Here is a 72,089-nt window from a genome sequence, read left to right on the forward strand (position 1 = left end):
TGCATGAAAAATAGGTCACCCGCATATACCTAGTCCAGGATGCTTGGAAGGTTTGATTGAGTCCAAGTTGGCGTAGTGAGTTTCTCGTAAGGCTGTAGAATGCACAGGGCAGCTAACTACTTTGATGATCAAATGGAACAAGTACTCCTAGGGTGATCATATAGCAATAGAAATCACACATCCAAACGGTATGAGAATCCCCTTAAAGCTGCAAAGCGCTGGGGCCCTACTTTTCAGATTTATCCTTTGATGCTATTACTGATCCTATGTGAAAGGGTTGTGATTTGTGGTTCGTAATGTCGCAGAAAGCACAAGAACAATCACAACATTTTCCTCAAACCCTTATGATATGTGCAAGTTATCTCTTTTCTAGACAGTAAATTGACAACGATACTTTGACAAGTAATAAATCTAGACCATAATCTTTTTTGACCAGAGGGGTGGGGTGTGCACTTGCTTTGGCATTCGTTTGCTCGCAACCTCTGCTAAAGAGGGGCATCTGTAGATACCTCACCCAAGCTAACAACTCGATAAGGAATGGATGATCCTTAAGAATTGAACCTGAACCCTATACCCTACTTAAAACCATAACTATTCCCCAAACCTGGTCCAAATCTTAGCTGAACCCAAGCCCTTTCGTTACCATAAACCCTAACTTAACTCGAGCCATCATCCAAGCCAGAGCATGCCCAAAATTGATTCATTTCTCAGGCCATTTTCGGATCATAGTCAAGCCAATTTCGAACCATTTTGAGCCAAATATCTAAAAACGGGCTTTGGGCTACTCTCCGAGCCAAAAATAGGCCCACCGGTTAAACTACGGGAGCAACCGTACCTGGACGGTAGTCTGACTACCACGGACTATAATCAGATTACTGCCTGCTCTCAAAAAATGTGTGGGGCCAGCTGACTAAGTTTCAGACCAAAACAGTCACGGGCAGTAGTGGAACTACCACAGGCGGTAATCCAATTACCACCCTTTCTCGACAGGTGCCTCTTCCGAGTACACAGTTGTCTCCCCTCCAAAAGTTAACTCTCTTACAGAATTATTCCCAAGTTTTCACCCTATTACTATCCTACCAAAGCCCAAGAGTCTATGAAAGTATGTCATGTGGCATTACCCTTCCCTCAACCAATCACAAGCTGCCACATTAGCATTTACCCTCCAAAAATCCTGGAATTACCAAAATGTCATCCCAAAAGGTTTTAAATAGCCTTCCTCTCTCTTCATTTCAGACAACAACAACACAACACACCAACACTAAGAGAGAGAAAGTGAGTGAGAGTAAGAGGGAGTGCTTGAATTCTCAAGCTCCCAACTTTTTAGCCTCCCTTTAGCCTCCTCCAACCATTTCTTAGCCTCTCAATTCTACTTAGGTCAATCTTTCCAACCATGATGCACCTAAACATCCAAGCCATGTCAAGTGTAAACCAAAGATCATGCAATCATCACTAGCATTTGTATTTTATCACATCGCATCGTTACTTCCCTTCTCAACCCCCCTATTTCTCTAGATTGCCATCAAACATATGCTCTGTGACTTGCCGGAACTCCGGATCCCGTCACATCAGAAATTCGTAGTAGCCTAGTCCTCTCACATAACATTCTAGCATCATCTCATTCATTCTCAACCTCCTTGCTCATTTAGACATTCTTCGGACGTATGCTCTGTGTCTTGCCAGAATTCTGGATCCTGTCATATCAGAAATTCGAGTTTGCCTAGTCCTACTTCATTATTATCATCATATCCCTTAAGACCATTCTACCACATGAAGTAGAAACCATACATCTGTACGGGCAGAGAGGGTGCCTAACACCTTCCCTCTCTGTAACTGAGGTTCCTTACTCAGAATCTCAAACCGCAGATTAGGAGTCAACTTAAAGCAAGAAAGTCTTCGGATTCTCTAGCTTTACATATTCTGCAGGTTCTAGCCAACTGCGTGATTTTGAGTTAAGTGGCTAGTGACGACTCCAAGTCTACTTCATCATCAATCCAAATCAGCCCGCTCACCCACCATAAAACATAAATCAGTGTAGGCGCCAATTTTCTAGCGTTCACACTTATCAAGTAGATAATGGTGAGTGACCATCATGGACATGATGGGCTGAGCGGTCTAGATCTTGTTCATGCATGCCTCGTATACAGTTAAGAACGTGGAAGCATGATCGATGGATGTACATGTATCTATTCCGTCCAACAGGGGAGAAACCCTTTTTTAACCGTACATACAGGATATCAGCTTGATAGAGAGCTCTGATGGACCACACCAACGGGAACAATGCAAAATTGATGCAAACCTCTATGTTCATGCGGTGTGGCCCGCCTGAATGGTGAGTTACACCTGTTTAAGGGATTTGATGAAGATACATGCCATGATGGCCCCACACGCAAACTTATGATTTTCATCCCATCCACGATGTTTTATGTGGTCCATTGACTCGTGGATCTGATATTTTGCCCCATGGCCTTAAAATAGAGAACAAAATTGTAACGGATGTCACACATACAACACGATGGTGTAGTCCACTTGAGCTTTGATCGGGCTCAAGCCCACCTGTCTTTTTTCTTCTTTTTTCTTTTTTCACTAGTCACGCATATCCAGGGTTGGGTGTGGATTGGGTTGAGCTTAGACCTGTCTGAATTCTTGAGACTGACCTTGAAACTAACATTTTTAGTTCATTTATGGCTTGCAATTGTTCTTACATTAATGCATTCAATGTATCATCAAGGGTTCTCATTGATTGAGGTTCAGAAGAGGACCTCGGGGATTATTGGGTGCATTTGGAGTCGGTCATTCTTCCAACTGAAATTTGAATGATTTTTTCAATCGAAAGTGTACGTATTGAAATTTGGTACACCGAAAGGGTATTGATATTCATTTGTAGCATTCAATTGAGCATGCAACACCTCCTGAAATGCGGGGATTGTAGGACAATCATGGTTAGGTGAACATCACTATCACAAATACCACATGTAGTTTCAGTGGCCATAATGGGCTAGATCACTTCATTAGTTCCATGGCCTCAATCTTCCTTGCGAGATCCGTCAACCTTACACTAACATCGTCCTCCTCTTTGAGCACATGTACCCTTTCTCTTTTAACACTACTTTGGAATTATTAGCTTGGTTGGATGTCTTATGATTGAGTGTTTTTAGCTAGCATGTCAAGGTAACTTCAGGCATCTTCCGGATCCTTATTCATAAATTCACCATTATTCATCATCTCTACGAATTGGTGCATGTTTGAACTTAATCCCTTGTAGAAAAAGATAATTATCTACCAAATCTTGTAGCCATGCAGTGAGCAAGCGAGAAGTTAATCCTTAAATTATTTTCAAAAAAGTTCAATCTCCTTTTTTAGAGAAGTTCATTATGTGATACTTGAGAGTGTTGGTTTTATGAGTTGAGATTAACTTTTTAAGGAACTCCTGAGTCATCGTGGTCCATGTGCCAATGGATCTTGGCCTCAAGGAGTGAAGCCATGCTTTAGCCATCTCCTTGAGAGAAAATGGAAATAACTTCAATTTAACTACAATAAAAGGAACATTGTTGAAGTGTATGGTTGCGACAATCTCTTCAAAAACATTGGTTAGGAAAATCATTTAGGAAGGTGTACTTGTTCTCACTGGTTGTACATGATCACGTAAAGTCGAGACATGTGGAACTTGGTGTACCTCATTCTCATCATGTACTGTCCTAATAGGTGGTGTGTTCCGTACATTATTATCATCAAAGTATTGTTCAGTTTCGACCATATTTTCATATGATGTTTTAAGAATATTTAGGTATCTTTTAACTCATCGATGGATTGAGAGCCCATCGACTAAACCTCATTCACTCAGAAGTCTTAATGTATGGTCCCTTACCCACTTGGGCATGAACCACATAAAACCCTGATTCTAGCCCTAACTTATAAGTCCTACAACAATTAAGAAAGCAACGAGAGGGATTAAGGAATGATGATACCCATAGGGAAAAATTAGAATTGAAGATCCTACAAATAAAACAAGCAAACGATGTTAGAATGTTAGAAGATTTAAAATAATAGACCCTAAAATTTTGAAAATTTTAGAAAAATGAAAACCCATATTAGAAAAAAGAAAAAAAGAAAATATAAAAACCTAACCTAAAATAGAAATTAAATCTAAAAAACCTAAACCTAATTGTGTTCGTGCCACTCCCCAACAGCGACACAAAAACTTGATCGAACTCACGGGTTGACAACCCCAAGTGTTGGGTTGTGATGTAGTAATAACTCGGTGAGACCGAGGTCAAATTCACAGGAAATGGAGAACATGGTTTAAAACTAATCTAAGTTTAATGGTTTGTCTGGGTTTTTAATCCATCGATTGAGGAAATTATTTTACAATAATGAAAATAAAGGACTAAGGATCCAGAAATCCACTCATATCAATTATAATATTCAATTTATTGATTCAAGATATAACTCAATTGGAATCGAAATCCTATCATATCCAATTGAAAGATAATTCTGTTAAACCAATCTTTAACACCAATAAAAATATGATTTCAATTGGACGATTCTCTCATGAAGCACCCGGTCATCAATCGCATGAAATCAAAAGCGTTTAAAGCACCCTTATGTGACAATAAATCAATCAATTATACATATTAAATCATTATCTAATTCAGGTTAAACTATTGTTGAATTAAAGTATTCATTGTACTTAGAGTGCATAAGAAATTCAGAAATAAACGACTCAAATACTTTAAAGTAAATTCAAATTAAATCAATCTACTATCATCATTCAAACCAATATTATTGAATAAAATAAAATAAATATTATAATTGAACAACAAACTTCATCTCGTAGCCTTAGATATGACATTAGCCTAACATGGCTAACATCCTAGAAGAAAAACTAAAAAGACAAACTAGATTTAAGGAGGGGAAGAAGAAGAACGGCTTCGTGGAAGCTCTACCACCCATAGGTCTTTCTCTCAAGTCCTAATTTGTGCTTTAGAAAGCTTAAAGCACCCATTTAAATAGAAAAAAATCACACTAACTTGAAATTAATTTCAAATTTATGCACTTTTGTTATGCTTCGGTCGCACTAAACATCACTTCGGTCGCATCGAATAGGTCTCTCGGTTACAACCAAATTTTCTCAATATTTATCTGAAGTCTCTATCGCTCTTAGGTTGCATTGAACTCTTATTTGGTGGCACCGAATATGGCTTTGGTCGCACCTAAGTGTTGAGTCGAATTATCTCTGAAAATCATAGTTTCTTGCCGGACTGTTCTATGCACATTCGGTCGAATTGAACCAACCACAGGTGGGAGCGAACAGTCTGTTATTTTTGTTAATGTATTGCGTGATTTTTTCAACATTTTCTTCATCCTTTATACTTAATTTTCTTGGATCTTTGACATGTGAAATCTTCATTAATGTCTTCCAAATCTCCAATTCTTCAGTGTCTTCAATTTTATCTCTTTTTGAAATTTAAATCTATCCTTTTAAGCACATATTCATTTTAGGCTTCTGAATCACCTCGCATGTAGAAAACATATATAATTTTATCAAATTAACACTTAAATGTTAGGAAAGCTAATGCAATTAAGAGGATAAATATACAATATCTAGATGTCATCATCCAGGAGGTCTGCTCCCACCAGCACCATATTCACGACTATGCCACATGTTGAAACTTCACGGGGCCACCACAATGTATGTATTTTATTCATGCAAACTATCCATTTTGTCGGCTCATTTTAAGGCATGAACCAAAAAAATGAGCATATCTAAAGCTTTGATAGACCACATCATGGGAAATGGTAGGGATTGAATGCCCACCATAAAAAACTTGTTGGAGCCACAAAAGTTTTGGATCATGCTAATATTTGTGTGTTCCTTCATTAAGGTGTATGTGTGACTTTATAAACACCTGCTATGAAGGTTTCACCAATTGAGTTCATTATCTTTACTATTTCATGTGATATGGTCAACTTAAGCTGTAGATGTTTAGATGAACAATGTGGATAAAACACATATACCATGGTGGGCTGTATAGAGCTTGAGCCATATCCTACTCCAAGGGATACTCTTGGAGCCAGCCGTTGTGGCAATCCACATCTTTTTAGGCACTTTCTCAATGGATACGGTTTCCCCATAGTGCCCTGCTTGAGGGCATTCTTGTTGTACTGAACCTTGTGGAGCCATTGTGATGGATGTGTTATATTATGATGTCCATCTGTTTTTCCAGATGAGGTAGATAAGCTCAAGTGGACCACACCACAAAAACAGTGGGGATAATTATTACACCCAACCTTAAAACCTCCACTAAGATCTTTATTTGCCATCCAACATGTTCATGAGGTCATTTTGAACAAATGTTAGCTTGATCCCAAACTTTTGTGGCTCCTTGAGAAGATTTGAATGGTGGGCATTAAGTCCCCATTAATTTTTGTGTTGTGGTCCACTTGATCTAATGGATCTACCTAATTAGTGCTCATATTCTAAAATGAGCTAAAAAGGTTTATCTATTTTGCCATATCATTTTAGAATATAATATACACATCACAGTGGGCCCCATAGAGCTCACTGCATTAGGAATTCCAATGGACCCGATAGGTATTACCTCGCCTGTCCTGAGCTCCGTATAGCAAAGGCTCTGAAGAGCCACCTTGATGTATGGGATTTATCCACACGATTCATCTATTTTTCCATATCATTTTAGGGTATAAGTCCAAAAACAAGTAAGATTTAGGGCTCAAGTGGACCATACAATGGGGATTGAATGCTCACCATTAAAAACTTCTTGGGAGCCGTGGAGGTTTTGATGAAGCTAATATTTATGTTTTACCATTATCAGGTCTATGTGATCTTATGAATAGATTGGATGGCAAATAAATATCATGATGGGCCCTAAGAAGGTTTTAACAATGGGTACTGTGTGGAATATTTGGGCATTGGATCTGCCTCATTTTTGGGCTTATATGGCAAAATGGATAGACGGAATAGATAAAGCCCATCCATCATGTAGGCTCCTCAGAGGCCTTGCTTGTGTCATCTTAGGATTGGCAGGTAATACCAATCCCTGACAAAGGCTCTGAGGGTCACGTGGATCTTGATGAAGGTAAAACACAAATATCAACTTGATCTAAAGCTTCTGTGGCCTCCACTGTGATATTTATTTGCTATCCAACTTGTCATAAGGTCATGTAGATCTTGATGAAGATAAAACACAAATATCAGCTTGATCTAAAACTTTTGTGGCCCCCATTGTGATGTTTATTTGCTATGTAAACCTAGATGCAAGGAAAACACAAATATCACACAAATATCAGCTTGATCTAAGACTTATGTGGCCTCCACCATGATGTTTATTTTCTATTCAGCTTATCATAAGGTCATGTAAACCTGGATGAAAGGAAAACACAATTCTCAGCTTGATCTAAAACTTCTGTGGCCCCCTTGAAGTTTTCATGGTTACGCATTTAATTGCCACTGTGTGGTCCACTTGAGCCTTGGACTTGACTTATTTTTGGGCTCATAGCCTAAAATGATATGGAAAAATAGATGAACAGTGTAGATAAAACGCAAGCCTAATGGTAGGCCCTTAGAGCTCCAACTTTGTGCCAAGCTCGGAACAAGCAGGGGCAGTACCTAGTACATCATAAAGGCAATGACATCAGCACACGAAGCTATTATTATTTTAGTCCCATGGGTACTATTTGACTTTTTTAGGATGAAAATGCCCCTTTGCCAATTGTCCGCTCGTACGTAGGTAGCTTTTTGTGAAAGTCGAGAAACCCTTTTGAGAATGGGGTGTGGGCCCCACTAAATCAATGATTGAGGCCAGCCCTCAACCGATATGATCTATTCAATTTAATCAGACAGTTGTGAACTAACAATATGGTCATTTAAAAAAAAATCTAGAACCGTCTTTGGCACATAGACTGCATGAGCGTTGTGCGCCAATTCTGAACTATTTTCACTGGAGTGGTCCACCTGTGATGAGTTTTTCCTTCAAACTTTGGTAGATGGCATGAAATAAAAATTCATTTCATGTGGATGACTTGAATTTGCTCCAAGACGATCCAATGGGTCTCACATAAGACGTAGGATAGGTTCAATAGGTGGGTCCCTTGCACGGGAAATGACATTTCACATTTTCCTTCTTTTCTTCTCTTTTTTCATGGGAGGGGACCATTTGGCTGTTAGGACCATTGCCATCTTCGGGGGACCCCCTCCGGCGAGCTTCTGACATACATCTGGCCTCATTCCCTGTATTCTAATGAACTTCTAAGTGTTTTTAAAGATTCCCAATCATACTTTACAACATAGAAGCTATGACAGCGAAATGTAGGTTTAGGTTAGGTAGTGACTTTTGTGTATTATTTTTGTTTTTGCTGGTGGGTATCAAATATGGTGGGAGTTTTTGAAAAGGAGGAAAGTGTGTTGGTTCCCTTTATAATAATTTTTTATGGGTATAAATGATAGGAGTTTGTGAAAGAGATTAATTTAGTAATGGAAGAATGTTGTAATAGATAAATTTTGAAATAGGATAATGTTGGAATAGATAAATGTGATGAATGTTGAAATGGATGAATATTATAGTGGAAGAATGTTGAAGTTGATGAACGGTCATAACTGTCATAACTCCCCACGGGTCAGAAATCACACGAAAACGGTCATATAACTCCCTCGTTACATGAGTGATTTGGGTGATCTTGTACTCATTAAAAATGTAATTTGATGAACTTTAAAATGGATTTGAAATCACCTCATTTGGAAATCATTTGATTATCCAAAATTGGGCCCAAAATTAATGTAGGTTGCCGATAATCATTGTGGATAGTTGGTACTCATTATGGATTGCTAGTCCCACGAAAATGTTCATCACTCCCTCGTTACATGTTCGATTTGGGTGATCTTATACTTATTGGAAAGGTAATTTGATGGAATTTTAAATAGTTTTAGAACCACCTCATTTTCAAACCATTTAGTTGTCCAAATGTGGGCCTAAAGTTCATCATGGCATTTATCACCAAATGAGATATTCAAATAGCTGAACTTTGGGGCTACTTTTGGGTAACCAAATAGTGTGCAAAATGAGATGATTCTAAAATCATTTGAAATTTCATCAAATTACATTTTCAATAAGTACATGATCACTCAAATAGGACATGTAACGAGTGTTATGACCATTTTTGTGGGACCAATGATCAAGAATAACTTTGAGACTACTTTTAGGCAATCAATTGGTGTCCAAATGAAGTAATTCCAAAGTCATTTAAAATCTGATCAAATTATCTTTCCAATGAGTACAAGATCACCAAAATTGGACATGTAACGAGGGAATTGTGATCATTTTTATGGGATTGATGCAGTGCATACCCACGATCCACAACCCTTGATGAACTTTGGGCCCACTTTTGGGTAATCAAATGGTGTCCAAGTAATCAAATGGTGTCCAAATAAAGTGATTCTCCATTCATTTGAAAGTTCATCAAATAACCTTTTTAACGAGTATAAGATTACCAAAATCGAATATATAATGAGAAAATTATGATTGTTTTTGTAGGATCGGCAATCCACAATACGTATCGGTGATCCATAGTAAGGATAACTAATATTAATTGTGGATCGCCGACATTTACCATGGATCGCTGATATGCATCGTGGATCGATGATACAATGGAAATGATCATAACTCCCTCATTACATATTCGATTTGGGTGATCTTTTACTCATTTGAAAAACTTTTAAATGGCTTTAGAATCACCTTATTTGGACATAATTTGATTGCCCAAAAAGTAAAAGCCCAAATTTCAAAAACTATGGGAACGTTCAATTTTATAGATGGTGGAAAACAAAGAAATAAAAAAAATGGAGAATTGGGACGGGCAAAAATTAAATTGTACTAATAACCTAGGCAAATCCCTTCATATTCCCTTTTTTTTAACCCTTTGAATCTTATTTTTTTCATATTTAGAAAAATTGGCCCCTTTTTTTTTGGAAACCCTTTCCAATCCCTTTTGGAAAACTCATTTTCCAAATCCCAAAATAATAAATCTCTAACCCCCAAACCAGCTTCGATGCAAAACCTCACACCACCCTTATCTCACCATCAAAAAAAAAAAAGGAGAGGACCCACTCCAGATTACACCACCCTCCCTCTGTAACCACCCACCAAAAAACCCTACAAACCCCACCCAAATTTACTTCTTAGTGCATTTTTCAAACCTCAATTGCCCAGCAAACCTTTCTTGTGACCCAATTTTCATGTCCTTCCAAGGTAAACCCTTTCTCCCAAATACCATGAAAGTGTCTTTGTGTTTCTTAATATTAATTTTTAAGGAAACAGCTTCCATAAGCCCCCCTTGCGGGCTAAGCTTTAAGAACCTCTTCATAAAAATTTTTTAATCCCTTCGTGATCCAATTCTGCTTTGGGATAACTAAATTTTGTAGCCCTTTCCCTAAGGGAAAACCCCCGAAATAACAAAACCCCTTAAACTTCCTGAGCAAAAACCCCCCATTTGTGTCCTCAACCTTTATTCCAAAATGGTCAATTTGGGGCCCCTTCCCGAACCGGAAATTTGAACCGTAATTTTTTCCGTTGCAAGATAGTTCACTATATCCATTTTAAGAATGGCAAAATAAATTACTAAATTTTAAATGAGGTATCCCTTTTCCCCTTTACCTTCGTTTGGGAAGTCCTTTTGAAGTACCACCGGGAAACGAAAATTTCGCATTTAATTAATCCAGGCCCAATTGCCACCTTTGTGAAGCCAAACTTCCTAGCCTATACGGGTTAATTCTAGGAGTTTAGACCCAAGTCTTTCTCCAAATAGAACCGTTTGCTTACATTTTTATTTTTTCCATGATGACAGTTTAAACAAAAACAGAGAGAAAATCATATTAATAATTCCAAAACATACATGATACCCTAATCATATGGAGAAGCAGAGTTTTTATTAAATTTTCCTTATCAATAATTTTGTTGCTTTACCCCTCGGTTTGGGATTAATTCTTTTCCAATACATGGAGGAACGGTTTTAAATCAACCCATTGGTCCTGCACTAACCCAAGAAACCCTATGGATGCTTTAAATGGTTACTCTTTCTTTACATTTCCCTTAACCGAACCCTTTTCCACAATCCCCTTGAACCCTTGAACTTTAACCTTTTTTTCCCCCCATTTGTTGCTAAAGTTTCGTTATTTCCCCGGGGTTTCATTAAGGACCATTTCCCGATAGTTTTAATCCCTCCTTAACCTCCTAAGGCCCAAAATTTGCCTCCCCGTGTCAAAATAATGATCATGGGCTACCTCGGGGTTCATTTAGTGTCCTCCCTGGCCAACAGGGGTAATTTGGCCTCGAAGGAATTCCGTTTGTCCTTTTATCTCCCCCAGGCACCACAAATAATGGCCATTTTGGTAGAACAAGTGGTTTTAGGAAAGTTTTAAATGATTTTAAAGAAAAACATTTTCACGGCCGTCGATATCAAGTTGAGGCGAAGGTCTGGGATATGCCTCACATTCATGAGAATCAATGTGCAACCTACATCGATCTTCACACAAATATCACCGACCCCTACGATCTTCGATACACCAAAATTTTCCATCTTCATGGTCCTATAGTCACCAGCTTGTAGCTTGTGAAGAAGTCCCTACGTGGAGTCGCATGAAAAGAAGCTCCTGAGTCAATCACCCAGTCGGTGTCTTGACTCGTAACTGTGAGACAAACATTATGATTTGCTGAAAGAATAACTACGACGTCACCATCTGAAGCGACCGCAGTGGAATCTGATTCATCTTCCTTCTCCTTTCCTTTTCCTTTCTTATCGTTCTTCTTACCACGACATTCATTCTTGTAGTGGCCTTTCTCGCCACAATTTCAGCAATCAACATCTTTTCTGTTACTCAACTTGCCTCTTGATTTATCTCGGGCCTTCCCGTCCTTCCTGTACTTTTCTCTCCCCCGTTCCTGTGTCAGAAGGGGCTCTTACTGAGTAGACCCATGAGATTTCCTCCTTGTCTCCTCATTGAAGAGACAACTGGTCACCTGTTCCATGGATATCTTTCCATCTGGCGCAGAGTTACTTAGAGGCACCACCAATGTCTCCCAACTGTTAGGCAATGAACTAAGTAATAGTAAAGCCTGCAATTCTTCATCCATGACCATCTTCATAGCAGAGAGCTGGTTCTCTATATTACTGACCTCATTCATGTGCTCGGCTACAGAACCACCATCCTTGAACTTGAGATTCACAAGTACCCTTATCAAAATTTTTTTATTACCGGCTGTCTTCCTCTTATACAACCCTTCTAATTTCAGCCATAGGCTAGCGGCTGAGGTCTCCGTAGACACATGGTGGAACACAGAATCATCCAACTATTGTCCCATCTTCTTCCAATCATCATCAGACATATCCTTGGATTTTGCTGATATGCTTAAAATTGGAGAATATAGGTCCTTTCAATAAAGCAAGTCCTCCATCTTAGCCTTCCATATGGTCCAGTTAGAACCATTGAGGCTGATCATCCTTGATGACCCACCTTCCATAATTCAAAAAATTGATCCTACTCGTTCAATGAACTTGGCTCTGATACCACTTTGTTGGGGGCCTTGCATAAAACGTTAGGATCTAGCCTCCCGAAACAAACCAGAATTATGGAATAATAAAGTAATGAAATAAATCAAAGCATAAACCATACCACACAAGAGATTTTTTACGTGGAAAACCCTCAAAGAGGTAAAAACGACGGGACCTCGTCCAGATCAACAATCCACTATAAAGTAGAACATTACAACCTTCTTCACTCACGTAGGAGTGGATAAACAATGAGGGAATAAAAGAAAAACGGAGAGATCTCATCGATTACGAGGACGTAGAAGCGCTGAGTTATAAATTGTACAGTAGATAACCTTCACGAGCATAATCTCCCTTCTACTAGCTTCCTCTCTCTCTCTTTCTCTCTTTCTCTCACACCTTTGATAGCCCTTTTGTGTTTTTCATATCTATAGAAAAACCCTAGGAACCCCTATTTAGAGTTTTAGGAAACTCCTTTCCCCATCTCAGTTGTAAAAGGACTCAGATTTTTGCAATCCGCAAAATCGCGGAACGAATCTGCATAACCACGATCAGTCGAGACGAGGCCACGGCCGGTCGAGCGCCACCCACGACCGGTTGAGCACCACCCTCAACCGGTCGAGTACCCGAGTCAGGGCTCGACTCCACGACTGGTCGTGCACCAGCCCTCGACCAGTCGTGTAAGGCTCACGATCGGTCGAGCACGGGGAAAAAACCTATCAGATCGATGATATAATGGAAATGATCATAACTCCCTCATTACATATTCGATTTGGGTGATCTTTTACTCATTTGAAAAACTTTTAAATGGCTTTAGAATCACCTTATTTGGACATAATTTGATTGCCCAAAAGTGAGCCCAAATTTCATTAAGGACTATGGATCGTTCGTATTAATTATGGATTGTCGGTCCCACAAAAATGATCATAACTCCCTCATTGTATGTCCAATTTGGGCGATCTTGTGCTCATTAAAAATATAATTTGATTAACTTTCAAATAGCCATTTGATTGCCCAAAAGTGAGCCCGAAGTTCATTAATGACTATGAATTAGTGATCCGATGAAAATGGTCATAATTTCCTCTTTACATGTCCAATTTAGATTATATTGTGGTCGTTGTAAAAATAACTTGGTGAACTTTCTAATAACTTTTGAATCATCTCATTTGAACAACATTTCCACTATAATATTAATCCATTACAATACTATTCTATTACAAACTTTATCCATTACGACATTCTGCAATTGCAAAAATTCATCTATTACAACATTCTTCCAAACCTTCATCCATTTCACAACTCTCATCATTCACAAAAAAAAAAAAAAAAAAGAAAAAAAGAAAAGAAAAAAACCAACAACTACAAAGATAACCACCACACTCTCTTTCTTGTCACAAACTCCTACCATTAATACCCACCAACAAAAACAAACACAACACAAATTAAATAACCTACATTTAGCTGGCATAAATCCTACGTCGAAGATTGTGGCCAAAGAACTAAAAAAAACTTTCTTTTTTTAGCCCAGAGCTTCGCCGAAGTTTTTCATCGTCGTCGAGGAGTGTAGTGTCCATCCATGCAACTATTACCCATCGAAAAAGGCTCCGGGTCTTTGATATATATAAAATAAAGAAAGAGGAAAAAGGCCAAAAGGCCTTCCTATGCAACGGCCCCCACCTTTTGAACCTGCTAATGGACATTTTTATGTAGGCTACGTCAAGATGTATGCATTTTATTCATGCTGTCCATCCATTTTCCATGTCATTTCAGGGCATGAACTCAAAATCTAAGGTGGACCACAGGAAATCACCCGAAAGCCCACCATTACAAGCTTATCTGGCTGATAAAAGTTTTGAATCAAGCTGATATTTGGGTTTTCCCTTCATTCAGGTCTTCCCGTGATCTTATAGATGGGTTAGATAACAAATAAACATTACACTAAGCCCCGTTAAGTTTTTAACGGTGAGCGTTAAATTTTTAATGGTGAGCGTTCAATCACCCCTGTTTTCCTGTGGTGTGGTTTACCTCAGATTTGGATATGCCTCATTTTCGAGCTCACGAATAGAATGAGCCGAAAAAATTGATGGACGGCGTAGATAAAATACATACAACATGGGGCGGCCCACTTAGCACCGTTGTGCAGCGACTTCGCTACTGGCCCTATACGGCTGAAGAAGTCTAGGAAGAGGGTTAGATTCCAATGTCAGTTCTCTACCATTTAAAAGAAAGCAGTGCCTCAACATTATCAAATTTGGCACTGATTTACATTTATCCAGTCCATCCAGATTGTGGGTACCACTGTAGATGGAGTATATGTTCAAATTTTCGCTGATAAAGCAATAGTAACCATCAAGTTGATGGCTATGAAATGGATGGTTAAAAATGAAACAATGAGCGATCCAAATTTGAAGGCAGTAATCAAAGTTTAAAATAATCTTATCAGTGAAATTTTGTGTAGTGCTTCATACATAACTGTTTCGGAGATTTGGACGGTCTTGATTGCATTAAAACTATGTACTGTGTACGGATGAAGAGTCACCACCATTTTTAGTTAGTGCAGAACTAACAAACAAGCCTTGATAGATGACGGTTTGAAAATGCCGTTCTCTCCCTCCGTCTCTCTCTTATCCATTATCCAGTACGAGTCATCACTACCTTATTCCCGTACGAATTTCAATGTGGGACCCACATGGGCCCACCAATGACCATTAAAAACCATTGGATAGACTGGGTCCATTACGGATTGCTAATGGTCCGAAAATCACAATAATCAAATGTCAGATATATCAAATCAATGGCACGAAAATGGACAGTATGAGTAAAAGAGATTTCCACCGTCCATTCAGCACGCCCTTAACTAGCTGGCTCTGGCCATGCTACGGGGTGATGTCAGGTTCACATGCAATCCATGGTGGACCCCTCACATCCAACGGTCTACAATGATCAACGGTGGTCCTGCCCTGGCCCACAGAGTAACTTTTTATTATTATTAAATGGAACGTGCCAGAAAGGAATCAGGAATGTGATTCCATGAATCTCTGCAACTAAAAAGTCACAATCCAAACTTCACTATATATAAGCATTTGAAAGGTAAAGGAATCGAAGCTGAAGAAAAAATAGGAAAGGAAATGAGAACTGATATTTCAGGGTCAGGGACAGAAAAATCAACGGCTGAAAACATAGATGAATCTTCATGGGCCACCGGAGAAGAAGAAGCTGTCAGTTCTCTCCGTCATGGAGGGAAAGGAACGTGGAAGCACGCCGCATTCCACGTGGCGACTACAATCGCGACGCCAGCCGCTTACGCGCCCCTGCCCTTCGCCCTCGCCTCCCTCGGCTGGCCAATAGGTAATTTCTCTACACTCCCTCAACAGATGTGTAGTTGCTGATTTCAGAGGATCATGTACATGTGGGGCCCATGGTTTGGTGATCCAAGATCCTAACCCTTCCATCTTCGAATAACACAAATGGTTTTCTAATTCTGATGAGTGGGACCTATGTTTTGCTATCAAGACCATTGATCTGTTGTGAATTTCCCCCGAAATCTACTTGATAGGACAATCCTAACCTTTCAAATTGCAGCCTACAGATAGATGGTTAAGAAGAGATGCAACGATGGTCGACATTCAACTGAATAAAGTCTCAAAGATTGGTCACTTGGATCTTCCAATTTGGGAAAATTTTGGGCAATTCTGTCAATGATGGGATGAGATAGACCAATGGTCTAGATGTCCTATTTGTTCATGTTGTGTGCCTTGCAAAGCTAATTAGTTAATCTTAACCGTTGAATTGATGATTTTGACTATAGATCATGATGACAATTGGTCACGTGTGGACATGTCGTTAATGCCATAACTAGTATGTTGGTATATCTTAAATTGTGTATATATACAAGTTAAAGGAGAGGGATTCCTTTGGTTGGCCTTGGGAACTTGAGATTGGGTACAATGGACACTAGTCGAGAGAGAGTTGTGTCCCATGGATCTCAATTCTCTGTTGTTCCATAATCACTCGTAGGTTGTAGGACAAACCTGTGGTTGTGTATTGTTTTTGTGGTCATCCTTTGTGAGGGAACTGATGATGAATCAGGATGGAAGATCTCCACCATTGAGTTTGATGAAGAGCCTATGTGCCTCTTCCCTACGCTACAAAGGAGTGTTAACTTTACCATGGAAATTGGTTCCTGGTATTGGACCTGTTGGACACTTGCATTGGAGGATCAATTTGATCGTCTCTAGTGGGAGACTCATCTTGCTTGGACTATGTTCGATTTGTGTATGTATTGGCTTTTAGTAATCCTTAGACCTAACGATTATGGGGAGTTCAAGTTCCTGATCTAATGTGTTTTGGCCCGCCTCCCGAAGTTAATTTGCACTAGCTCATATACAAGTGTTGTTGGGTTCATGCATTGAGATACAGTTTAGGTCCATATGATCCAACAAGGGATTCACTATTTTCTTAAGGACACTCTTAGGTTTGAGATCTAGTAGATTGGACCATCGATCAAGTTGTTTATCCCTAGTACTGATACCCCAAAGGTTTCAAATAATTTTACAAGTATTTTCAACTATTGATCTTTTGTTTTAATTGTTAACATGCTTTCATCGCACTTGATGGTAATTTTGACGGTTTTGATCTTGTAATTCATCACTTGATCGGTATGGAAATTAGACTAAGGATGAATGACTATTTTAGTGGAGGGATGGAGTCAATTTGGATACATGATTAAGCAAGATCATAGACTATAGATACAGTAGGCATTTGAAGGTCTGTAGGGTAACGTAGCGCCACATTGGTCTCTCCCTAATTCCTAACTCCTTGTAAATAGATCTTATCCTAGATGGAGAGGACATAAAAAAGAAAGAGTTTCGGATGCCCAAGCCCCCTAGAGCGTCACCTTATAAAGAGATAGAAAGGTGAGAAGAGGAGAAGAGAGAATCCTCTCTCATCCATACCTTGCATTCACACATCCACATGTGTGGCCAACTGTGTGCACGTCTCTCTATGCACGGCCCATCCCCACTCTAGGGATTATATGTGGGCTTTCCCCCTCTCTTCATTTGGGATAGATCCAGGAGAGAACCGTCTACCTTGAAGGTACGACATCGACAATCGAACGGGTATTCAACATTGGCAATAAAATGGTAAATCTAGATATGAAATCTCTAATTTTAGTTTCATGTGGAAACTTGATAACATATAAACAGTGATCTATAGGACCTAATCAATTAATCTGGACCTTTTGAAAAAAATTATTTGCTGCTACATTTCAAAACTCTAACACTATTGAACTGAATTGTGAATTTTCATGACAAAATGAATGTTTCCATGTGTTCCTCAAAATGCAATCTTGTTCTTTTGAGTCCAAGTTGAGAGTAACCAAATGCACCCTAGATCAACACATCAGAATTGAAATCAATAGTGTTAAATAAGTCGATGTAGGTTGGACCCACACCAGCCTGGCCCACTTTCACACCTATTCTCAACTTTGGACAGAATTTGAACATTCCCCCGTCTTGATAATTTCGGGTCTCACATCCAAATTCGAATTTGATGCCGAAGGGGTCATGTTTCATTGTCGATTTTCACATTCTCTCTTTACCCGGTCTTCCACAGCTTGTTTCATTGTTGATTTTCATATTCTCTATTTAGCAGGTCTTCCACAGGTTCAATCCTGTACTTGTTAGCTACCATCACTTCTGTTCTGCTACACATGACAATGCTGCCAGTCCTCTACTGTAAACATAACTAGAAGCAGACTGCCAAACTATTAGGCCTCTTACCTGAATTGCATCCATGAAATCGTCAGGCAGCACATCTATCTCATATCCAGTGTATTATTATACTAATGAAACTCATTTGAATATAGTCACAAATTCTTCAAACAAGATAGAGATAGGACTTTCATGGACATTGTATACATTCATTAACCAGCTTAAGAAGCTGGCTCTATCTGCTCTAATATAAACTGGATAAACAACGGTTCATGCTCTTGCATTTCACACCTTCATTCACCTCAATTTGTTTGTTCATTCATTTGGGCCCATTGCCGGCTTTTAATCATCCACCCCAAACTTCTTCAGCATGTTATGCATATTACTTTTGGGTCACAAAGAAAGCTTGCTAGTGCAACTTTGTTTTCTTGACTGAACTTATAAATAAGGACATGTTGTGAGTTCATACATTGCTCCAGCTGAGATATTGTACAGTACACCCAAAGGGATCCTTGGTTCGATGATCCAAATCATGGATAGGATGGGCCTTGCTGTCGATGGCCTATGCACCAAAGTTCCAGATTGAAAGTCCTAGCCATTGAATATCAGGCCTTTGTTTGGCTGAATTTGGATTAGGGACCTTCAAATTTCTAGCCACTGATTGGAGGGTCAGAAAGTGTATGGGCTACTGTCCCGCAACATCAGCGGTGTGGATCACTGAACCAAGGGCTGTCATCTGTCGACTTGTACAAACTGAAAACCCAAGTGCATTGCAGAAACTCTCAGCCTGAGCATTATTCACTGCCTCTGTAAATTAATGGAGAATGATACGCCAAGTTTTTTTTTCAAACTTGAAAGATTTCTTTTTGACAATTAATTTTTTGAAAATCTACCATCATAGTTCAGTAGAGCTATAAGTTACTAATATTTTCCATTACGATGGCAGGGATAAAAACTGCTTCGTGGGTCCCACTATTTAAATCCACCCTTTGTAGATGCATCCATTTTTCGTAATTTGGTAATATAATAGTACAGATTGGTAGAAAGGGAGAATCTATCAAAAAGGGGAGGTCAGAGGGGTAAATAGCAATACCCCTGTTTGGGATTGGATGAGAGGGGGAAGACTGTATTGAGTAACTCAAAACTTACAATAGGAAAAATAAAAGAAGTGAAGAGATGTTATTGCAGGATATGTTATGGAAAAGTAGCAGAAATTTTTAGCCAGCAATTGTAAATTGCAATATCCCTCTTAATTCTTTTTGGAGTTTAATTTTGCATACTTCATTTTTGTTATCCTTTTGTTTCCAAATTTTTAGAAGTTTCGCTTAAACTCACCCGATATTTCTAATTTGAATTCAGGTGTTTGCAGTTTGGTGAGCGGAACATTTGTTACTTGGTATTCTAGTCTTCTAATAGCATCTTTGTGGGGGTGGAATGGGGAGAAGCAAACTACTTATCGGGAGCTTGGAAGAAGTATCTTTGGTTGGTAATCCATCCTCCCCATCTTTTTTTTTCCCCTTCTAAATTCTGTAATTTCCATTTTGTTCATCGCTGTTGTTTAGCTTTGTTGGGTATTTTATAAAGTAGTCCTCTATATTTCGAATCTCTTAGATTTATTTAGTGCCCAAAATTCAGTTTTTGCATTTGGTGTTTGTACAATTTCTACCTATTTCTATTTCTCCCTTGACTATTGTCTGTTTGAATCTTTGAAGGATCCTTGGGTTACTGGTCAATCACAATTTTCCAGCAGGTGGCTTCCGTGGGCAATAACATTGCCATCCAAATTGCTGCAGGAAGCAGCCTAAAGGTTAGTCTTATGCAAGTGCGGTGGATCGTGCCTTTGATTGGCAGGGCACGTATGGATGCACAATCAAATCAAATTGAAATTATTAGTCTCGTTAAGTGTGAGTAAATGTAACTAAGTTACTTCCAAGTTGGACCTAAGAAAATGCGATCACATTTGAGGCTACTTCCTAATTATGAATGCTGGGATACATCATTTGCTGAGCTGAATGTTTTTGCAATTCTTTTCACTTGTGCATCAGAACACAAACTCTAACATTGCTGTTTTATGTCTAGGCAGTTTACAAGTATTACCACAGGGACAGTACATTAACCTTGCAGATATTCATTATCTTTTTTGGGGCCTTTGAGCTTCTCCTATCCCAACTCCCAGATATCCACTCATTACGATGGGTGAATGCGCTATGCACGGGCAGCACCATTGGCTTTGCTGGCACAACCATTGGCGTGACTATCTACAATGGTAAACCTACAATGTTCTACTTTCTTCTATGTTGTTTACAAGATCTGTTTGCTTTTTTACTTCTGTAGCCTTTTCACAGATTTTTTTTAAAAAAGGATCATAAAATCAGAAAGGAAATGCTAGAATCTACTTTCAGACTCGTACATCACCAATGCGCACATGCATTCGATGATGGAATCTTTTGAAAGATATGAGTATCCGTCCTCAGATTGCAAATATTGTAGGTTCCAGTCTGTTTATTGAAATTCCGAGCTGTGATCCCAAGAGTCGGTAGACATTGATATGCAAAATATGTATCTGTGAATCATCTGTAAAATGAGCCTCTTGGATTCCATGTGGTGGTAGCTGCCGCTCATAAATCTGCTTTCCTTGTAGGGAAAAAGATTGATCGGAAGACAATAAGCTATAGCTTACAAGGAAGCTCCTCCACTAAGATATTCCAAGCTTTCAATGCCCTTGGGGCAATTGCTTTCTCGTTTGGAGACGCAATGCTTCCAGAAATACAGGTACCGAATTTTCATAAGAGTACTGATCACCAGTAATTGGTTTTATGATACAACCCATGTTGGATCAATAGCCATAAGGCCCTCTTGATCCTAGCTGCTAGTGGTGGAGATCAGTAATCCCCACATCAGCTTGTTAATTGGGCTTCTAACCAGTTAATTGTACTAATACTATCATTAATATTATTATATTTCAAATCCATTTTTGAACCGTTTAAATCAAGATTAAGAATAGGATTAATGTTTCCCAAATGAGAGGGTAGTTTCACCTTGGGAGAGTTGATGATTGGACTGTTACATTGGTTGATTGGAGTCTATAAAAGGGGATTAGCAAACCCATTTCAATAGCTGAGGATACACAAGAAAACCACAAAATCCTTCAAGAATAATACCTACGGTAAGGAAGAGCACTCTCCCATTGTGATCACCAGTCTCATGACATTTCCCTCTTCATTTAGTCAATGTTTGTCGGTCCCGATCTCTGGATTTTTCAATCCATTCATTAACGGCTTCGGAATTTGCTTTCCAATTTTGCCTATAGAAATACCATACATGTTTGAAGGGCAGAATGCTTGTAAAAGATAGTTGTAGGTTATCCTAGTACCAGTTGTAGGTGATCATGTCTATTTCTAGAGTTAACTAGCACTGAACTCTTTGATTATGCAAGATTAGTGAGATGTCTTATTAAGATGTGTTTCTTTTGCCAGAATACTGTAAGGGAGCCTGCAAAGAAGAACATGTACAAAGGCGTATCTGCCGCATACATGATTATTGTTTTGAGCTACTGGCAATTGGCTTTCAGTGGTTACTGGGCATTTGGGTCATCGGTTCGGCCGTACATTTTGGCATCCCTCATGATCCCAGAATGGACGATTGTTATGGCAAATCTATTTGCTGTGATTCAAATATCAGGGTGCTTTCAGGTACTCCACTAAGGTGTGCATTTGGATTACAAATGACTTAGATCACGATAATTAAGTGGCAAGAAAGTGCAATTGAATATGATCACAATTTGGATTGGGCTTTGTTTGGATGCACAAGGTAAATTGAATTGCGAGCATATGAAAAAGAAAGTTTTGTGAACAGGCTGTTTAAACAACAGGAAATGACCAAATTGTAATGGTGTTTCCTTCTATGGTCAATGAAGAAGACCTCTTGGTTGCAATTACATTTCTTTCAGGGCCCGTTTGGATAGTATGAAAAGAAAAGAGAAGAAATCAAAACTGGAATGATTACTTAGTGATGATTTTCCCATGATTTCCATGAGATGGATTCCATGGCGGGGGCTTGTTTTGATAGGAAGTGGAAATTTGATAATTTTCTCAGATTGGTTACCTCTTATCTTGTGTGTGAGAATTTGACTAGGTGTTTGGATAATGATTGCTTTTTGAAATCCAATATTTCTTTGCTATCCAACATTGTGAAAGATCCCATTATAAGAAAAGTCATCCATTTTTTGTTCTTTTCTTTCTCCCATCATCCAAACAGGCTCTTTTTCATATTGCTAAGGTACAATTTGGTCATTTCCACTTTATTGGACTAGTTATTGCAATTCAATTTGATGATACATCCAAACACACCCTAACTTGCAAAAAGCTGGCAGTGAACCATCATGGTATTTTTCATATTACAAATGTTGGTGACCGACCAAGTAATGGTGGAATAGGAATAATGTAGCTGACCCCAATTTGTTGGGATAAGGCTTATATGATAATAATGAATGTTGGTTGTCTTGATTTAGTTGCAATTTTTATTTTTATTTTTATTTTTTTTTGTTTGTTTCAAACCCAACTTGGAGAGAACACAATCATATCACTTTTTCTTGTTTTGCAATTGATTGTAATCCAATCCATTTGGATATCCAAACACACGACTAATGTTTGTAGTCCATAAACGTGAGTTTGCTTATAATTCCATTCTGTTCAGATATACTGCCGGCCGACTTACGCCTATATGGAGGAAAGAATGCTCTCTAAGAATAGCAGCCGTCTCCACATCCGCAATATTCTGGTGCGGCTTGTTCTGACATCAGGCTACATGGTTCTCGTCACCCTAATTGCTGCTGCAATGCCTTTCTTTGGTGATTTTGTTTCTATCTGTGGGGCAGTTGGGTTCACCCCGCTGGATTTTGTCTTCCCAGCTATAGCATATCTGAAAGTCGGGAAATTGCCCAAGAAGATGGTTTTGCGTGTTCTGTTGCAGATCCTTAACATTGTTATTGCTGCATGCTATTCTGTTGTTGCAATCCTGGGCTGCATTGGTGCTATCAGAATCATCATAAAGGATGTTAAGATATACAAGTTCTTTCATGACATGTAATACCAATTATCAGTGTTGTACTTATCAAAGAAATCAATGCTGTAGAAGTTATTGTGCATCCGCTGTTGAAAATGCGGGGCATTCAAGAAATGGGTAAAATTTTGATGGGAGCATTTTGGGAATACATAGTATAAATGTATGAAGAGGTTTGTTAATTACACACAGGCACATGCCAGAATGGAAAACTAGTGCAGGATCTAAGCTTTCCACCTGGTTGGAAATAATGCTAAAACCTTGTCTCAAAAATCAGGCAGTTTCAATCCTCAGGTGGGTCACAATGTACAAAGTGAATTGACAGATAAAACAATTTTTTTTTTCTTTCTAGCTGACCATTTGTTTTGTATGTTGTGACCCACCTGAGGTGAGAAATAGCCTCATTTTTAGGCATTAGATCTAATCAGCATAGCCCACCTGATGAAAGGATCCAACCAAGCACCTATCTTCAGCATTTGGATGAGCAGGGCTCTCACAGGCATGGAATCAGCAAGCATCATGTTACTGATGTAGAGGTAAAAAGGAAGAAAAGGTGGAAAATCAGGAGGGTAATCATTAATTTCCCTTTTCTTGTTCCTGAACATTATAATTTACAGAAACTTTCTGACTGTTTGTTAGATAAGAGGCAATCAACTAGAGAGGTGGAGACTTGCTTCTTCAGTTTCAACCCCACTAATTTCAGAATATTCTTTATTTGCTCCTTCAATATCTAATTTAGAAGCATTGTCATCAGATTCGTGTGGTGGATTCCGATGCTCATAGAAGGATTTTGTCTCTGAGCCAACATTATGGATCAAGCCAATGTCATCATTGTCATCGTCCTCCTCATCATAATCACCGCCACTATTATATGTCTTGAGATAAGCCTCATCACCTTCATCCTATTAAAGAAAGAGAGAAAAAAAAGAGTCAGTCAGCTCATCCTAAAAAATCTTGCATTTGGAAGAGAACCAAAATTTTCCAATCTGGAGCCCAATGTATGAAATATTGAAGGCATGGCATTTGGGAAATCCAGAAAGTGCCTTCTGCATTAGCCCCACGTCTCTGTCAAACTGGTCGGGAATTGCCACTGACCACAAGAAAAATTCAAAAATTGAGCAAAAGACCATGCCCAATGGTAATTTTAACAATTACCAAAGGCAACCTAAAACAAGTACCAGAAATCAGATAGATATTCACCTCTGTATCTTCATCTTCAGTTGAGTATGCAGAATCCAGTTTCGCATACAATTCCTCATCTCCTCGGTCTTTCACGCTCTCCATTTTATCCTACGTGGGAGAAATGCGAATGATGAGTGGAATTCAAAATAAGGAATTTGATAAGACTGAAACTGAAATTTCGAAGATGAATAGGATGGATCTTGTACAAGTTCAGATCTTAGTATCTCCACCCTTCTATTCAGAGCTGAAATATGATTCCAAAGTGCCTATTCATAAAAAAAGAAAGGATCAGTGAAAAAAACAAATCACGATTACTGTATAGTAGAATCAAATCTTCTTTCCTTTTCTTTTGAGGAGAGTAATATCATCAGCTTCCTCTTGATGAAAAGAAAAATCATCCTTTGCTTTGCACAGCAGGACCCACCAGCATTATGCCATCGTTGATGCCGCACAGCACCAACGGCTGTACTTATTTTCATCAAAGAGCTTTGATGAAATCATTTCCCTTTTCCATTACTTAGTTTCAAGGGTATACCTCGCGCCTCTGAAGCTCAATTGATCGGGCCAAAGCCTTCCTCTTTGTCAAGAGATTCTTGGGCCTCAACATCTGCGGACGCTTGTAGTCCTTTCCTCGGAAAATGATGATGGCAAACCCTTTGGAGATTTTGTCAACTGAAACCAACACTCCCCCACTTTCGGCCTCCAATGACAATGCAACATTCCTCACCTGTGCAAAATTCTTAGCTTTCACGATAATCTTAACCAGTTCCCGGTACTTCCAGTGCAAGTGCATGTTTTCAACAGTCCCATCGAAAACACCACGTCTCCCTGTAACAAAATATTTTATGATGCTTCATACTTGAAAAACAATGCAAATAACAGACTGAAGAGGAAATATATGATCCTCGATCTGTAGATGTGCTTAGCATCCTCGGGTTCTCAATTGCTAGGATCTTCCCATCTGGGAGATTTTTCGGGTGTGATTCATCCATGGAAGGCTCCTATTTAGTTAGATGGTCTGGATCACTGAACCATGGGCGCTGCAAGTACAAACCAAAAATCTGGGGATGCCTTGCATGTCTTTGGGTTGAGAATCATATAATTCATGCAGATTGCGCGCTACCAATTTCAGTGCATAGGTAATTATTTACCAAGAAGTAAGAAGGCTTTCATTCTCAAACCAAGTTTACGAAACATAAATCTCTCTTCATCAGTTATGCTTTCTGGGTCTGTTGATCGCTCTGCTGGCTTCAAGAATGCTTCCACTTTATCCAACGCTCTTTCTGCTTTCATCAACTTTCGCTCGGCCTATAGCAACAATAGTGGAAAGGTTGTCATCAAAGTTACTCTAATACAAGACCAATGCAAATTTATATCCCATCATTTCTTCTCACGCAATACATGAATCATGGATCGGCCATACCCAGATATCTTATATTAAAAATGTTAAAAAATACAGCAGGCTACAACATTATTTAACTTCACAGAAGGTCATGCATTTCGTGAGCGGATATAGCCAGCACAATGTCACAGATGCAGAAGATGCTTATACAATGTGCAGAGAATTTTAGAGAAAACCAGATCATGTAGAGTTTTGTAGAGATCTCTTGAGGTTTCAAGAATTCTCTAGTAGGTTCATCTAGCTAAAGTTTTGTAGAATTACCTTAAAGGATTCTAAAGTACTCCTAGCTGTTGGATGAATTCAACACGGCTTCAACCTAGCCATTGATGTAATGTAGCTAGAATGTTACTAGGCCCGACACAAGGAGGGCTCCTCATTTAGGAGACAACCTCAGAAATTTTAAGCATTGAGCTCTTGAAGTAATACAAGTCTTTTTCACTCATTCTCTCTTCTGTACTCTCCTTCCTTCCAAGTTAGCTAACCAAACACTTGGGTTGTTAGCCGACTCATCTGCGAAGGGGCTGTGTGTATGATTGCCGCATAGTCTATGCTTCGGTAAGCATTCAGGCCGTGACAATAAGCTGTCCTTCAAAGCAAGATTCTGTAGTTAAATCCCTGTAGATTCAATAGTAATAAAAATCTCTCTAGGGATAAGAAAAGGGATGGAGGCAATAGGTGATTTCATTTTATCATTTCTTTGGAAATAGGATTGTTTCAATTATCGTTTGAAATTGGGTTTGGTTATTTTCTAAGCACAAACCCGATAGTATGCAAGGGAAAAAACATATTGCTTCCAAACTACGTATTCAACTATGATTTCTCTAAAGTAGAATATGTTTAGATACTGGAGGCATATACCACCATTTGGTATATATGGGTGTGTTTGGTTGCACCCAATGTTTCAAATAGCGCCCATAGCATAGCATGACCGTAGCGTCCCAAATAGCGTAAATCCCCTATAGCGTACACTACAAAGGTTGTAGCGTATGCTGCAGCTACGTAGCGCATAGCATCCGTAGCGTAAGCTACAATGTATTTTTTTACTATTTTAGTCTTTTATTATTTTTTCACATTTTCTTTGTTTCTAATGTTGAGGAATGTGACACTTGTATTGTACTTGATACTTTTAACCTATGGAATTTTTATTTCTTTTCATAACTGTGACTTGTGGTTTCAATTAGACATTATTAATTAAAGTGGTTTGCGTAGAAAGTTGTTGATGTGATAATTATTTGATTTGACTTATATATGTGGATTGGCTTTTGATAAATGATAACTAATAACTTTTTTGAACATGCTTATAATTGATCAAATGAATCATCTTTTAGGCATATATATATATATATATATATATATATATATATATATATATATATATATATATAGGGAAAAGGTACTATACACTTGACCATATTATACCTTCCATAAGGTCGAGTGCTGGCAGCACATTATTCGTCGGATGGTAAAAGTTTTAAACAACGGAGAGATTTTATAGGAAACCGAAGAAACATGGCGTGGATTAGATACTAAAATAGCTAGAAACGTTACTGAAGTGAAATCACCAAGTTTTGTGGGCCCCACCATGACGTATGTTTTATATCCACACCTTCCATCCATCTGGAGAGATCATTTTAGGGCAATATGCAAAGAATGAGTTAAATCCAAAGCTCCAGTGGACCCAACATAGAAAACATTGGGGATAGTGAGGCCCACCATTGAAAACTTCTAAAGGCCATGAAAGTTTTAGATTAAGCTGATATTTGTGTTTTCTCTTATTTCACGTCTTTTTTAACTTTTGAACAGGTTGGATTTCCAATAAACATTATGGTGGGCCTTGGGATAGTTTCAATGGTGGGAATCATTCTCCCCACTATTTTCTGTGGTGGGTCCACTACAGATTTTTATCTGCCTCATTCTTTGACTCATGCCCTAAAATGATATTTCAAAATAGATGGACGGTGCGGATACAACACATACATCATAGTGGGGCTCACAGAACTTGGTGATGTAGCTTCAGTAGCCGACTCGCTACTCAACTGTGCATACATCTACTTCCAGATTAAAAGGGGAAGCGGATTGGCTGGTGTACCTCACCCTGCATTGACGTTAGCAAGTTTTTTTGGTCTAATCATGAGGTATGTGTTATATATATCCAAACCGTCCATCCATTTGGTGAGCTCGTTTTAAGGCTTTGGACGAAAAATAAGACAGATGTAACTATCAATTGGACCACACTGCAAAAAGCAGTGTGAGATTGAACGTCTACCATTGAAACTCTTTTTGGGTCACAGAAGTTTTGGATCAGTATGATTTTTTTATTCCTCTTCATTCAGGTCCTTTTGACCTTATGAACATATTGGATAGAAAATAAACGTTATGGTAGGCCCTACAAATTTTTCAATGGTGAAAATCATTATCTCCGCTGCTATTTGTGGTGTGGTCCAGATGATCTTTGGATATGATTCATTTTTCGAATAATGCTCTAAAATGATCTCTAAAAATAGATGAACCGTGTAGATATAATAAATACATCAGTGTGGGCCACGTAACTTTGATCTCCTTTAAACCGTTCGTACAACTCGGATTTGGAGGAGCGTCAGTGCTTGTCTCGCACGACGGATACCTACAGCAGCTATATGGCTGGTGTGAGGTACACTAGCCAATCCCAATCTGCTTCCATTAGAACGCGGATTGTGTCCTACCACCTCCCGGACGGTAATCCGTTCGGGCAGGGCTCTGTGGGGCCCAACGTGATGTAAGTGTTTTATATCCACGCCGTTCAACGATTTTCTCAGATCATTTTAATATATGAACCAAAAAATGAGGCAAGTCCAAGGCTTAAGTGGACCACAAGGTGGGGATTGAACGTCCACCATTAAAAACTTCTTACGAGCTAGAGAAGTTTGGGATCAAGCTGATATTTGTGTTTTCACTTCATCCACGTCTACATGACCTTATGAATAGGTTGGATGGTAAAAATTCAATAACAACTTATTTTTCCCTACATAACCATTACAGTGCGCCCTAGGAGTTTGTAACGGTAGAAATTCAATAACAACTGTTTTCCCATGGTGTGGTCCATCTGAGATTCAGATATAACTTATTTTTGGTGTAAATCCTTTAAATTATATTTCAAAATGGATGGATGACATGGATAGAAAATAGACATCATGGTGGGGTCCACATGGCACCAGTTTTGTTTCTCTAGTTTTCCTATAAAATCTCCGGTTGTTTAAAATTTTTACCATCCGACTAATAATGTGCTGCCAGCACTTGACCTTATGAAAGGTATAATACGGTCGAGCGTATAGTACCTTTTCACACACACACACACACACACACACACACATATATTCACTATTTATTATATTTGTCCTGTTTTTAAATTAAAAAATAGTAGTATCGTGTAGCTTACGGTACACGCTATAGAGGGCTGAGCGCTACGCATCACGCTACTGCTATTTAAACACTGTTGCACCACATGTCACAAAATTTCATGATATTTCACATCAAATTAGACTGATTAATCATGAAATACCATGATATTTTTGGAAGGTAAATATCATGATATTTGGCACAACCAAGCACACCGTAAATAAACCAAAAAAGGAAAAAGAAAAAAGAGTGTACTGTTCAGAGACCTCTTTTTTTCTGCTGGAACAATAACTCTAGTCCAACCCAACCCAAATGTCATGGACAAGGCCATGAAGATGATGATGAATAGTAACTCTAATCCTGTACATGTGATGCAGGATTGGACCATTCATCCAGTGGGCTCCATTTGCCAATAGACCATAAACCAAATTTCACACTGATCGGATGATCCTGAACATTTACTCAGTGAAAATTTTCTTTTTCAGTAGGTAAGCTGGGATTTAACCTGAGACCTCAATGTTGACGAGGAGAACCTTTCCATCGAGATACAGGCTCACACTCTTCAACTTGAGGGACTTGAAATGGATGGTTGTGAGAAAAGATTGACCAAAGGTCTATAATTGATAGGCAAAATGCTTGGGATTGAATGACAGGATCGTCTGTTTTCCTTTGGGCGACCAACTTCCACAATGCAACCCAGTGGATCAATAGTCTGGATCATGTACATGTATGCCATATTGCCATTTGTACAGGATTAGAGTCACCAACAACCAAATGGAAAAGAAAAAAGAAAAATTCCCTAATTAGATGTATGAAAACATTTAAGAAACAAATTATGGTAAAAAGAACAACAAAAACATGCTTACAGATATCTTGCAAATTCGACAATATAAAAGGATTTGGAATGCATTGTATATGTTTTGAACTGTATAATATACATCATCATAATATTGCATCATATGGTACAGTAAAGTCATAAAATGATTCATAAAAGATGGAGCTTTGCTAAGTGCACAAGCGTGTGCAATAAAGCTCATGAGCCGCCACATGTGCCAGCATGGCACATGCATGCAGGATCTAATCCATCCATCAGGTTGGTACGATCTTGTACATGTTTTCCCAAAAATAAATACTGGCCCAACCAGCATGTGGACCATAATATTGGAAACAGGTGGATGGGTTAGAAAACTTCATTGGAGTTTTTCAGAGCCGTACATTTGTTTTGCAAACTATGGTGTACCTGACCAGTGGATCAACCTGATTCTTGGGCTAGGGCATCTATATAGTGGTGCCGTTCTTATGGATTGATTGGATCTTGGACCTATCATGCCATGCTGGCACATGTGTGGCCTGGCCTGTACATGAGCTTTATTGCAGACGTGTTTGGGCATGGTAAAGCTCATAAGGATGAGCAACAAATAATGCATAATGTATGTCATACATGACAACATATACCTAATTTATTTTCCATATTGGCTTGTCATGATTATCCAACAAAACTTTCCAAGATGACTTCTTACATGTAATTCATGAAATGGAGGGAGAGATTTAAGTGTCGACTGTCGAGGTAAAATAGCTATAGAACCAATTCAAACATTAGCACCTGGTTCAAGGAAACTCAAGTTTCTCAATAAATGAGGAAAAAGAATTATTCACTGTTTGTAAACTCCAGAAGCACGGATTTCTTGGAGAAATCACAAGTGCGCAGGACAAGGAAATATACAGTTTTTTCAGCGATGATCCACCCAATTAACTCTAAATCTGGGGCCAGCTTTTGGTGATCCAAATCGTTCATAAGGTGAGCTCCATAGTGGAGGGAGATATCCAAAACTCTCCTGATTGGATGTTCCTAACCATCCAATCGGCCCCCATTAAATTGTGGATCCTTGGTTGTAATTGGAGATTTTCATCGAATGGCTGAGATTATCTGAGAGGGGAGATATTTGGAATGGGTCACACAATGATGCGGGCCAGGGGATCAATGACATAGACTACCAAAATGGGCCCGGCATGTACCATTGCTGGGTCAATGGAAAAAGTACGATTTCTTATGATCAAGCATCATATAATACTTTATAAAGAGCATTTCAAAGAACACTGCCAGTGAACTAAACATTCGATGTTACTTTTGATTATCGAGTTCAAGAAACTTACAAGAGAAAGCTTCTTCTCTAGCTTTCGGACCAGGTCCGCATGCCTTGCTGCTTCGGCAGCTCTCATCATCTTATTCCTGTCATCATCATCCAGCCTCTTTCCCCACCGTGCATCAGCTTCTAGTGTCTCTCCAAGAGTCCCAGCAACGCCAGCTTGTTCAAATATTTCAACATTCAGAATAACCGAAGAAGAGGCCTGCAAGCGTGCCTGTTCCTCTTCATCTTGGAGAGCCTGTGCCAATCTTTTCCTTTCAAGTAATGCTTCTGTCACCTCCGGTGACAAGAAGTCCTTGCCTCTATAGAAGACAATGTAGTCCTTGTTTCTGGTGAGAATTGTACCTCCCGTCAATTTCTGCAATCGACCTCCAAAATGATCCAATGAATACCCATCTAAAAGTAGACAACATACAGAGTCGGCATTTAAATGATAGATTATAGGGTCTTCATGTGATGTGTCTAGACATGAATAGTGTCCTGATGAACCAGATACTGCAATTGGAACCCATGGTCTGGCGATCCAGACCATTGATGTGATGGTCTGCACCATGACCAGGGGATAACCCGATATCTGCCTGTATGGTGAGGAACATCTTCACCTTTCAGTCAGCAGCTTGCAAACAGAAGATATAAAAAATACAGCTCTTGTCCATAAAAAAAAAAAAAAAAAAGGAAGGTTGGATGGGTATGATCATCCTCTCTAGAAGATCTTTTGTGCATCGACAATCCATAAAGGTGCATAATACATTTGTCTGGATCACTGATCATGGGATCCACGAGTACTGATTAAGTACATCTGGCCACTATTCTTGTTCCGATGCATCAGGAGTCCTATAATTCCTCTAATACGAGTTTGCCAATAAAGGCTTGCACTACTAAAAACAAGGGGTGCTAAAAGTAGCATGATTAGAAATTGAGCATAGTCAGTATTACAGAAATTATAATGCCCCAGCAAGAAATATATCAGATCAACCATCCAGTTTTTTTTTCCCCTGAAATGACAATGAAAACCTAAAGAAGAAAACTTGAGCCTGTTTGAATTTGTGGAATCCTCTTTTCTACCGTGGAAAAGAATTCGTTTCCTTAGATGTGACGTTTTCCACCATTTGCGAAAACAAATGTAGCTGTGGAACTAGATTTCCACTTCCACAGTTTTCCTGAAAAAAATGGTGATTTCCATTTCCTTAAAAATTAAAAAAAAAACGAAAAAAAAAAACCTAAGAAATGAAGAATCCATGTTTTCAAGAGAAAGGTCTCACTTTTGACCATTGCCCCATCCACATTTCCATTGAAATCACGAATGTTAAAACAAAAAAGGTATTTAGGATTCTTCCTAGAGACTTCCTCCGATGCGACGTTTTGTTTTCCAAATCTACTTTTTGGATTCCATCAATCCAAACAGGCTCTTGTGGCAAATGTGAATGTAAGAGGTTGGTGAATGCTAGTAAGTTTTCAAGCCTTCTGAGGAATTTTTGCAGTGGACAAAAATGACCACACGGATTGTAAGTGGTCACAACTTAGATAAAAGATCTGAAAAAGGGTTAATTCTGATTTCTTCAGAAATTTTAACTTAAAAGGATTTGAATCCAAAAAAGTCGGGCAAGTTCACATCCAAAACACCCAGTGCAGAAGAAGAAACACTCTAAAAGGGCGTCTTTCCATTTTGTTTCTGGTTGTTTCCTTCTTGAAAACGAAATGGATTGGGCTAGTCCAATCTGATTAAATTGGAGCCGCACACATGCAAACAGACAAGTTCCATGCAAGTAATAAATACCAAAGAATAACAGATGCCCCATGATTCTATATCAGAAAACAATATTGGAATTACTTTGATATCTTCTGCCATTCTCTCACTGCTAGTAAGTTGTACACCACGCTTCAGAGCAATCTTTGCAACGGAACTTCTTTCCCACAACTTTGCCATGGCCATGGCCAACCCTTGGTGTTGCCTGCTTCTTCCTGTGGATGGAAAAGGTAAAATGACACATCAATGAGGAAAACAGACTTGAAAAAATTTCACTGAGTCATGTTGGTTATAGTATTATAAAGGATATATGTGGCTTGCTCTTTGTCAAATAAGCATTTGAAAGCCTCATGGAAGAAAATGCATTTTGCACTACTCGAGTCCCTTCCATTCACAAAGAGTAATGCAAATACGCTGTTTCCAGACACCGAGAATTATATGGTTCTCCGACAAAGGAAGTGAGAAGTACCCTTAAGCCCAGAGTACATGCAAGTGGGGCGCAATGTTCTGTGATCAAGACAGTTGATCTGATGGGCCACAGTGGATGGACCATGCCATGATCCAAATATCTCTCCAGCAGGATCATCCTAACCCTTCCATCAGCAGCCCGAAAATAGATGGTTTAGGGAAAAAAATACAGCACATTCCACATTTAATGAGAGAAAAAAGGCCAAGGATGAGATTGGTAGGATCTCTGCTTCTGGGAGCTTCTTGGGGCATGGTCCATCCAATCAATGGTCTACACTACCATCCATGGACCCCCATGTGTACGGACTGAAAGCCCAAGGATAAAAGCGGCATCATCAGGTTGAGGATTGGATAATTCATACTGGCATAAAACTGTCTCTTGAGGCATGGTCCATCCAATCAATGGTCTACACTACCATCCATGGACCCCCATGTGTACAGACTGACGGCCAAAGGATAAAAGCAGCATCATCAGGTTGAGGATTGGATAATTCATACTGGCATAAAACTCTCTGTGGAACCACCATTAAAAAATTAAAGAGTCTGCTCATTTTCATCGTTCGATGCAAAATGCCATGTTAAGAAACACAACAAGAGCAACTTCTCACAATCACCATTCGAAATAATGATACTAATCAGTCTTATCATTGAATCTAAAAGACATGCATAAAGAAAGCAAAGAATACCAGCAGCATACCTAGCGCAAAATGGGGAGGTAGTACTCTTGCTAGCCTCCGTAAAGCTGTCATATCCTTCCTTCCAAGGGAAGATCTCACTCCATAAGGAAGAATTCTGAAGTGTGGTTTGTAGCCGGGATCCACACCAGGGAGTGAATCAGCATCCACAGGTAATGGGTACCCTCCTGGCCAATCCGTAAAGCGTGGCCCCAGACCATCTAATAGCTTGTCGATTTCTTTTTCATATTTGATTTCTGGCATTGATTCGGGATCTTTTTTCATTTCAGCAGTGTCTGTCGGGCTCGATTGAGATGCATGCACATCACCCTCTGGAACTTTTTCTGGGGAATCCCCAACAGCTTTATCAGTAATCATGCCATAGGAGTTACCTCCAATCTCATGACTTCTCGGAAATTGTTGCTTCGGTTGCATGGATGTAAGATTGTAGCCTACACCTCTATACAAAGAAACAGAAGTGCCTGATCTCCATATGACCAATCCTCCAGTTTTTCTCTGATCAGCATGGTAGAATCTATATCATCAAATGGGTTTGAAACTTCGAAAAGAGTGCATTTGATCATGAACAGATAACTGTTAGAATATTAGTATCTGACATGATAAATGGAAATAAAGCATTGCAAAGATGTTAAAAGAAAAAAAAAAAATCCAGTGTGCAAGCATGTCGGACAACTGCATTACGCAATAACTAAGGTATTCCATAACAGTAATGGTGGCCGTAATGGCTACCGCCATTATGATAAATGGAAATTGAGCATTGCAAAGATGTTAAAAAAAAATAAAAATTATTACATGTGCAAGCATGTCCGAAAACTGCATTATACGACAACTACAGTATTCCATAACACTAGCGGTGGTCGTAATGGCCACCACCGTTACCATTACAATACGGGCCGTAACGGCCTTTTTTTTATTTTTATTTTTTATAATAACCTGTTTCAGTCCTGTTATGGCTGTTATAGACCATTTTTTATGACAGCCATTATAGCCCCGTAACGCGTAACAATTACCGCCTTTACCGTCGTTTTCTAATACCTTGATAACAACCAAACCCCATCACATAAATTCAAGAACTTAACCGCTAGTGATCAAGGTATTCCATATCAGTAGCGGTGGCCATAACGGTCACCACCATTACCAATACGGGTATCGGCCATAACGGCCGATACGGGGGCATAACGACCGTTACAACCCCTATAACGGTTGAAAATTTTCTTTTGCCAAAAAAATTCTGAAAAAATGTATAGAACATTAAGAATAATGTAAATATTTCAAATATGTATTCATTTTTTTATGGTAGTGTAACGGTCCACTCTTGGGTGAGAGTGTTGTATCGGGCTGTCTAGTGAACTGTTTAATATGATTGTCTCTAATGTTTATCCATCACAATTAAGCATTAAAACTAGAAATCAGAAAAAGCATAAATACTACTTTTTCAATTTTTTGAAAGAAAAAAAAGGCCTTCGAAGATTCTATTCGCTCAAATCACTTCAATCTACAATTTTAATCTTAAAAGCTATAGTAAGAGTGGTTGAAATCTGTTGTAAAATGATATAGGAGAGTTTTTGGAATGAGAAAAGTGAAAAAAAGGAGGGAAAAACAAAATAAAATCAATAGAAAAGAAAGTGATCGTTTTTCGACCGTTACGGGAATAACGGTCGTTATGCCTTGTAACGGCCTTTACGGCCACCATAACAACTGATACGGTATCAAAAAAACTAACTACCCCTTTTCACCCCTATATCGCATAACGGTCATGGCCGTTACGGTAGAGCGACTCCCACCATGTGCAGGCTCGACAGGTTTTTAGTCTCCCCCGAATGGTTAGATTGTTTCCCCTTAACTTCCCAATCGGTCATTCCTTCTAAGGACAATGTCAGATCATTGCCCAATTTCCTTAGAGATGGAGGAGCAGAATTGGGGCCCCAAGCCATTTCGTTTTGACACTTCCTGGTTTAAAGTTGAAGGGTTCTATAAGAAAGTGGTTGATTGGTGGACAAGTTTTTGGGTCAAAGAGTACGTGGGATTCCGGCTTTCTTCCAAGTTGAAGCTATTGAAGGCAACCCTTAAGGTTCCAAAGTGAAATGCGCACCAGGGAGCAGGAAACTGAATCTCTGTTATTTGAGCTGAAGTCTATTGATGCCCAGGCTGAAGCTCAACCATTGACCTCCAAAACTCAGAATAGGAGAGTTCAGCTGCTCCAGACTATTGCTGGTAGGGCTCTCAAAAATGAGATTTCGTGGAAGCAGAAGTCTAGGCTCTCCTGGATTAAAGAAGGTGATAGGAATACACATTTTTTTCCATACCATTGCAAGCATGCATGCCAGGAACAACAAAATCAGCAGCATTCTCGTGAATGGGGAATGCATAGAAGATAAAGAAGAGATAGCCAAAGAGATAGTTTCCTATTTTAGCTCTCTGCTGAGGGGAGAAGTATGGCGTAGGCCTTCGCAGGATGGAATTCAGTTCGATAGAATCTCGGCTAGGGAGGCAGAAATGTTAGAAGGGCCTTTTTCCACCGAAGAAATCAAGCAGGCCGTTGACTCCCTTGGAGCTAAAAAGGCCCCAAGCCCATATGGTTTTCCAATTTCTTTTTTCCAACATTTTTGGGAGGTGATCCACTCCGATGTGATCGAATTCTTAAATGAGTTTCACCAAAGGAGTAGGATCTCTAAGGGCCTTGGGGCCACCTTTATAGCCCTAATTTCAAAAATGCCTAGAGCTGCTTCTCCCAAAGACTTCAGGCCGATCAACCTGTTGGGAGGGCCTTACAAAATCTTGGCGAAAATGTTGGCGAACCAGCTTAGGAAGGTTATAGGCAAGCTAATTTCAGAGAATCAGTGCAGTGTGCCTTCATCTCAGGAAGACAAATTATTGACGCGGCCCTTAGTGCCAATGAGTGCCTCGATTCAAGTTGCAGATCGGGATCCAAATATATCATATGCAAGCTGGACATCGAAAAAGCTTATAATCACGTTGATCGGGTATTCTTATCGTATCTGCTTGATCGCATAGGATTTGGGGAAAGATGGAGAGCCTGGATGGGAGAATGTATTGGGTCGGCTAACTTCTCTATTCTTCTTAACGGTTCCCCGAAGGGGTTTTTTAGAAGCACAAAAGGTTTGAGGCAGGGCAACCCCCTATCCCCTTTCTTATTCTTTATAGTTGGAGAGGCTTTGTCTAGGATGATTCTCAAAGGGCAAGCGGAAGGCTTATTGCGAGGAGTTAGCATCAAAGGTATGTCCACTCCGATTTCTCATATTCAGTATGCAGATGATTCCTTAATCTTTTCTGAAGCCTTGATAGATAAGGTGGAAAATCTTCGAACCACAGTCCGATGTTTTCAGGTCGTTTCTGGCTTAAAGGTGAATTTGGCGAAATTGAAAATTTTTGGGATAAATATGGAAAAGGGGGAGGTCAAAGAGTTGGCTCAAGTATTCGGATGTGCGGCTGCTTCCCTGCCTTCATCCTTTGTGGGTCTCCCCTTTAGTGTTGGAAGGTCGTCGAAAAACCTTTGGGAGAAAGTTATCCTTAGATTTCAGGTTTACCTGGCGCGTTGGAAGTGTCGGTATCTTTCTTTAGGCGGCCGTCTCACCATAATCAAAGTTACTCTTTCCAAACTCCTAATTTATTTCATGTCTCTCCTCAAATGTCTGGCCTCGGAGTTGGCTTCGATCGACAAATTGAGACGGGATTTCCTTTGGCACGGTAAAGAGGATAAGAAGAAGTTTCATCTTCTAAAATGGACAGAGGTTTGTTTACATACGTCTGACGGGAGAGCTGGGGTTAAAGAGTTAAAAGCAATGAATCAGGCATTGCTCGGCAGGTGGATTTGGAGGCTTGAGGCTGAGGAGGGGAGTCTTTGGAACTCCATCATCAAGAGTAAATATGGGAGATCTCCTGGTGGTTGGTGGTCTAAGGAGTCTTCGTCCAAAAGGGTGTCTCCCATCTGGAGAGATATAATGAAGATGCAAAAGGTGGTTGTATCCGACATCGGCTTCGTCCTAGGCAATGGAGCAAAGATTCGGTTTTGGGATGATATTTGGGTCGAGGACCAGCCGCTTAGAACAAGATTCCCGCAAATGTATCGCATCGCCTCTTCGAAAGTTTCTTTTGTGGCTGACCATTTTGCTATTGAAGATGGTAAAGTCATAGGGAACGTGACGTGCAGAAGGGATCTCCAAGATTGGGAGATATCAGACTATGCGGCCCTTTTGGAATGCATCTACGCGGCAATTCCTTCTCCTTCTTCCAAAGACAGCATTTTCTGGAAACTAGATAAATCTTCATCGTTCTCAGTTCGTTCTCTGTACAATCGTTTGCACCGCCAACAATCAGCGCCTCTTGCTCATTGTTCTTTTATTTGGAAATATGCTGCTCCCCCAAAAATTCTTGCTTTCGGCTGGTTGGTAGGCAAAAAGAGAATCTTAACGGTGGATAATCTGAGGAGGAAAGGGATGATCATTCCCAATATTTGCTTATGTTGTATGCGGGCTGAAGAGACAATCGATCATTTGTTTCTTCACTGTCACTACCCTTTCATTCAATCCATATGGGCTGATTTTTTGCTTCGATTTGACATGTGCTGGTGCATCCCATGTGAGGTTCAACAGTCCATTCAGGCATGGCACGGGGTCCATTTTGGGAAGGCAAAAACAGTAATATGGAGGATGGTTATTTTAGCTGTCTGGTGGTCAGTTTGGGGAGAGAGAAACAACAAAATCTTTAGGAATTCCTCTAATATTACTAGGGAGGTTGCGACTAAGGCTAAACGTCTGCTGATCGAATGGGCATCCAATGTGGAGGGTCTAAATGCTTGTTATTTTTTCTTTTTAGGAGTGTAATTGAAGTCTACCTTCTTAGCAAGACTTCTTTTATTTTTGGTTTTCTCCTTTTTAATATAATCGTTATCTTTTAAGAAAAAACGGTCATGGCCATTACCTATACGTATCGGCCTTTATGGGTGTATCGTAACGGATACAGAACGCCTTGCTAGTGATGCAATTAACGAAATAAGGGTGCAGCTTGGGGGTTGGGTTGGGTCAGGGTTGAGGGTCAACCCAAGCTTGATCTAACCTCAAGAGGACCCAACCCGCAACCCGATCCAACCTAAATTCCAACCCAAGGTGCCCAACCCAAATTCTTCTGTACTTAACCCAACCTGAGTTCTGACTCAACCTGACCCAAATACATGTGATTATCCCACCTGACCTAACCTAACACCTTGCTCAACCCCACCCCAACCCGACTTCAGATCGGGTGGGTGTTTTCCAACCTAAACCTGACCCGAGCACCTTGAGAAACTGACTGAAACTTGGGTTGGGTCAATCAAGTTTGGATTGACCCAACCCAAGTTGCAACACTAAATGGTATGAGGCCATATCTTGTGTGGGCCAAGTATCATTTGGTAAACCACATCCACCCTATAGTTAATAAGATCAGCAAATGGGTTGATCAAATATAACTGACTAAAGGATAAGCCACCTCATGGATGGGCCGGTGGGATATGGTAGAAAAGTTGAGTGATTGGCTGTTTCTAACCTCTCAATCTTCTTGGATCATTGATCTAAGCTATCATCTAAAATGGGCAACGGAGTGCAAAGTTATAAGATTCTAGTAGATGCATTTACGAATGGCACAAGGAACAACCACAACTGCCAGGTATTGAACAATTAAAGAAAGAGGAAAAAAGGACTGTGAAGAAGAGTGGGAATTTCAATTTCAGAACAGATGGTATTCCCCCAAATTCCCATCACCATCCCAAGAAAAGTTGGCTACTTCTCATTAAAAAAAGAAAATGAAAAAAAGAAAAAAGTTCAGTCTGAACTGATACCTGTCCATAAGGTTGTGTTTGTATGCACCATCATATTCAATCACAGCAACTTAGTTGGATAAAGAGAGACCAAAATCATAGTTACATTCCCCAGTATTAGGCTCCGAACATTGCATTCAAGTTGGACACGAAAGAAATGTAACTGCGATATGATGGTCAAATCGGTAATTTTCTCTCTACCAAGCTGATTTTACACGATTCGAATTCCGGTTTTCCATCCGAAAGCAGCAGCCTAATGCTTTGTACAAGTGTTGTTTGATTGAAATGTGTAAATAACCAATGTTGAGATAACCCCACTATGTTCATAACAAGGGACTGGGGGCCCAAATAACAATTCTGATTGTTTCCAATACAAGTTGAAATGCACTTAATATCTACAGGGAGTGTTTGTTTGCACCAAGTTTCATGAAATATCATGAAATTCCGCACCAAATTAAACTGATTGATGAAAAAAAATCATGATATTAGGTGCAACCAAATGCACCTTTATATTCCATTGAATTATTGCAGAAAAAAGAAAATGAAAATGAAAGAAAAACAAAGCAAGAAGAGAATTTTGTAAAGAGACCAACCTCCAATATCTCATGCATTCTCTTCATATTAAGTGCGGAAGCACCTTCGCATTTGAGCCTCACCACTTCTGCTGTCTTCCATTTCTCATGAATCGCTTCCACTATCGCTTGATTCACCCCTCCACCTCCAATTTTTGTCCTCGACTTTGTCCGGACTGCCAAATTTCTCAGCCTCCTCAGCTCTGATTCGGGAAGCGTCAATTCTGCCAATGAAGTCTTACTCCTCTGATTCCTTATTGAATTCCTCTCCGCCTCTTCTTCCTTCTCCCTTGCCTTCTCCCATGGAAACCGAACTTTCCCACCACCCTCAAAACCATTCAATTCCACGCCCAGTGGAGATTCTACTGAAAACCCACCTCTTGAATTCGGCAAATTCCCTTCCTCGACGTAAAAGATGTCTTCCACCGATCCTTTCTCGGGAAGTCTCTCCTCCCGCTCGATCATATCATCGACATATCCAAATCTCTTCAGCTTCTCCACAATCCTATCCATAGTACTACTACTATTACTGCAACTCTCATCGTCCTCACTCGAAACACCGCCATTTCGGTAATCTAAAGTGGCGTTTGGCCTCTTCGGGAGATTCAGGAACTGTGTTTCGTTCCATTTATCAATCCAACTCCGACTTGATAAACAGCCATTAGAAGGGGGCTGAGAAATGGGTGTTTTCGAAACGAAAGACGGTCTATTTCTATGGTTTTCAATAGAAAAATTAGATTTCCTTGTTCGGTTATCTTCAGGGAAGGAATCCAAGGAACTGGTGGTTCTAGTTGAGTAGAAAGGGTGTTTTTTGAGAGGATTTGAAGAGGTTTGTCTGAGGAATTGAAGGCGGCAACCATGGAATTTGGAAAGAGAAGATTGGAAGGAGTCTAGGAAGGTTGTTGGGTGGATTTGGCAGGTGGGTGCAAGAGACATGGGATGAGATTACAAGGAGATGGAACGAAAGACCCCTGGATTGAAGAACAGAATATCTGAGGTTCTTGGAGAGAGAGGTTTCGGTGCTTGGGAAGATATTTGATACTCTGGCTGGTATGACGCCTGATATGCAGTCTTGAGTCTGCTCTGTTTCTTCACCCTAGTTGGACCCACCAGATGAAATTAGATAAATTAGATCAATGAATATTTTCATTTTTAACCGTCTAATAAATTGTCTAATAGTCAATATTTAAATAAATGTAATTTTTTGTTTTTATTGTATCTAAATTGTTAAGTGGTTTATTGAATTTTTTATTTTTAACCGTCCAATAAATGTCCACCAATCCAATAGATAATCTATGGTCCCATTGATTTGCTGTTTCAGATTTCAAGCACATCCACGTGTGTTTGAAACGATACTAGCCTTCTGATTGTTGCCATGTGGACGGACGGTCAACAAGAAAATACAGCATAGTTCCACAATCAACGGAGAGAGAGAGAGAGAGAGAGAGAGAGAGAGAGCCTAAGATCAAATACCACAATCCTCCAATCTGGAAGATATTCAATTAATCCCCTATCCAACCTAGGACCAACGACATCAACGGTCTTGATCATCGAGCCACGTTCCTCCACTTCTACCTAACAAATTCTCGAGTATACTATGAATATAATCCCGACGTTTGCTAATCCTACACGTGTGTAGAGCAGTGGCAATCCACACGCAAGCATACGTGCCAATATGGCAAATTTTTTTGAGATCTGATCCTTTCAGCAGGAAAGAGAAATATTTAGATCTCATGATGTCAAAATCAGGCTGCTTATCACTACGGGCCAGAGCTTACAGATGATGGCCATAAAAAGGGTGTTTCAACCGTCCATTTGTTATCTATGTTGTGCCAAACCGAACACTGAAACATCCTAATTTTTTAAGGAAGAAATATCTAATCACCACGTCCAGTCTGATTGAAAAGCTCGGATCTTGCAGACATGATACATACTGGCACGTGTGATTGCGTGTAGATGGGAACGCTTGTGTGCTAAGCACCCTATAGCACTTTATTATTTTGCTTCTACTGTGTTCAGGACCAACCATGTGTCACCACCTACTGGGGCCCACATTCAGAGATGTTCCAGTGATATGAACGGTTCACATTCTCTTTACTACCATAATTAAACTATTCGATCCTTGCCTTTGATTTTAAGATTTAAATGCAATCCATTGAAAATTTCTTTCATGGTTCTCAATTCATCTTTATATATCGAGGGTAAATATCATTAACTTAGGTCACTTATTTTCAAGTAGCTCTTATGGCACATATTCCGAAATATGGACGGTTCCGATAATTAGAAAACTCAGCACGTGTGCCCCAGTGAACGGCGACAGACACTTTATTCTCAATCGCGACAGATGTCAAACCAACTCAACCTGCCGCCCGGCCTCACCAAAGACGGTGTGGCTCGTACTATGGGGCCTACCTATATGTATGTATTATATATCCACGCCGTCCATCCGTTTTTCAGGTTAATTTTATGCAAGATCCAAAACATAAGTTACATAAAAATCTTAGGTGGACCACACCGTAGGAAACACCGGTTTTTAATCATTAAAACCTTTTTGTGGGCCACAAAATACTTTCATCAAGCTGATTGTTGTTTGTTCCATTCATCCAGATTTACGTGATATTATCAAAAGGTTGGATGGAAAATAAAAATTAATAAAACATTAAGGTGGGCCCTAGAAAGATTTTAATGGTGGAGCGTTCAACCAACACTGTTTCATATAGTATGGTCCACCTTAGATTTGGATATCGTTTATTTTTAGGCCCATATACTAAAATAATATGGAAAAAAGGATGGACGGTGTGGATATACAATACATACACCAAGGTGGGCCCCACTGTAACGGGTGCACCGTCTTGGTGAGACCGGGGTCGCACCTAATGGGCTCCCTCCCCATCTGTAAAGCCACAGCTCTCTCTCCCTCTCCCTCTCCGAGGAAGCAAAAAAACACAGCGAAACCAGGTTCTTTTCCTTTCTTTTCATGCCCCCTGTTTTTGATATAATAGCCCCTATTTACACCCTCTCTTCTGTTATATACACTCTTCTTTTCTACCTTCTGGTATAATCTTTGTACCATTGTATGCCTGAACTCGAAATTGTGGGTGTACTTTTCATGCCCTTTTCCTGTTATAACAGCCCCCTTTTACACCCATTCTTCTGCTAAATACACACCCATCTTTCCTACTTTTTGGTATAAAATTTATACCATTGTTTGACCAGAAGTAGAAAGGATGGGTGTATTTATCAGTCAAATGGGTACCATTGTCATTCCTTTTTTTTTTTTTCCTGAATTTCATTTTTTGGGGTTTCTTTTTAAATCATCAAAACGCTATTTTTCATGAATCTTGGTGTTTATTTTTTATTTTTTTTTGTGCGTTTGGTTGCACCAAATATCATGAAATTTCATGATCTTTGGGTGCAACTAAATGCACTCTTTTATTGTATGATATATATATATATATATATATATATATATATAATTCATTTTTGTTCTGCTCTAAATAGGCTGAAAATGCAGGATTGGCCTTTTCTTCTGTGGGAAATAAATACAAAGTTCAGTTCTTGCTTGCAACCAATCTATTAACATTCTCAATACCACTTTGCATTTCTTATTATGGAGTTTTGAAAATTTTGAGTTAGTCCAAGACATGCATGTGCGCTGCATGCGGTTTACATGCATGACAATTCAGACTGTTCAAATTTGTTTGTCACTGTCGTTGGAGTATACCCCAAAAACCTGTGTAATTGGATGATCATGAATTTCTGATTGGTAGACTTCATAGTAATGGTTGAGAATTAAATGGGTCACGTTTCCATATTTAATGGGTGGAATTTAGATGGTTAAGGTTGTTCTGGTCAATGTGGCTTTTTAGCTATGTTCTATCCAAAACAGGGCGCACTATTTTGACAGTTTGGATTGGCATGCATGTGTACCACTTAGTGGATGACTTGCAATGGTTTAATGGTTTGTAACAAATTCCCATTAGAGTCTATCCAAAAAAGAAAAAAGAGAAAAGGAAAAAAAAAAACCCTCTCAAATCAAAGGTATCCAATAACAGTACCAGTGGCTGTATCAGCCACTGTAATGGCCGTTACGATATGGGCCACAATGGCTGTTAGTAACGGCTGTTATGACCTTATAATGTTCGCATTTTTTTTTTTTCTTTTCTTTTCTTTCAAAGGAGTAAACTGTATCAGCCGGTCCCGTTATGGGCTGTTTTTCCCCCAAAATGGGCATTACAGCCCCATAACCTGTAATGCTTACCATTGTTACTGTTATGCAACTGTTTCTAAATTCCTTGCCCATCGTCATCTAAGCCTCATATCAACTAATTGGGGTTGGCTACATAAATCCTGTTCCGCTATCCCACTCTATCACGGACCATATCCTCAATTAAGCCATATGTCATCAAGGCTTTTCTTACTATCACCATCCACATCCTCTTGGGCTTCTCCTTGCCGTTTTAGAGCCTTCAACTTCATCCAGCTCACTCCTAACCAGTGCATTTCTCAATCTCTGTTGCACATGAACAAACCATATAAGTCTACTTCCCCTCATCTTATTACCCATTGATGTGACTCTTAATATCCCCCAAATGCATTCATTTATAATTCTATCCTTGTCTTGCCACTCATCCATCTCAACATTTTCGGCTGCGCTCATCCTATGAACATTATTGCTTTATTGCCCACATTCTGCCCCATAAAGCATGGATGGTCTTATAGTTGTCCTATAAAATTTCTTCTTCAGTTTCATTGGTATGCGGTGATCACATAAAACTTTGAAGGTACATATCCACTTCATCCACCCAGCTATAATTCTATGAGCAACATCCTTCTCATAGGAAAAATCTCTTAAATAATTCACAAATGCTCCCTAGTTAAAAATGGGAAAAAAGAAGAAGCAAAGGAAGCTCCAAAGAATGTTGTTTCTACCTCTCTATTTTTTTCACAAAACAGTCATGAGGGTTTATGGTTTTGAATTTCACATTCTGTACCCAATACTACACAAAAGGATGGTGACAGAGATTTAGAGAAGAAAGATGAAACAACAGAAGAAATGGGAGTTTTTGTTTTTTAGGCTTCATGAAATCTTCCCAAATTGACACTAACAACCTTGATAAATCTTTTTAATTTTGAACTTTGTAACTATGGTTTTCAGAAGATAGAACTGCTAAGTAACAAATACTCAAGGGTAACTATATCCACATAAGCTTGATGAATAAAAAGAATCTAGCAGGGGAAAATAACCAAACAACTGCTTCCTATCAGTTATGCACTGCATGGTGGCTGTAAAATGGCCCAAAATAATGTAGAGACTGAACATAAGGAAGAGACTAACATACCACACATAATGTAATTTAGACATGGACATGTGACAACTGATGATTCAGACACAATGCTGTGGTGTGGCGGTGTAGTTATATGATGGTAGTGAAAAGACATTGTTTTGCAAACTTTTTTTTTTTTTTTTTTGAGGGATAACATCATTATGCAAAAATCAGCTCAAATAAGCATAAAATGTAAATAGAAGAGTGATATATGATGCCTAATATAGGTTGGGACTTCATACAAGAAGTGGGGAATCAACTCCCCATTTCCGAAAGCCCAGTATGGATACAGCATGACATCCCATCCAATGCCATGATACCCTGATAGTTCTTAAGAGTTTCGGAAACAACACCATATGCCATAATGGTGAAGGACATTATTACATAAGCATAAGCCCATCTAAGCATACAAATATAGGAAAGAGGGATTCTTCTATGGTGCCCAGATAAATATATTTGGACTTTGTGCAAGAAGCAGGATACGACTTACATTTCCAAAAATTGAGGTCAGGAATATGAGGCGAGTGTCCTATAATACCCAAATACTTGTATAGGTGAAGTGTATTTTGTCCAACTGATATTGGTATTGCATACTTGTAAGATTTAGTAGGATATGTTATGACAAACCATATCGTATTGGGTTTACTTTTTTAAATCGTAATATTTCTTTATGATCCCAAAAATTTTCAACTTGTAAGAACTTTTGGAAAAAAAGAAAAAAGAAAAGTTCACCTGATTCAGGCTAGGAACTATAAAGGCTAAAAAAGCATCTTAAGAATCAGGTACTTGTATCTGTACCTGTGTCCTGGATTTCAAGAGATGGAGAGTTGTATCCCTATTGCCATATCCATGTTTGCCTTACCATTGCAGTATACTGTTAAGTGATAACTTAAAGCTTCCCATATGCATCTAAAACCATAGTTAGCAGAATGGTAGATGGCAATGAAACAGTACAGGAAATTTTCATGTTTAATTCTCTAACCTTAAGAAAAGGTCAAGAATTCGGTGAAAGAAACAAGAACACCAAAATTTCATTTTCTATTCAATTCTATCAATGGGTGGTGACTGCGAATTTCTATTTTCTAAATCGCACACAAAAGTTTTATTTTTCTTGAAAAACATTTTTTGAAAGAGAAAAACGTGTTTAATTCAGTCTGCCCAAAAAGAAAAACCTATCTTTCGAAATATATGGAGTTTTAAATGCTAAATCAATTATATGAGTTTTGTTTATTTTTTTTTATTTTAAAAAAAATAAAAATAAAAATGCATATCTTAAAATGGATACATTCATGCAATAAAGTGATTGAAAGATTTGAAAGGAAATTATCATCTTGGAGAGGAAGACAACTTTCTTTGGGTGGGAGGTTGACTCTAATCAAATTGGCTATGTTTAATCTTCCGGTTTATTTCATGTCTATTTTTAGATGCCAAAAATTTATAGAAGCCAAGTTAGAAAGGATTTGACATGATTTCTTATGGAAAGGATCAGATGAAAATCATAAATTTCACCTTTTGAAATGGGAAGAAGTATGTAAGCCACTGGCTCAAGGAGGTGTGGATTTGCGAAAGCTAGAGAATGAACATGGCATTATTAGGCAAATGGGTGTGGAGATTTGGAGTCGAGGATGGGAGTTTGTGGAGAGATGTTGTAGGCAAAAAATATGGCACTGAGGAGGGGGTAGACGGACAAAAGCTTCTTCATTACATAGGGCCTCATCACTATGGAGATCAATGAACCTTTTACAAGATAAGGTTTTTGAATGTGCGGGATTCTCATTAGGGAATGGGAAGAAAATATGATTTTGGGAAGACATGTGGACGGGGAATAAAAAAAATTGAGTACATTTTTTCCTCTGTTAGCACGTATCTCCTTAGATCCAAATATCTCGGTTCAGAGAAGCTTATCCATTGTTGGTGAGGTTATTATTTGGAGCCCTCCTTGTAGAAGGAATTTGGTCGACGAAGAGGCGGAAGAATTGCTAAGGATGCTGGATTTCCTTTCGAATCATCTCCCTTTGATTTCGGAGGATGATGAATTGGTGTGGCTCATTGATTAATTGGGAAAATTTTCAGTAAGTCCTTATACAAGAGACTAGATGGGGGTCATTCTGAACAAGGCGAGTCTCATACAACATTTCTTTGGCGATATAGTGCTCCTTCGAAGGTGGCTGCATTTGCTTGGTTGGTGGGTAGAAGAAAGATCCTCATAGTCAATAATTTGTGATGGCGCAGTATGAAAATGCCTAATGTGTGCCTGCTTTGTTATGGGGATGAGGAATCGGTTGACCATATATTCATTCATTGTCCATTTTCTTCAAGGATGTGGTCTGGTTTCTCCAATTTATTTGGAGTTACTTGGGTTTCTCCAAGATCGATCGATCAGTTTTTCTTGGCTTGGCACAGAGGGGGAAAAAGTAGAATGGGGAAGCGCATTTGGCATTTATGCTTATTAGCAGGTGTTTGGAGCATTTGATTGGAGAGAAATAGTTGTTGCTTTCCTAATCAAAGGGGTCGATATCTGGAAGTTTTTAATAGGACAAAAATGAATGCAGTTGAATGGGTGTATGCAGCTAATGTATTCCCTGCTGCCCGATTTCCAGTTTGTTGGTTAGATTTGTAGGTTTTTTTTTTTTCATCTTTTTCTTCTGTTTTCATTCTTTGGCCTTTGGCATTTTTCTTTAATTAAATTATCTTTTTATCGTCGAGAAAAAAAATCCGGAACATGGTCGGTGTCTTCATTTTGATGCCAATACCTTATGTAATCTCACGGAATGACCCTGCATAAAGCATAAACTATATACCGATTCATGCACCAAGCCCATTATATGAACATATCTACTGTCTGATCAGAGCAGATGTGCATGGATCCACACTTTTTACTTGACGGTTACTCTTTTGATGGGTCGCTATGTAATAATTGCATTGTATGGAGGACCTTACTGCCAACCCATAGGTTGCTATACTGGACAGTCTGCAAAAGGTTATATTGACAACAGTCGAGAGTAGGGCTGTCAATGGGCCTGGCCTGGGGTTGGTCTCTGCCTGGATTTTGAACTGTTTCAGGCTGGGCCGTCGGGCCAGGCCTATTCAAAATTCTGATTTTGGCAGGCCCAATCCTGGCCCATTGATACCCCTAGTCGAGAGGAAGATCCTCTGCTAAGGCGTCAGGATCATTCAGTTGGCTATGGTGCATTGACACACTTAGTGAACAGTCTGGATATGTGGGCATGACTTTTTTGGATGGTTAGGCTTGTCTGTACACTGAGTTTCAGAGAGAGAGGGAAGTTCCACTTCTCAGGCATTAGGATCATTCAGTTGGTTGGCTATTGTGCATCTACATATCTATTGTACATTCTGGATATGTGGACATGAGTTAGTGGATGGTGGGCCTTGTCTGTTCACCAAGTTTCAGAGATGCATCAGCACATCTATTGAACAGTCTGGATATGTCGCAATGAGTTATTGTTGGGAATTGGGATCTTCCCCTTGTTCATCATTTAGACGTGAGTTTGAAGAAATTTGCAATGTCTTGATGCATGTTGTGAGAATCATTCTGTAATTTTGAACTATTCGTGACATTGTCCTTTTCATTGTTTAGGTGTGTGGAACTAGAAAGTACAGTTCCACGCGTGGAGTTTTCTTTGCTTCTTTGTTATTTTTGGTAGAACTGATTTAGCCATTTTTGCGGAACTCAAGTTACGAGGGACCTCAAGACCCATGGACCTCTGTGCATCCATTGCTGGAATCCTCAAGTTCCGTGGAACTTGAGTTCTTAAATTGAGAGTTCCGTCCATCCAATCAACTCCTTAAAATCCATCTTATCCTTTTGTAAATGTTGCAAGAATAGTTATCAATTGCCCTCTTGAAGTATTATATGAAATAGAGGAATTATATGACCCTTGGCCTGTACATATGTTTTGAGCTCATGCAAGTGGAGCCAACTGTTGGCTGATCCAGTCTATTGATCTGATGGGCCTGCTGTGGGTGGACCATGCTATGAAAGCCTCACGGATTGGAAGATACTAACCATCCACTCCCTGGCCTTTTATCCATTAATGTGGATTGATTCTGTACCTTAACCAGCTATTCTGAGGCCACCAATTAAAGGGTTATATTTTCTCCATCAGGAACTCTTTTTGGGTATTATCCATTTTGGGACCCTTGAGATTAATGGTATGGATCACGACAACATGCAATCAACTTGTATAGAAACTTGGGCGTGTGGACGCTATATGCATCCCTGGCCGAGGATCATATAATTCCTCTTGACATTAGATATGTTGGAGTCCTTGAGGAATTCTATTATGGTGAGTGAACAATTGAAGCAATATGCAGTTTCCTCATCACTGTATACATGACAAACATGTATGGTGATTGGGACTGTCCGGCGGGAGTGGGTCATCACTTGATGGGCAATAGCATAAAAAATGTTGGGACAACTCTAGCCATCCATTTGTGAGTTTTGACCACTCAACGTGGACCTATGATCTATATTGAGTTAACCGTCGTTTTTCCAGCCTACTGATTGAATGGCTGCAAAACTCCAATTTTGATTTGGGGGTACGGCCCATCCATGCAGTGGCCCGCCACATTAATAGTTCTTCTGACCACCATACACCAGTGCCATATATGTACATTGCAAATGTTTTGGTATGCATTTCATAGAACTCCATTGCGTATTGGCATGTATCTTTTCTTCAATGTTGCTGGGATCCCAGTAATCTGGCAATGCCGTTTTCACATTTCTTACACAAGCATGACTCTTGATTATAGAATGTCACCACTGATTTCTTTGTTTCTGGCAGAGATTGCAGACATGTATCTTCAAGTTGAAATGCCCGCAAATGTTGTAATCCCTCCAGCTGAACTACACGAAAAGGGACTGATGCTCCAGCGATCTATCATTCTTCATCTCCTTGAGGACATCTCGAGTAGGAAAGCAACCAAAGATCATGGCTACTTCCTTGCCGTAACTACCCTGAAGAGCATTGGAGAGGGGAAGGTCCGGGAACTGGCAGGTGATGTGCTCTTCCCCGTCGTGTTCAGCTGCATCACCTTCAAGCCGTTCAAGGGCGAGATCTTACAAGGCGTGGTGGTTCAGATCCTAAAGCACGGCGCCTTCCTGAAGTGTGGGCCCATAGAGAGCATATTCCTGTCGGCGCAGACGATGAGGGACTACCATTTCGTCCCCGGCGACGATCCAATGTTCTTGAATGAAAAGCAGTCGAAGATTGAGAAGCAAGGGGTTGTGCGGTTTAGGGTGCTCGGATTGAAGTGGATGGAGTCTGATAGGGAGTTCCAGTTGCTGGCAACTCTGGCAGGTGATTTCCTGGGACCCATCTTATGAAGTGAACTGAAACTTGTTGCTTTAAACTCATGTTACAGTTGCATGATTTTGGATGTTGGTATGGGTGTAAATGGGACCCTCCCAACCAGTTCTGAAATCTGGTCATGTACCTATGAAGCGGCAGCCCCGTTTACATCCCTACATTCAAGTGATGTGCAGTTTGCTTAGGACTTCTTTGGTAGATGGGTAGAATGGCTTTCTTTCATATTTCTTCTTTGGTCCATTTCACAAGACCTGCATTGCATTGCTCATGTAGCATGGATACCACGGGCCCCATATGTGGAGATGATCTGAATTGCCCATCTGCTTGGTGCTGTTGGGGATGGCGCATGGTACAAAAATCATGTGGAGTGAATCATCCTAATGATTGATCGGAGTTAAAAATGAACCTTTGACGATTTATGGTTTTTTTTTTTTTTTTTTTAAAAAAAACTGTCTACATTTCCGGCTCAACCGTTTTTGTTTATGCTGTTTTTTTTGTCATGGCTTACCTGCGGTATACCATGGCAGACGGACCGTTCTAATCATCCTGCCATCTCTTCACATGGGTCCCATGGAAGGGCTCATGCAACGCAGCAAACTCCTTGTTTACTACTTGCCATAATATTCATGTTACCATTGTCTTCAAGGATTAGAAATGATTGGATAGTGGGGAGCTTTCTTGCGAAAGAGCAAATGAGCAATGTAGACATGAATAAGCAATATTTTCCTCCTCTGCCTTGCGCAATACACATCTATCCGGAATCATCGTACTGCAATATCTTTCCCCTGTTGCTTTGTTTTCTGTTTCTGTTTGGTTTGTGTCTTGTTGTTCCTTTTTCTTTCAATAAAAGTACCATCTTTCAAAAAAATAAAATAAAAATGGTGGTTGATGGCAAGCACCTTATTCAGGCAGATAAACCAGCATAGTGCCCCATATTATCCCAAACAACTGATTTCCAGGCCACCATTGGCAAATCGGGCGGTAGACAACTTCCCATCTGCCACCAGGCACTATTAGCTCCTTGATGACAACTCCCTCAAAGATTAAAAAAACGTCCTCATTCCTCCTTCTACGGTCACCTGAAGATGGGGCCACACTAGACCTTGAGCGGAGCGCTGGAAGAATCCCTCTCGGATTTGCAGCAATCCAAGAGCGAGGCTGAAATTTCAGGAACTGGGGATCATCTGAACACGAGGTATCACCTCATAATCACACCTCATTCCCACTCCAGGCCCTGAATCTTGTATTCTCAGTGAAAGAGCTGTTAAAGTGTTGGATATTTCCTTCTTTCCACATGATAGAGCCCCTGCTACTCATACACATCTGCACGTCCCAACCATTCCTAACCCATGCTTGCTTACTACGACTGTCTTCAGAATAGGGGATTGCTCATGAGTTTTTGACAGAGTGGAATGGGGGATCAGGATTCATGTAGCCAACCCCAATTAATTGGGATGAGGCTTACGATGATGATGATGATGATGGTTTATTATTTACTTATTTATTTAGGTATTGGGTCAGGTTGGGTTGCGTCAGGTCGGGTAGGGTCATGTCATTTGGCCTAACCATTGATAACGTACATGGGCTGGTTGGGTTAGGTCATGTCATTTGGCCTAACCCATTGATAACCTACATTGGCTGGTTGGGTTGGGTCATTTGACCCAACCCATTGATTACCTAGACGGGCAGGTCAGGGCGGATCGTTTGGCCCAACCCAATGATAACCTACCTGAGTGGGTCAGGTTGGGTTGGGTCGGGTCGGGTCAGGATTGGTAAGATTCAATCGAAGCCCAATCCATGCAATTAAATGGATTACACCTTCTAGTTTGGTGTGAACTCAGCCTCAGAAGCAGACCCTGCAGGCCAACCCAAGCAATTGCCACCTATAGTTCCACTTGCTTAGACATTTAGGAAGACGGCCCAGTCAAAGGGGACCAGGTTCCCACACCCTAACAATATTGGCTGGATACATTTTGCCTGTTGGATTCCCCCTAACAATTTGTTAGCAATCTGCAATGCTGAGTCCAAATTGTGCCTTGTGAGTATCATTACCATTTTATGGATGCATGGGGCCACGTTTGAATGTGCCGTCAAAGTAGAAAGAACCCAATGTGATTTCCTTCATAAGATTTGTGTTGGGGAGCTTGAGCTATGGGCAACAACTGGGTTACAGCTAGAGTTGGACATGAAAGAAAGAAAGTAGCCTAATGTTGTTGTCTGGTGAACTCAACTTGTTGGAACTCATCCAGGGCTTGTTTGGCAGCATAGATTTTGGGCAGTTATGATTGGAAATTCAAGATTTTCAATTCAAACCATGTTTGGCACCCTTCAGAATCCTGAATTTCAACTCTAACTTGGATTGGAAGTCTTTAAAAGAGCCCATCTTAAAATCCAAGAAAAAAAAGGTAAAGAGTGCAAAATTCTAGCTTTTCAATCCTCACCCAACTGTTGTAACCACTCTCTCCTCTTGAATTTTCAGTTACCGTTAAGGCTATTTTAAGATGAGGTTAGTATAACGATTGCCTTATATGTTGCAAATGTATGTCATGTTGAGATATTAAGATGCCTTTTTTTTTTTTCACATTTATTATCTCATGAAAAAAAAGACTCTCATTTTAAGAATCCTGAAGTCATAAACATAAGCTGAAATATAATTTAATTTGTCAACACGGCTGTCAACTGGCTAGGTTTAGGCTTAGGCAAAATCAAAATTTTGAATAGGCCAGGCCCGAACATATCAAAGTCCAGAGGCCAAAGTCAACCCAAGTGACTGGTTGACAGCACAACTAAAAATCCAGGCTTTGAAATCTATGATACTAGACATGTCTAGTGTTTAAGCGACCGGTGCATAATCAATATCTATGGCATACAAGTAGGTTTTGGTCCCATTGAGCCTACTAAAAATTGTTGCAGGCAATTCAATCAAACATAAGGTCACACATTATTTAGCTTTTGTGTGTGATTATGATGCACAGGTGTGCTAGAGTCAAACTTGACTCAATGTTCGATTGAACAATAGTGCTATAACGTTGAGACGGTCAAACAATTTGTGAAAGGGTAGGAGTTAGTCATTCAAGAAGGATTGTTTTTACCTTATGACTTTAGGATTGTAATTGTAAATAAATTTTCAAAAGAATAAAGATGAACAAGTAAATAAAAAGAATGCTAAACAATGTCGATTTTTATTAATAATCGAATCCCACTGTTTTATGTGGTATGGTCCTTGAGCTTTGGATATGCTTCAATTTTGGGTTCAATCCTTATAATTAGCTGGAAAAACAGATGGACGGTGTGGATAAACCATGTACATTCACGGTGGGCCCAACGGAGTTTACTTTAATCTCAGTACGATAAAAGCGTGCGGGTTAATTCAAGTGCACAATTGGATTTCTTTGGCTCATGTGTTGATAAAACGGATGGACGGTGCGGATAAGACACGTAATCACGGTGAGCCCCACAGAGTTTACTCAGTGGGTTATCAGCTGTTGAAAATGCAGGGACTATTTCGATGAGGGGTTCTCATGTGAGAGGGCAGAACGTGTGTCAGAGATTCTGGAGTCGGTGATAATGTCGACATGCCTCTTACACTCGTGCATTTATGTGTTCGACGCGTCTGGAATCATTTATTAAATGATTTCGTGGATTAAATGAGGCATTATAGTGAGGCCCCTGACCGTGGGGCCTACCTCGATGTATTTGTTCTATATCCACGCCGTCCATCGGTTTTGCTCACTCATTTTTGGGCATGGTTATGTAAATGAGACCGATCCAAACCTCAGGTGGCCACACCACAGGAAAACAGTGGTGAATGAACGCTCACCATTAAAAACATACTAGGGCCCACTGTAATGTTTATTTGCCGTCCAACCTGTTGATGAGGTCACATAGACCTCGATGAAAGGAAAACGCAAATAGCATCTTGATCGAAACTTCGTGGCCCCCAAAAGTTTTTAATGGTGGGAATTCAATCCCCACTGTGTAGCCCACCTGAAATTTGGATCTGCCTCATTTTTGGAACCGTGCTCTAAAATGACATGGAAAAAGGATGGACGGCGTAGATATACAATACCTTCATCGAGTTGGACCCCACGGTCAGGGCCCCACCCACTAAGCCATTACCCCTGCCTCACCTACTCGGCAGGTTCAATCAAGACTCACTAACAGCCCCCACACGTGCAAACCTAGCACACTTGATGAGTGGTCCATCTGTTCATTTTTCTCATACAAATCTAGCACATTTGATGAGTGGACCCGGCTAATTTTTGGGCCAGGGCACGTTCACGGTGACCCTTTTCTGATGAATGGTTCTCACACATGCGCCACGTCCGCCCCACGAATCCCCTCTTCCATCTCACCCGTCGGACGCTGTATTATTTGCGGCTCTCTAAGTCGGTGGTACCCTGTATGTTATTTGTGTGAGGACTCTGTAAGTCGGTTGTACCCTGTATATTATTTGCGGCTCAGTATATTATTTGTGTAAGGACTCTGTGGGGTCCACCGTGATGTATGTGTTTTATCCACGCCTTCCATCTGTTTTTCTAGATCATTTAAGGGCATGATCTGGACATTAAAGATTATACAAAGTTCAAATGGGCCACACCACAGGGAAACAGTAGGGATAATGTAGTCCACCGTTGAAACCTTTCTGGGGTCCACAGCGATGTTTATTTATCATCCAACCTATTAATAAGGTAATTCAGATCTGGATAAAGGGAAAACACAAATATCAGCTTAATCCAAAACCTCTGTGGCCCCCAAGAAGTTTTCAATGGTGGGAATCCAATGCCCATTATTTTCTTTAGTGTAGTCCACTTTGAGGTTCGGATACGTTCAACTTTGGTTTAATGTACTGAAATGACGTGAAAAAACGGATGGACGGCGTGGATAAAACATATACATCACGGTGGGTCCCAGCAGTGTCCTTACACCACCGCACAATCCGAATCCATTTTTCCTATTGTTTTTTATCCACTGATTGGTTCTTCTTCTTGGGCTAAGAACAGATAACAAGGGTCCCTCCAGATGAGCCGCTGGATCTTTCTTACGTTCGATTCATCGGTACCAGTAGGGCGCTTGAGTTTAGCACGTCTATGCGTTTCCGCTTTCATCTTTTTGTGGACGCGGATTACCCGCGACCCTCCTTCGGCCGGGACTAGGTGGGGCCCACCGTGATATCGTGAGAAATCGACCACGTTCATCTGTTTTCCCAGCTTATGTTAGGACATAAACCCGAAATGATGCAGATCCCAAACTTAAGTGGGCAGGAAAAAGTGAAGAGGGAAATGCCCACCGTTGAAACCTTCCTGGGGTCCACCGTAATGTTTATATGCCATTCAAGACGTTCATAGGATCATTACCACCGGGATGAACTGAAAAAACAAAAATATTAGGCTGATACAAAACTTCTGTAGCCCGCGAATGGTTCAACGGTGTCATTCAATCTCCACGTTCTCCTGTGGTGTGGCGTACTTTAATTTTGGATCTCCCTTATATTTTGGTTCATGCCCTAACATGAGCTTAGAAAACTGATGGACGTGGTGGATTTCTCACAAACATCACATTGGGCCCCACTTAGCTTCCGACAGCACGACCGTTAGGGGTCGCAGGCAATCCCGCGTCCCGTCTCCTCCGCCCAATGCGCGTTGTGTGCGCTCCTGTCAGTACGTTCCGTCCGAAGCTACGTGGGCCCCACCGTGATGTTTGTGAGAAATCTACCCCTTCCATCCGTTTTTCCGGCAAATGTTAGGTGATGAGCCCAAAAAACAACCAGATCCGAAACTCAAGTGGGCCACATGACATAAAAAAAGGGAAGGGCAATCCCACCGTTGAAACATTCGTGGGTCCAAAGACGTTTTGGATCAGACTCATATTTTTGTGTTTTCAGTTGATCCCAGTGAGAATGACTTTAATAACGGTTTAGATGGTATATAAACATCACGGCGGACCTTGCGAAGACTTTAACGGTAGCAGCCCCAACTAACTTTTTCCTGTCGGCTGGCCCGCTTGACTTTTGTATCCGGCGAAACGGATGGAAATGGGAAGCGGACTAGCTAGTGTACCACACATCAGCTATACAGTACGTGTCGTGCGAAGACGAGCACGGACGCTCATCAAGCTCCGAGTTGTACGAACCGTTCAAAGGAGATTAAAGTTACATGGGCCCCACAGTGATGTATTTATTATATCTATACCGTTCATCTAATTTTAGAGATTATTTTAGAGCATTATCCAAAAAATAAATTATATCCAAAGATCATCTTAATCACACCACGAATAGCAGCTGAGACAATGATTTTCACCATTAAAAAATTTTCAGGGCCCACTCTAATGTTTATTTTCCATCTAATCTGTTTATAAGGTCACAAAGATCCGAATGAAGAGGAAAATAAAATTTCATATTGATCCAAAACTCCTGTAACTTTAAAAAGGATTTCAATGGTAAACTTTTAAACCTTCACTGCTTTTTCAGTGTGGTCCACTTGATAGTTAAGTATGTCTTATTTTTCGTCTACAACATTAAGACTAGCTCCACATGATAGTTAAATATGTCTTATTTTTCGTCTACGACGTTAAGACTAGCTCGCCAAATCGACGGATGCTTTGAATATAACACATGTCTCATTATCGACCGACATAACTTGCTGACATCAACACAATTGCTATATAGCTGATGTGAGATACACCAGCCAATCCGCTTCCATAAAGGTCTGTCTCTCAAGAACGTCACCGTGGCCCTCGGCAATGAACACCGCAGGAATCGGCCCCGTTTAAAAATGGTAGACACTCATCTTCCCGACATGTGGTACTGATCTTCATATATCCAGACCATCCAAAGTGTGGTCACAGTTTCTGATGGATTATCTATTTAAAATCACACTGATCAAAGAATTCCAACCATACAATTAACATCTATAAAATGGATGGTAAAAAGTAAAAGATTGAATGTTCCGAATTCGAAGGTAAAAATCAGACGTCCAATACTTTTTATCAATCTAACCCCAAAAAAAAAAAAAAAAATTCCAGATATGCTCCATCACAGTTTTTACATCGATTTGGACGGTCTGGATTTCCATATCTATATGGCGTGAGTACGTTTGAAGAAACACCGTCATGTTTCAAATGGTGCAGAACTACCGCAGGAGTGCAGGCGGCGGAAGCGGGAGAAATTTTCCACAGGCAACTTTTTACACAGTTTCTTTTTCTGGACAGTAGAAAACTTTTTTTTGTTATTTTGGCTTAACTTGTTAGTACAGAACCATGTCAGTACACACTCTCTATTAGCCACCCCCGCAAGATATCGATGCCGTGTTGAAACGAGGTATTTCCACTCAGTCTGTCGGTGAGCTATGGATCTGGGTTTAGTTCAAAAATTACCTTCCCTTAGGCGTTGAACGTACGGACGAGCATATGAGGAGTAAAATACTCCTGCCTTCCATTCGGAAGCGGACTGCCTGGTGTACGAGCGCTGACGCTCGTGGGCCCCACCATGATGCACGTTTTGTATCTACACCTTTCATCCGTTTAGAGAGATTATTTTAGGGCAATATCCAAAGAATGAGTTAAATCCAAATCTCCAATGGACCCTAGCACAGAAAACAGTGGGACAGTGAGGCCCACCATTAAAAACTTCTGAAGGCCATCGAGTTTTAGATCAAACTGATATTTGTGTTTTCCTTATTCCGTTTCTTTTTTTTTTTAAACTTTTGAACAGGTTGGATTTCAAATAAACATTATGATTGGCCTTAGGATATTTTTAACGGTGGGAATCACTCTCCCCACTGTTTTATTCGGTGGGGTCACAGATTTTTATTTGCCTCATTTTTTAGTTCATAACCCTATATCTAAAAATGGATAGACGGTGTGGATATCATACATAGATGGTAGTGGAGCCCACATAACTTGGTGACGTCAATTCAGCCGATTCGCTACTCAAACCTGTCAGTATATAATCCAGGGGAAACAGATTGGCTACTCCCCTGCCACCAGCTCCCTAGCTGGTGGTTGGTGCTATGTGGGCCCCACCGTGATGTACGTGTTTCATCCATTCTGTTCATCCATTTTTACAGATCATGTTATGGGTTGATCCCAAAAATGAAAGGGGTATAAATCTCAAGTGGACCACACCACCTGGAAATAGTAGTGATTGGATATCTACCATTAAAATCCTCCTAAGGCCCATTATATTGTTTATTTGACATCCAATCTGTTCATTAGATCATTCAGCCTAGATGAAGAGAAAAAACAAAGATCAACTTGATCTAAAGCTTTTATAGCCTCCGAAATGTTTTTAATGGTAGACCTTCAGTCAACATTGTTCCCTATAATGTCGTCCACTTGGGATTTGGGGATTTGGATATACCTCATTTTTAGACTCGTGCGGTAAAATGATCTATAAAAATAGATGGATGGCATGGATGAAACACAGATTGTGGTGGGGCGCACATAGCACCAACCACCAACCATTGGCTGGTATCAGAGGAGTAGCCAATCCGTTTCCTCTAGGCACGAATGGGATACTAACAAGGTCAGGAGCCAAATCACTACTAAAGTAACGTCACCAAGCTTTATAGACCCCACCATGATGCATGTGTTGTATTTATACCATCCAACCATTTTTTTAAAGATCTTTTTTATGGCATCACAAAGAGAATGAGATAGATCAGACCCCACCATGGAAAATAGTGGGGACATTCAAAACTTCTTAGGAGCCACGGTAGTTTTCAATGAAGTTGATATTTTTATTTTTACTTTATTTATCTTTATGTTAACTTATGAATAAAATGGATTTCTAAAATATATCACTGTTGGCCTTATAAATGTTTCAACAGTGGGTGTGATAGCTCCCACAGTTTTCTATGGTGGGTCCAGTTGAAATTTAGAACTATCTCATTTTCTTTTTAACGTTATAAAACGACCTCTAAAAATGGTTGGGCAGTATGGTACAACACATGTATTATAATGGATTCATAAAGCTCAGTGACGTCACCTCAGTAGCAATTTGGCTACTGACCTTGCCAGTAGCCAATCCGCGGCCGTTTCCTCCGCGTCCGAGCGTCCGCACTCGCCTCCGCACACTAGCCAATCCGCTTCTGAAAGGAAGGCACGAGTATTTCGTTCCTCAAAAGCTCGTCCGTACGTTCAACGTCTAAGCTTAGGGCGCAAGTTTTGGACTCTTCGGAAAAGAAATTGAGTAAAAAGTTACATTTACAGTCGTCACTTTCTCCGGAAGCGGAATAGCTGGTGTACCTCATACCAGGCATGCAGCTGCCGTAGGTACGCGTCCTGCGATGACGAGCACTAACGCTCCTCGAGCTTCGAACAGTTCAAAGGAGATCAAAGTTACATAGGACTCACAGTTATGTATTTGTTATATCTACACCGTTTCTCTATTTTTAGAGTTCATTTTAGAGCATTATCTAAAAAATAAATCATATCCAAAAATTATCTGAACCACACCATAAAAAATGAATCATATCCAAAAATCATCTGGGCTATCGCGGTGGAGATAATGATTTTCACCGTTAAATAATTTGTAGGGCCTATCATAAAGTTTATTTTACATCCACTCTGTTCGTAAGATTAAAAATACCTGAATGAAGAGGAAAAACAAATTTCATATTGATTCAAAACTTTTATAACCCCATAAAAGGTTTCAATGGTAAATGTTCAATTCCCCCACTTGTTTTTGCAGTGTGGTTCACTTGATGGTTGGATCTAACTTATTTTTCGTCTCAAGACTTAGGATGAGTTCACCAAATGGATGAACAATTTGGATATAAAACATAACTCATGATCAAACCCACAAAACTTGCTGGCATCGATACAACACTTATATAGCTCGTGTGAGGTACACCAGCCAATCCACTTCCGTAGGCGGCCGCTATAACCAGTTGAATTTTGAATTCTACATTGCGAAAAAGCCCCTTCGTCTGTCTGAAATTACCATGAAAACCATTCGTTTCCAGTGCACCTGTAGGAAGCATTTTACGATAGTCCTGTATATATATCTTTAGTTCAGAGAAATCGGGTTTACGTTCGATAATCCAGGCCATTGAAGTCTTCTGTCCCACCCAGATGGATCATTATTTCTTAAAGATCTACCTGATATGACAGTATCAATATTCTTATTTGTGGATTATTTATAGTGCTTGAGAAGCGAAATGCAACAGTTATCCAAATTCAACTTAAAAACATCTACTGGGAACGTTTTTAGAACTGTTTTCTCTGAAGATGAGACAAAATAGACCAACGGTCTGGATTTTGAAAAAAGTGTAGCGATTTTCGTAATTGAAAACTAGTGTCTACCGTGCCAAGAGACGGACCACGGATCATATAACTCCTCGACCAAAACCTATCTCCGTTTTGCCGACGCGGATTGCGTGGTGAAACGTGAAATCAACATACTTAGCTACGTGGTGTAAGGACTGCGGGGCCCACTGTGATGTGCTTTGTTTTATCCACGCTGTCCATCCGTTTCTACAAGATTATTTTAGGGCCTTATTCAAAATTGAAACATCTCCAACATACAAATGGACCACACAACAGGAAACAGTGTGGACAATGACATCTACCGTTGAAACCATCCTAGGGCCCACAGTCATGTTTATTTGTCATCTAACCTTTTTATAAGGTCACAATGACCTGGATGAAAGGAAAAAAACAAGTACCAGCTTGATCCAAAACTTCTCCTACCCTCAATAAGTTTTCATCCGTCCACGTTCACTCTCCAGTTTTTCCTAAGATGTGGTCCATTTGAGCTTTTATTATTTAAATAAAAAAATTTTCTTGTGGTCTAAATTATCTGTAAAAAAGGATGAACGGCGTGGATAAATGCATCCATCATGGTACTGCCACTACGGAAGTTGGCGGACCCTGCATTTGAGTCCGTCAGAGTCACCACGCAATCCACGACGCGGACTCGCGCTCGGCAATCCGCGTTTTGGACACGGATTAAGACGGGATTTGTATGGTCCACGTGCCGTTATCTAAACGGGCCACGGAAGAAACAGGAACAGTCTAAATTGGACGCTAAGATCTGTGGGCCCATTGTGATGTATGTGTCTTATCCACGCCGTCCATCTGTTTCACCGGTTCATTTTAGGGCATGAGTAAAGAATTAAAGTATATCCAAAGCTCGAGTGGACCACATCATACGAAACAGTGGTAACGGACGTCCGTTTAAACCTTCCTAGGGCCCAATTGGTGTAGTTTTTTTAGCCGTCTAGGTATTTAGAGAGCATCCAAGGGTTAGCATTCGTCCAATTTAGAGGATTCTTGGGACACGAGGCATCCGCAACGGAGCTTATAATATCAACTCTCTGGATCAGTGAACTGTGGGTCCATGTTTGGACATTTATGCAAAATGAAAAACGTAAGTACTAGTATTCAAATAGATCATGGCCCTTAGAGTGGGGCCCGTGGTTTGCGTACAGACTGCCAGGAAGACCATTTACTGCATGTCCCATCTCCCAAATCCCGATTGGAAGATCCTAAGCACCAAATCATTGCTTTCTCCACTGAATGTGGACCGTTGCTGAGCTTTTTTACCTGACCGCGCGTCTATCTGCAGGTAGCTGATCCAACGGTTAAGATTATTTCAAAGAGATTTTATTTTCATCTTTTTTTGTTACGTTTTCTTAGAAAAAAATAGATAAGTCGGGAATGGGACAACTCTACAAACAAGCACGGAGCCGACTAGATTTGGGCATCTACGTCATATCGGCCTTCAAATATGTTGATGTAGCTATAAGGACACTCGAAGAGAATGTAACTTTAAGTATGTAACTTTAAGTTCACTCAAATGGTCAATTATTGACCTAACCTATAGTTCAGCCATAGGTTGACTATAGGTCGACCATAACTCAACTATAGGTCGGTCATAGCTTGACTATAATTCGGTCATAATTCAACTGTAGCTCGGCCATACCTCAGCCTTAGCTCGGTATGACTTCTAAAATAAGGCAAATGCCGGTTCAACAGAAAGCTCGGTATTAATTACGCCTACTATGACCGTCACCTCTATCATCCAACATTTTCTCAAACCAATAGTCTGGAAATCTCTCTAACGGCCCGAAGATTTCTCCCAAGATCTTCAGATGATCAAATCAGGTTCCGAGAATCCCGGATGACGATAATCTTGAGAGAATCCTAGACGAATTCGGATATCTGTGTGGAATGATCTTCGATATATCAAGGGAAACTCCTTACAACATGATCTTCCTTCTCCCATAAATAGAGGTACCCTCACCCAATGTAAGGTACACATACATACCTAATACTCGACTGTCGACTCTTTTCCTTAAGATCCTAACCTACAAAAGACTCAATGGCCTGACTTAGGCATCGGAGGGTCTCCTATACAAGCCAGTCTCTTTTATCTGTTTCTTTCATCTATGTAGGTCCTGAAGGGTGAACTAAGCAGGGTCTACCGGGAAAATGTATTAACAGTTTGGCGCCGTCTGTGGGAACGATGTCTTAGCAGTTTTTGCTTTAATAGATAAACTACAATGGTAAAAGGGAAGAAAAGAACTCCAGCCTCCCCAGTTGCAATCCCAGTTGCACCTGAATGGACACTGCCGCCCACGGAGCAACTTGAGCAACCAGAAAGTCATCGGGGCTCTTCCTCACAACATCAAGCGAATTTCGGTTCTAAGAAGCAAGGTCAGCGGTCCCATGCAAAAGGAGGTCGGTCAAACTCTCTCGAAAAGGAGGTCGGAATGCTCAGAGAGAACATGGGCTACATGAGACAGATGCTGGAGCAACTACAGCCCCAACATGTGTAGAGAGTCAACAGGGAAGATGCACAAACGGGCAACAACCCTCTTTAACCTTCCTGTATACGAGCAGCCTCTTAAAGAAGCCGACCACCCTCTCAGAGGAGCCAGAGACATAGCTCAGCTAGACCAATCTCGTCTCACATTTCAGAAACCGCGGCTTTGCCTACTTCTGACCTACGCCATAAGCTAGATCAGAAGAAGCGCAGTAAGGCCCCGATTGAAACTACTGTTAAATGCGGCGAACCCTAGGAGGCCGAGTTGAAATTTTTGCGAGATCAAATTGAAGACATGCAGTAGGCTTACCGAACTAACGCGCCGACGCAGGCCATAATGGAGGAATCCGACCCCTCCATTTACTGCCGACATCATCCAGGCGCGATTGCCAAACAGATTTTGGTTGCCCTAGATCGCTCCCTTCCTAGGGAATACCGACCCGTCGGAGCACATGAAGTCCTTTAGAGTTTACATGGAATTCTACGATGCTTCTGATGCGATCATGTGCCGAGCCTTTTCCTTAACTTTGGCTGAAGCTGTCCTACTGTTGATCAAGCAATTGAAGCCAAACTCCATTAGTTCATTCTCTTAACTCAGCCAAGCCTTCGTCACGAACTTTATCGGCTGAAAGAAGAGGCTCAAAGCACCTGCCTACCTCCTTCATGTCGTTCAGAAAGATGACGAGCTTCTGAAAGACTGCCTCAAACGGTCTGTAAACACTTAGAAGAGCTCGCCCTCAACGCCATCATAAGTGGATTGAGAGATCGGCAGTTCTTCTTCTCACTGGACAAAAATCCTCCTACCAGGATGGCTGAACTACTGAACAAGTTGCAGAAGTATAATAATATTGAGGAATCTCGAATCCTGCGAGAGGCCGTCCAGAATAAGGTCCCTCCGACCAAGGAGCAGCAGACAAAGGCAGAGTCAAGCTCGGCCAATCCGAACAGGAAGAGGAAGGATGATCAATCATGAGACAATTGTCGCCCAAGAAAACGTCTTGATAGTAAGTTTAAAACTTATACCCCTCTCAACAAAACACTAGAACAAGTCCTGATGGAGATCCAGGACAAGAGTCTCCTCAACTGGCCAAATAAGATGAAGTCCGATCCCAAAAATAGAAGCAAAAACAAATACTATCTCTTTCACTGGAATCACAGGCATACTCAAATATTACATAATTTTTCTCATTTATATCTTGGTTTTATGAACATAAATTATTTTAATATTTTATTTTACGCATGTATGTGTTGCAAGGTGAATTTAAGAGCTTGGATTGAAAAATGGTGCTAAAAAGTAAGAATTTGATGCTCAAAAATCACTAAGGCAAGGGATGGATCTTAGGAGACCAATATTGAAGAATTCACATACCAAAGATCCAAGAAAGCCAAGTGAGGAATGAAAAGAATCGAAGATTTGAAATGAAGAATCCTGAAATCGTCCTGAAAAGTATATTCGAAAGCTCTGAAGTCTATTTTAAAAACTGCGCAGCAGGAAGTCTGTTTTAGACGAACTATGCAGCGAGAAGTCTATTTTGGAAAAATACGTATATTTTAGACGGTTTCTAGGATTTTTCAACTTTATACAAAAATTGGAGTTCCCTACTTATAAATAGGGCTTCCTAGGGCATTCCTAAACATTATTCAAGGCATCCCAAAGCAAAATTTAGGGTTTTTAAAGAGTTTTTAGTTTTATTAAAGCTTTGTAAGTTGTTTTTTTTAGATCTTTTCTATTTGCAATTTTTTCTTTATTTCTTGTTCCTTTTTATATCTGCAATTTAATTATGTTTTTTTAAGTTCCCTCTAGCCCAAGTTAGAAGGAAAGCACATGGGTTTAATATTTCTTTAAGATTATGATGATTGATTGTTTCAATGATGAGAAAAATGGTGTATGCATGTTATCTATTATTTAGGTTTTGTTTTTTTATCCTCTCGTGAGATCTATATGTTTCCATCATATGAGATCCACATTGATGGATAGGCTTACCCTAGATCAATCAGATTTCCTAAATAGGAGATGTTCTCAACCTGTTATATTTCTTTGATATTCATTATCCTATAGATATTGAATACTTAAAATCACTGGCACTTGAGAATATATGTCAATGGTGCAAATCCATTATTTTCTAATCTTCTATATCATTTATTTAAATATTCAAACTATTTTATTTTCCGATTAGGTTGACCATAGTGCTCAGATCCTAGTTGTGTTATCCAAGTCATCATGATTTTGGAACATTAACCTATGTGTGGAACTTTGAAGCTTGGGTGTTATTTTATTCAGTTGAATTACATCCATTCAAAAATTCCAAAATCAAATCATCAGATTAATTTTTATTACTTAGTTTGTTTTGCATTTAATTTTTTTCTTCTTACAATTCATCTCCCCGCAGGATCGACCCTGTATTCAAGAGATATTACTTACGAACCTTTGCACTTGAAGGCAAGCAATTAAGTTTTCGACGCTGTTGCCGGGAGAGACTGAGATAGATTAGATCTGTGTAAGATAGCTAAGGTAAGTTTTCTTAAGGTAAGTTCTCTTCTAAACCCTCCAGATTTTCTGTAGATTTTTTTTTCTTTCTCTTTTCTTTTTCTTTGAAAATAAATTCAATTGGGTCTTTCAAGCACTAACTATGACATAAAGTTACCCTGCTTGGGATTTTATCACCCAAGTGCTATGGTTGTCCTACAGTTGCTGTTTGATCACAAAGATCATCATCTGAATCTATTTATCTGTTAGCATAGTTTAATTTACGCATTAGTTTTAGTTTTAGTTTTATTTATTTATTTATTTATTTTGTGGATGAATCCTCATGGTCGGCTCCCACCTGAGTTGTTGATTTATCTTGCTTTGTGGATTGAACCCTCATGGTCGGCCCTGCCGCCTGGATTGTTGATTTATTTTTCTTTGTGGTGAACCCTCATGGTCGGCCTTGCCACAGGTTGTTGATTTGTTTTGCTTTGTGGGTGAACCCTCATGGTTGGCCTCGCTGAGTTATTATTCAAGTTATTATTTTTATTTTAAGTATCATACTTACTATTTGAATTAGTGGTATTTGTTGTATGGTGTGGATGGTTTATGTCTCGTTGGAGTAGGGATCAAAACAATCGCCTCTCCTCCGAAGGGGAACTAGTTCCAGGCCTTGATCATTCACTTAGAAGAAGCACTCAACATCACTTGGATTCCAAGGGAGCCGTTGATAATCCTAACCAATCACGATTTAAATAAATCAAAAAGAATCAATAAATCCTCATCTTGAGGATGAAAATGAATTCATCGGAATGTGTTAAACCAGGACTTTCTACTGAACATCTACACCGAAGATCAACTTTACCATTTGCAGTTTCCATTCAACATGGGAACTATTTTAAAGCCAGGTGTGATTAATTAATTCAAATTTATGGCTTAGATTGCCCCTACTTGCACCTCAAGGACTTTAGGGAAGTAATGACATTACAAGTAAACAATGGCAATAGGGCTGTACTTAAGCTTAGGTTATTCTCTTTTTCTAAATCGAGTTCCTAAGCATGCCAACTCTCTAAGGCCTAATCCATCACTTTCAGGAATCAAGTAGATTTTGATAAAGCTTCTTTCGAGCATTAAAATAAATGCACTAAAACAAGAAATCATATTCTCTCAAAAGGAGAATGAACTATTTTTTCAAGCTTAGGAGCACTTCAAAAACATTCTCATTTCTTGTCTACATCATGGTTATGAACCATGGCACATGATTGATGCTTTCCGAAAGGGGCTCACCATGGATACCCGTCAATTCATAGAGATGATGTGTGGTGGAACCTTTCTTGACAAAGATCATAATGAGGCTTGGAATTTTCTAGATATGTTAGTAGAGAATACGTAGACATAGGATGTCTCTGCTAAATGAGACCAAACTAGACTCATTCTTCAAAAGAAAGCGGGGATGTATGTCCTAAGAGAGGAAGACGACCTTAATGCAAAATTAGCTGCATTGGCTAGAAAGGTCGAAGCTTTGAAAATTAGGAAGGTTGATATGGTTAAAGTAAAGACTTCCTTACGTAATTTTTGTAGCATTTGTGGTGGTATGACCATGACACAAAGGATTATTCAGTAATCTCAGTTATACAAAATATCGCACATGAGCATGATCAAGCAAATGCTATAAATAACTACCAAAGGTCAGTTATGCAACCAATAGGAAACACGTATAATCCAAATTGGTGTAACCATCCTAATCTTAGTTGGAGGAATGGACCACAAATTAATACGCCCAATGCACCTCAAATACCTTCACAAAACAACTTATTTATGACATCTAACAATGCACCATATGTGCCCCCATCAAAGCGATCATCTGTGGAGGATGCATTGACCGCATTCATGAACTCTGAAGCTCAAATGAATTAGTTTATAATCTAATCAAATCAGGAATTAAAGACAGTTGTGGCTAGGATTGAGACTCAACTAAATGCTAGGGAAAAAGGCACCCTTCCTTCTCAACTTATGCCAAACCCTAAAAACATACATTTCATTGGAGACTCAAATCCAAGTGAGCTACATCACAAATAAGCTAAGGCCATCATTACCTTGAGAAGTGGAAAAGAGGTCAATAACAAGATAATGCAACCGGTAGGGATACCGGAGGATGAGCCACTGTCTCAAGAAAATGATGAACTGGCTATGGTTCAAGAGCCGCAAAAATAAAAGGATAAAGAGACCAAGTCATATGAGCCTCCAATTCTATTCCCATCTAGACTTTGGAATCCAACTGTCCCATGAAATATCAAGAGGTGTTGGATGTGCTCCAAAAGATTATTGTTAATATTCCTCTATTTGATGTCATTAGACAAATTCCATCATATGCTAAATATCTCAAGGACTTATGCACTATAAAGAGGAAATTAAATGTGCACAAAAAAGCTTTCCTTACTGAGAAAGTGAGCGCTATCATTCAATAAAGGGTTGTACCCAAATACAAAGACTCGGGAAGTCCCACTATTCCTTATATTAATGGGAATTTCCAAATTAAGCATGCTTTGCTAGATTTGGGTGCAAGTGTCAACTTAGTACCTTATTTGGTTTACAAACAAATGGGGTTAGGCGAGCTTAAACCAACCACGATTACACTCCAACTCGTTGACCGCTCTATTAAGGTACCAAGGAAAATTTTAGAGGACGTGCTGGTCCAAGTGGAGGAAATTCTACTTCCCTGTGGATTTTATTGTACTAGACACTGAACCATGTGTAAATGCTAGTGCTTAAGTTCCCATCATTTTAGGCCGTCTATTCCTAGCAACTTTAAATGCAATCATAAATTGTAGGAATGGAATGATGAACTTGTCTTTTGGTAACATGACTCTAGAGCTAAATATTTTCAATCTATGTAAGCAGCCCATTGATAATAATGAGATCCATGAGCTGAATTTCATGGACTGCTTGATAGAAGAAGAGGAATTGGAACCTAGTCTGACTGAGGAATTGATTCAAGTAATTGGGGACTTGAAAAATTATGATTTAGAAAAAGTGTTTGCTAAAATTTCTGATGATAATGAGAGCACTACCACCCAGGACATTGGTATGTACCAATGGAGACCGCGCACTCAAATCCTATCTATCGAGGACTTGCGACCTCTGCCATCACCAACCAATGTTCCAAAGCTTGATTTAAAACCACTACCAAATGAGCTTAAGTATGTATACTTAGGTGAAAATAAATCTTATCTTGTGGTAATCTCTTTATTTTTAGAAAAGAATTAAGAGATTAAATTGTTGAATGTTCTAAGGGATCACAACGGAGCCTTGGACTGGACCATTTCTGACATTAAGGGTATAAGCCCTTCCATATGCACCCATTGGATCCACCTCGATGATAACGCCAAATCGATTAGACAACCTCAAAGGTGTCTCAATCCAAACATAATGAAAGTTATAAAAAATGAGGTGATTAAATTATTAGATGTGAGAATCATCTACCCAATATCCGATAGTGTCTGGGTGAGTCCAACTCAAGTAGTCCCAAAGAAATCTGGAATAACTATTGTGCAGAATTCTAATAATGAACTCATACCAACACATGTCACCACTGGTTGGCATGTTTACATTGACTATAGAAAATTGAACTAGGTCACAAAGAAGGACCATTTCCCACTACCATTCATTGATCAAGTTTTAGAGATGGTAGCAGGTCACTCCTTCTATAGTTTTCTTGATGGATATTCTGGATATAACCAAATAGAGATAGCCCTGGAGGACTAAGAGAAAACCATGTTCACTTGTCCATTTGGAACGTTTGCTTTCAAACGGATGCCATTTGGATTGTGTAACGCCCCAACAACTTTTCAACGGTGTATGTTAAGTATTTTTTCAAATATGGTTGAGAAGTTTCTTGAGGTTTTCATAGATGACTTCTCTGTATTTGTAAGTAGTTTTGAGGAATGCCTTAACAATTTATCTCTTGTCTTGTCTAGGTGTGAAGAGAAACACTTTGTCTTAAATTGGGAGAAATGTCATTTCATGGTTTAAAAGAGAATTGTTTTGGGTCATGTTATCTCCAAAAATGGAATCGAGGTGGATCACTCAAAACTCGACATTATAGCTAATCTACCTATCTCCTGAACTGTTAAAGATATTAGATCACTTATAGGGCATGCTGGTTTTTATAGAAGATTCACCAAGGACTTTAGTGCTATTACTAGACCTCTGACTAATCTTCTTCAAAAGGATGTTCCATTTAAGTTGATAGATGAGTGTGCAAGTGCCTTTAATAAAATTAAATTACACCTATCATGCATCAACCAAATTGGACACTTCCTTTTGAACTAATGTGCGATGCAAGTGATTATGCCATAGGAGCTGTTTTGGGCCAAAGGAAAGATAAACGACCCTACGTTATTCACTATGCGAGTAGAACTTTAAACTCAACTCAAGTGAACTACTTAACAACTGAAAAGGAGTTACTTGTAGTAGTTTTTGCTTTGGATAAATTTAGGTCGTACTTGTTGAGATCCAAAGTAGTTATTTTCACGAACCACTCGACTTCGAAATATTTGTTATCTAAGAAGAATGCAAAGCCGAGACTTTTGAGATGAATCCTCCTACTCTAAGAATTTGACTTAGAGATAAAAGATATGAAAGGAGTAGAAAATGTAGTGGCCGATCACCTTTTCAGATTGAAATTAGATGATTCCACTGAGGAGATGCATATCCAGGACACTTTTTCTGATAAACAACTATTTGCGATCTCCAAATTGCCTTGGTATACGGATATAGTGAACTATATTGTGACGAAAAAAATGACATATCATTGGATGTCATAAGATAAGAAGCATTTTGAAACCCAGGTTAGAAACTTCTTCTGAGATGACCCGTATTTATATAAATATGGGATTGATCAAATTTTTAGACATTGTGTCTCAGAGAGGATGAAATTCAAAGTGTTATTTCTTTGTCCACATGAAAGCATATATATGGTGGTTATTTTTCTGCTAAGAAAACCACTGCAAATATCCTACAGTGTAGTTTTTACTAGCCCACCATGTTTAAAGACATCCATACTTTCTGTGTTACTTATGATGGATGTCAAAGGTTGGGAAGAGTGTCTCAGCGCAACATGATGCCTTTATCCCCAATTTTACTATTGGAGATTTTTTATTGTTGGAGTATTGATTTTATGGGCTCATTTCCATCTTCTTTTGGATTTCCTTATATATCGGTTAGTGTAGACTATGTTTCAAAGTAGATTGAGCCAGTTCCAAGTAGAACCAATGACAATAAAGTGGTCATACAATTCCTCAAGAAAAATATTTTTCTAGATTTGGAACTCCAAAGGCCATCATTAGTGATGGTGGGTCTCACTTTTGCTATAGGACATTTGAGGCTTTGATGAAGAAATATGACATCAAGCATACAGTGAGCACCCCATACCACCCACAAACGAGTGGGCAATCTGAT

At 39.7% G+C, this 72,089-nt stretch overlaps 3 protein-coding genes across 7 annotated transcripts; 2 read left to right on the forward strand and 1 right to left on the reverse strand.

Annotated features, from left to right (window-relative positions):
• Positions 1-15,602: 15,602 nt before the first annotated feature.
• LOC131233567 (GABA transporter 1-like) lies at positions 15,603-23,487 on the forward strand. 4 transcript variants are annotated; one of them, XM_058230332.1, is made up of 7 exons: positions 15,604-15,909; positions 19,635-19,757; positions 19,988-20,082; positions 20,355-20,541; positions 20,917-21,047; positions 21,752-21,967; positions 22,971-23,487. In XM_058230332.1, exons 1-7 carry the CDS (start codon positions 15,690-15,692, stop codon positions 23,361-23,363), a joined length of 1,365 nt encoding a protein of 454 aa, XP_058086315.1. In that variant the 5' UTR covers positions 15,604-15,689; the 3' UTR covers positions 23,364-23,487. The 4 variants fall into 4 exon arrangements, with proteins under 4 accessions (XP_058086317.1, XP_058086315.1, XP_058086316.1 ...); XM_058230333.1 differs by having other exon boundaries at positions 15,627-15,909; positions 19,645-19,757; XM_058230334.1 differs by lacking the exon at positions 19,988-20,082 and having other exon boundaries at positions 15,603-15,909; positions 20,359-20,541.
• A 403-nt stretch (positions 23,488-23,890) lies between these two features.
• LOC131233566 (CRM-domain containing factor CFM3A, chloroplastic/mitochondrial) lies at positions 23,891-41,781 on the reverse strand. The gene is made up of 9 exons (XM_058230331.1): positions 40,758-41,781; positions 34,355-34,847; positions 33,274-33,404; positions 31,450-31,800; positions 25,670-25,826; positions 25,054-25,346; positions 24,725-24,784; positions 24,537-24,626; positions 23,891-24,238 (listed from the first exon to the last, which is right to left on the reverse strand). Exons 1-9 carry the CDS (start codon positions 41,670-41,672, stop codon positions 23,987-23,989), a joined length of 2,742 nt encoding a protein of 913 aa, XP_058086314.1. The 5' UTR covers positions 41,673-41,781; the 3' UTR covers positions 23,891-23,986.
• Positions 41,782-43,591: 1,810 nt separating this feature from the next.
• On the forward strand, positions 43,592-51,615 carry LOC131233568 (DNA-directed RNA polymerase V subunit 7-like). 2 transcript variants are annotated; one of them, XM_058230336.1, is made up of 2 exons: positions 43,592-43,694; positions 50,869-51,615. In XM_058230336.1, exons 1-2 carry the CDS (start codon positions 43,613-43,615, stop codon positions 51,408-51,410), a joined length of 624 nt encoding a protein of 207 aa, XP_058086319.1. In that variant the 5' UTR covers positions 43,592-43,612; the 3' UTR covers positions 51,411-51,615. The 2 variants fall into 2 exon arrangements, with proteins under 2 accessions (XP_058086319.1, XP_058086320.1); XM_058230337.1 differs by having other exon boundaries at positions 43,623-43,694; positions 50,878-51,615.
• Positions 51,616-72,089: the final 20,474 nt, after the last annotated feature.

Source organism: Magnolia sinica, chromosome 18, assembly GCF_029962835.1.
Source record: "Magnolia sinica isolate HGM2019 chromosome 18, MsV1, whole genome shotgun sequence".
In the NCBI taxonomy this organism is placed as follows: Eukaryota; Viridiplantae; Streptophyta; class Magnoliopsida; order Magnoliales; family Magnoliaceae; genus Magnolia; species Magnolia sinica.

Bases quoted from the DNA above. Each gene is read 5' to 3' on its own strand.
- LOC131233567 (XM_058230332.1), top strand. From the start codon at position 15,690: ATGAGAACTGATATTTCAGGGTCAGGGACAGAAAAATCAACGGCTGAA. The intron at 19,758-19,987 runs GTTGGTAATCCA...GAATCTTTGAAG, and splicing joins GCTTGGAAGAAGTATCTTTG to GATCCTTGGGTTACTGGTCA. The intron at 20,542-20,916 runs GTAAACCTACAA...CTTTCCTTGTAG, and splicing joins TGGCGTGACTATCTACAATG to GGAAAAAGATTGATCGGAAG.
- LOC131233566 (XM_058230331.1), bottom strand. From the start codon at position 41,672: ATGTCTCTTGCACCCACCTGCCAAATCCACCCAACAACCTTCCTAGAC. The intron at 24,785-25,053 runs GTATACCCTTGA...TTTTATGAATAG, and splicing joins TTGAGCTTCAGAGGCGCGAG to GCACTTTGGAATCATATTTC. The intron at 24,239-24,536 runs GTGAATATCTAT...TTTCTTTAATAG, and splicing joins CTGAAGATGAAGATACAGAG to GATGAAGGTGATGAGGCTTA.
- LOC131233568 (XM_058230336.1), top strand. From the start codon at position 43,613: ATGGGCTCCCTCCCCATCTGTAAAGCCACAGCTCTCTCTCCCTCTCCC. The intron at 43,695-50,868 runs GTTCTTTTCCTT...TGTTTCTGGCAG, and splicing joins AAAAAACACAGCGAAACCAG to AGATTGCAGACATGTATCTT.